Raw genomic sequence first — 72089 nt, 5'->3', positions numbered from 1 at the left:
TCATTTTTATATAAAGATTTCATCTCGTCATCCATTGTAACCTTCCACTTTTCAGAATGCGACTCATCAAGAGTATCTTGAGGAGTAGACGAGTCTTCCTCATCCGTAATGAGGGTACATGTGATATTAGAGTCATCCATGTTGTTTATACCATATTTGACCGGATCTTGTTTCGGTCAGATTCATGTAAATCACATGTGTATGAGGTTAACGATCGAAATATTACAGTATGGATGTGCAACTGAATTTCAGGAGAATGTTATCATGTGCTTTGCACATGATAAACAATCATTGAAGCATTACCGAGTTCAAGCAACTAAAATGATTAGTTAGCTAGTGGTCGAGTCATTACAAATGTTTCACAAAGGTCAAGATTTAAGAAAATGCGAGATCGTGTGAAGAATCTGGAAGCAGAACAAGGGTATAAATAGTTATGGTAACCGTCAGATCGTGAGAAGGATCCAGAATGGCTGAATCAGAGCTATAAATAGAATAAGATTTCAACAGGAAAAATGGTATCACACCAAACCAATCAACAAATCAATTATCTTGAATTATCTTTCAATTATCTTGTTGAATTTTCATTCCATAGAGTAATCGCAGCTTTTATCAAGTAATTCATTTCTCTTAGAGTAATCATTTACTTATCACATTTACAAACTTTCTTTAGCATAATTCGTGGCATAAATACAATAGTCGATAGCTATAATCTAAGTACTCTTTAGCGCTTAATTTTCAATTATCACTTTACATTCCACTTTTCATACATTAAGAAAGTCCTTTCATACAGAAGGCGAGGAGAAACCCATCATCAGAGGACGAACCACACCCTCTGACTATCACCTAATCCATTTACACTTTGAGCGAGTGCCTAAATAGGCGACCGATCTCCTCAGATCTCGTAATACCCAGTGTCTGCCTACTTTGGTGCTCGGGGTCATTGTTGTTTGGTTTGAATTGGAATCGTAATCCCAATTTTACATGCCCACACACTTATCACTCGTGCTAGAAAGAGGAACGTCGAAACAAGGGTGAACAATTTTCTAGCACGCCCAGTGGGACCCTATTATTGGTCACCGATTCAATCATTGCCAGAATGCAACGTAGGAGTAGGAGAATTGCTAGGAGCGAACCCATAACGTCAATCGCACCACCCCTAGTGGATGACGTGCAGGTTCAGGCACCTCTAAGTGAAATTAATTTGAATGTTAATCTGACTGGAAGGCTAGTAGAGTTGTCGATGGCTCACCCTATTCTTCTAGAAGAGGTATTAATGGTACACAGGGATGTGCATACAAGCATCCAGTTGATATAAGAAACTGCGAGAATTCAAGCGGAGCAGCTCCGTCAATAGGCTGAGAGTGCTAACCGTTATATGGCCAGTCAAATCGAGGTCATGCAGTGATTATTAGCCATTATGACGGAGTGAACACAACCTACACAGTAAAATAGTGGTAGTTCAGTCGGTAATGTTGTCCCTTTCCCTCCGACACCATCATTGCAGCGTAATATACTATCTACTCCTCAGGAGGTGAGAAATATACCACCTCCTACAGAGGTCAAATGACTAGAGCAGGAAGCTAGAAATTATAATAATAGAAATCAATGATCGTCAATGGGATTCTACCCTCTACAAGTTCCTAGGTTTCAAGAAAATTTTAATAGATTGGTCTGGATCATTCACCAACCATGAAACCTCCGTGGGTTGATCGTGACTAGATATTACAACTTGTGCAAGAAGTTGTAGGCCAAGTATAGGGCCTCAATGCCATTCCTACTTATCATAAACCATACCAAGAATGAGTAGATCGGCAACACCCCTTGCCGAGGAATTATCGATCGGATTTCGCTTTGTTTTTAGGGGAGCACGGTCAATCGACTATCGAACATGTTGGTTGATTCACCACGCAATGTGGTGAACTAGCCAATAATGATTATTATAAATTACATTTATTCAGACACTCCCTAATTGTTGCAACCTTCACATGGTATTCCAATTTGTTGCCGAATTCAATACAAAGCTGGCAAGAATTGGAAGAAATGTTTCACGCTTAATTCTTTTATAAGAATAAAGACATCATTATGGCTGATCTCGCACGATTCTGGCAATTGTTTGGAAAATCACATGAAAGCTATATCATGCAATTTAAGCAGGTGAAGAGCCGCTGTAAGGTAGTCATGACCGAAGTTGAATTTCTGTAGCACAAGACGGTTTGGAATATAAGCTCTGTAAAAAGTTTGTAAGCACGGAGTTTGCTGATTTATATAACCTCACTAAGAAGGTCTCTCGGTATGAAGAATTACTTCAAGAGGGGGCTGGGCAAGCAAACTCGTCAATTGGAACATATTATAACGATCTTAACTATGAAATGACAATCGCCGAAGTAGTGGCTAAGAAACCACTAATTTGCTTGGCATTGGTCAAGGTAGAGTCAGTTGTCCTAACAACCCAAAAGCCTTAGAAGGTATACACCTTTGATATTGTTTCAACAAGAAACGAATGTATTTGCTTTAGGGGATTTATCTTATTCAATAATAACAGAGAAAGAATGAGAGAACAATCATCACAATGTATTTTATTTATTATGAGTTCACTTACATCATCGTATCTCACTTGATTCCAACATAAAATGTAAAGCGTTAAATACAAATCATGTAAAATGAACAATAATTTTGACAGCACTCTGGCTCGCGATGCATCATCTTAGTGAGAGAAGCATTTGTGCGGATCTGAACATCTTTCATTCTCTCTCTAAATAATTTAGAATGACTACTCTTATAAAGGAATGACTGCATTCTAGGAGATATAATAAGAAATAAAAAAATTCGACAGCATGCATGTAGTATGTATTGTTAGCTCGGAACACTCTCCTGTTGCAAAGACCCATGCAATAAGACCCTGTTGTTCGATCCAGCGCAATAAGTCTCTGGCCTTGTTTTTCTTATTTCTTATCCCTTCTCCAAATACCTTACAGAGGTACTTGAATTCTTTATTCGGGAAATCTGATCTTTCATACCCCTTAAATGAAGGGGTGGAGGGGTATTTATAAGCTTCCACACATGTGGAGTCTCGATTATTGTATTGTAGTCCCACTATGCACAACATCCATGTTGCATAACATGCAATAGATTTCAAGCCTTCAACATGTTGTGTGGACCCATTCTTCTTTATTTTCTTTTCTGTTTTCTTTTCCTTTCTTCTTTCATAATTGATTTTCTAATTATTTTTATGCTCCAATAGATGCCCCTTTAATCCTTTGTTTGCTCAGTCATCAAAACAAAGACAAGATCAACCTCTTCTACAAACCATATTGACGTGTTGCGTGGGCCTGTGCAACAAATAATGGGTGCGCACAACAACCTATCAAGTCTATCTCTCTTATAAATATCAGCACTTTAGTTTTTTTCATCATTCAGAATTCTTTTGTGTGAGACTGTTTGCCATGCAACTCTTCATTTTACGCAACTTGTTTGACCACACAACTTCCCTTGTCGCGCAACTACTCATTCTATGCACTGCACCTTATCACGAAACTCCTGTTCTGCGCAACTTCTTGTACCACGCAACTGCCTATTCTGCCTAACTTCTTACCTTTGCGTTAATTTTTCTAAGTCCCGAAACATTGCCAAATTTTCTTCAAAGATCATAATGGCCGGAACTAAAAGAATTTATCATCTTATAGTTGAATCAACAACCTCTCCTTCTCACCCTGAACTTCCAGTCCCTCCTTCTTCATCACGTACACCTGAGTCTTCTCTTTCATCTCCTATACAGGAAGATCGTCCAAAAAGAGAATAAAAATAACTAGAAAACGCCCTGCTTATATCAAGGAACCAGTTCTTCCTACTTTTGATTTCTTGGACCGTATCAGCGCCCTGTCAACTCCGATTCGTTACGCTATCATAATTGGAGACAGATAGACCTCCAAGATAAGGCAAAGAAATGGATTGGGAGACGTGATTGAAATCGACAGCGAACATACTTATTGATCATACATGTCCACCTCCAAGAGAAGACACACCGCCTCCGTCTTTTTTGAAAAAAAAAAAACACATGAAGTCGATGAATCAAGAATTTCATGATAAGATCAAGGACAATAAGACAAGCAAACTTCATAACTCCTGGGATAGTGTGAAAGTTCAGGAAGATATAATCAAGTTCAACAATCCCTTCAAGGATGAGATGATTATTATCCCACTGAATATTTGTTGTCATCCGTCCACTCTCCAAAGCAAACCCACTGATCAGATCACTCAGAATCGGTTGATGTATACGCCTAATTGAACGATAGAAGAGCCGCAGATCTTAGAAGATCTCTTATCGAAAAAATGATCAAGGCAGAGAATTGGTAGTGTATACCCTATGCGATTTCTCATTCCTTGCTATGACCCTCATGCTCTATACCCTGTTCGCATTATAAGGTAAGAAGCTTCTTAGGAACGAGATGTTGAGATTAAAGATAAATACCATCACCTGTTTGCATTATAGGTATGTAAATTTTGAGGAAAAAATTTCTTTTAAGGAGGGTAGAATGTAATAACCCAAATTAATCTTGACCATCTAATTTTAACGATTGATCAACATACCCAATTAGTCCGATATGACCGTCGATCTACAAGATCAACTAGTCCAATATCAACCATTGATTTGGATATATCCAATCCAACTATTCATTAACTAATAAATCCAACCATGCATTTAACTATCCATCCAATGATACAACCATCAAACCATCCATCTCACCACCAATCCACAGGTACATCATGAAGTCCAACCCCCAATCACACATGAACTCATCTAACCATACATTTATCCATTCGTTTGTCCATATATCTACTCGTCAATGTATGTATACATCGATCCATCCATCCATCTACATCATATGTTTATGCACCATTGAATACATCACAACCACACACAAGCACCAAACACATCACATACAAATCTCTCATTCACACACAAGGGGCCCATGCATGCATCACAAACCATGCACACCCATCATAACCACACCACACATACATGTGCCACACACGTGGCATAGTGTAATGCATGGCACATGTGTGCACAACCTTACACAAGACTTGTGCATGTGGTGTAAATCAAAAGAAAGAAAAAAAAAAAGTGACATACAAAGATTAAAAAAAAAAAAAAAAAAAAAAAAAAAAACTGAAAATTTAAAAGAACATTTATTAATAGCACACGTGATGTTGTGCTCCTTATAAACAAGGAGCTAAGGGAGGTGGGGTGTGAAACGTGAGGAGAGAGAGAGAGTGAGAGAGAGAAGAGAGAAAAAAAAGGTAAGAAGCTAGCATTGGCTATTCACGTGAGGGGAGAGAAAGAGTGGGAGAGGGAGAGTATTTCTTGGCTGGACGTGAGATATAGGTAGAGAGAGGAGTGGAGAGAGAAAAAAGGAAGAAAGAAAAGGAGGAGAAAGAAAAAGGACGAGAGGAAGAAAAAAGAAAAGAAAAGAAAAGGGAAGATAGAAAAGGGAAATAAAATAAATTAAAAAGGTTTTTTTTCTTTGATAAGAGGTGAGTTTTCTCTCACTTGAATTTTAAATTTATTTATTTATTCATTTATTTGTTTGTTTGCTCATTTAAAATTCCTTTTATTTTTTTATATGAATGATTTAATATTTTATTTACTCATCTTTGTTATTTTGGATTTATCTGTTTGTTTTTTTTTTTTTCAACATGTGGATTTTAGTTAGTTGTCTTTATTTTAATGAGCATGCTTTAATTCAAATTTAAATTGGATTATCGTTAACTATGCAATAATAATTCTTTTCTTTATTTATTTTTTTCTAATATGAAAAAAATCAATATTTAGATTTTTTTAATTAAAATTAATGTAAAAAAAAAAAGTATTCATATAGAATTTTTCGAACTCTTAAATATGATGGATTATGTTGCATTTTATTTTTCTGCGTGGAATTTTGATTATGTAGGAATGGATTATAGCGATTAGAAATTTTCTTTTATAAATTACGTATTCCCTGTATTATAGATTCAATCAAGGAATAACAATCATGAAAGACCTTTTTTTTTTGTTCATGAAAATATTAAAATCATACACCATCATAATAGTTTTTGGAACACCAAAAAATAGGTGGGGCAATTAAGACCTCTGGTTGAAAATCCCTAAAGCGTAAATAGGTGGGGTAATCAAGACCCTTGGGTTGAAAGTCCGATAAACCCAACTGGTACCTCTTAGAACCTCTAACGTACCCTTTGAGTGGGTGAGCATGTCAGAATTGCAAAAGGTTCCCACTGTCAGGTTCAGTAGGGTAGTAGTTTGACTAGCTAATGTACAAATGGGTCCCTCACCAAGTGCCCTTTGGATGGGTGAGCATGTCATGTAAGAGATTCTCATTGCTAGGCTAGGTGTTATATTGGCACAGGTGTTGGCCAATCGGTGTAAACTGGCCCTAGTGTTATAAAAAATAAATTGCACTGGTTATTATGGATTATAGCATATGTTGATTTCATTCATTTATTTTTCTTTGAATTTACATTGAAAAATTTTGTTTATTAATCTCCTCATTTGTTGCTTTACCTAAATAGGTATTGTATCTTTTAGTACAATTTTATTTAGATTATATGAGATTATTTTTTAAACCTGTGTTGAGATTACTCACTAGACTTCACAGCTTACCCTGTTGGGATTTTAAATTTTCAGGATTAGGATCTCGTGGAGGCGCTTAAAGAGATTTGCTTTGATTTATGTTATTTCTTTAGGATTTTCTAAATAAGTGTAATAAACATTTAGTATGATAATATGGAGATGACATGAGTTTGGTGATAATCGTGAATATTCGGAATATTGGTATTTTATTATTCTTTAAATAAATATTTGATTATTTAATTTTTGAATGGTTATATTTTATAAATGAGAATCATTTTGTCAATATATGCATGGATTATGAAATGTAAATATAAAAAGCACAAGTCATGCCTTCAGGTACGGAATCGGGGTCGGATATACCCAGGTGTCGAATTTCGGGGCGTGACAACTCTACATAATGTTGGTCTTCAATTGTCAAAACTATTTTAGAGTTCAAGTTAGTATTTTAAGGCGTGCATCACATACAGTTTAAGCTCTTGAGTAGTTGGAGCGATCACAGTTTTTTAGACTCTTGAGTAGTTGGAGTCGAGGGTCTTATAAGAATGGTCTCTATAACTCTTACGAGTTCGCTGAACCACCACAGTCGAGGAGTTCACAAACCACGATCCATCAGAGGGGCCTGGTGAAGCTATTGGGACAATGAACTAGGTAGGTTTTACACATAGGGTTGGCCGCAATAACCCTCTTGAGTTCACGGGGCTCACAAGGCTACCCAAGTGTAGGGTCAAGATGTAGTAATAACTCGATGAGACCGAGGTCGAATCCATATGGACAAAACTTGTACGTATTCTGAAAATAACTGGAACTAGACCTAGAAGAAGATCTAAATCTAAATCTCGAATAAAATAGAGTAATTGTGAATGATGTTGATTAAAACTATCAATTGAAAGGTGGGAACTAGGGTGTCAAGGCTATCAGGATGCTACCTAACTTTGATTCAAGAGACAATTCGAATTGGAGTCTTATCCTATCCAATTGGAAGATAAAATAATTATACCAAATCTGAACTTTTCCTTGATCTAGTCCTCATTTAAGGAGTATTGTGATGATTGGAAGGGATTCTATCACCCTACCATGCCTAGGAGACGATGGTAAACAACAGGATTTACCAATCTCACAATCTCAAAACAGGAAAAGAAGATATCCAAAGCTATCACAGCATCTATTATAATTTAAGTCACAATAGATCATAGAAAACTGAAAATATTCCTGTAATATCAAACTAAAAATCAATGAGGTTCAACAAGAACAAAAATTAAAACAAGAAAATCATCCTAACACACTACAAGCTTCACCTCTTAGCCATATCTAAGAGGTTTAGTCAACCGTAGACATGATTGGATCTAAAACCCTAATACAAAGCATTAAAAATAGAAAAGGAAGGAAGAAAAACTCTTGGGAGGATGTTCCACCCTTTAACACTGCTTCTCAAAACCTAATTCATGTTTAGAACTCCTCAAAGAACCCATATTTATAGCCGTTGTCCAACCATCTTTGAAAACTGCCTCAAATTTACGCACTCTGCGTAATGCCTTTGATGTCATTGAACAACCTTTGATGTCATCAAGCGTAACTTGAATCCGGAAGTTACGCCTTCTCGCACTGCATAATGTTACGCCCCAAACTCAGAAATCGGGCTCACAAAGTTTTTGATTGCCGAATCCAGTGCCAACAGCGTTCGCAGTACCCCATTCTTGGCTCCCGGCACCCATATGCTAGATTCCTATCCTGGGATCCCACAAGGAGGATTTTTAGTTTGATTTTTTTTGTAATGGATCATAACCACAAGCATAACCAAGTCACAAAATCAACATCACCACATATCAACTATATCAAAAAATTTGAGTACAATGCGGAACAGGAAATACAAGATGATCAAAAATGTTTAAAATAATCTGTCACGCGCTCCTGCCTCAGCACTGCTATGATCCGACACCACCTACACGCAACGATTGTGCATAAGCTTACAAAAAGCTTAGAGGGTGTAATGACCCAAAAAATTTCGTGCAAAGACCTAAGTACTACCTCAAATTCTTTAGAAGTTAAATGTGGATTAACTAGTGCTAAACTCGATTGCCTGTATCAATCACTTTAAATTTGATCTGCAGGACCCAAAACCTGTAGAATTATTAGCGCTATGTTACTCTGAAATCTAGGATTCAACGCTAAATCCAGTTGCTCTCGGGAGTACTTGGAAACTTTGTATCGAGCCTGGACCGCGCGTCAAAAGTCCGATAGCGATGATCTTAGACAGATATGATCACCTTATTGGGCTTGACAATCACCTCAAAAATCAAGTCCAGATGACATCCTGAGACGATTTGCTTGAGTCCGGAGTAAAGAGTATGAGAAAGGTGGGAAATTAAATATGAATTTATGAAATCTGAGCCGTTTCGCTTGCGCGCCGATTTTAAGCATTCTGACTGTTGGATTCTGACCCAAATTTACCCTCGGATCAGGGAAGATGGCCCAGACATGTCAAAGTGCCGGTGGACCTGATCAAGATTCGGTGACCGTTGAATTGAAACTGGTCCGCCACGGCTGATCTGTAAATTCGATCAGTACAAAAACTCAGCCTGACCTAGATCCATGGTCAGTGAGCTTAAGTCCGACCGCACATGGAAAAGGGACCACAAGAAGTGCTCCGTTGGATCGAAATAGACCTGAATTGGTTATAACCTAAGTATACCTTGTCCCTGGGGCTATTTTCTTCAATTTTAGGCCTATATAAGGACCTTAAATCCTCAGTCTCAAATTTCATACGAATTTTCCAAACCCTAGCTAAGAGAGAGAGAGGAAAAGAAAGAAAGTGAGAGAGAAGTTGGTGAATCATCTTGAGATTCTTCCTTGTTACTCTGCGTACCTAAATCATCGCATCTGAATCGTTATTCCGACGATTCCAATCTCATTCTTTGGTAAGTTAATCAAACCCTAACCTGTTTTAGAGTTTAGAATAGTCTAAGTGTTGATGTAGCTCTTTTCAATCCTGCCTTAGGTTATCTAGTCGTCGTTAACGAAGGTTTATCGCCTAAATCTGATCCGTTACGCACTTTCTGGTGTAAGGTGCGGACTATATTCGTATAAGTTATGGTTTTCAAGACTTTCAAGGTCGGTTAATGGCTTATTATTGTTGTGGGTGCAATTTCACATGTTAAATGCGATGTTTATATTGCGTTTCTGATATATATGAACTATATTGCGATTTGTGTATTCCATGTATATGTATAAAGTATCGTATAGGTATGCAATATGAGTATGTGGTTGCCATGATTAATTGTCACATGTTTATGCTAGTTATATGTGTAACAACTCCTTGGCAAAAGGAATTGTCCTAAGGTGAGCTATCACCAACATACGTCATATATGTTGGAATATGTAGCCTAAGTGTTTGTAGAAATGTCTGAATGAATAAGTGTGTCCTATATTGTACTTTTATGGGCGTTGAGGAGAGATTCTCAACTATCTTAATGATATGTATGATTTCCACCATGCAAGCTATATTCTGTCTGTTTAACTTGGACGTTATTTATGTGTGAATTCATGTTAAGTTGATATTCAACAAATGCTCACATGCTTGTATGATTATAATTGTTGATCCACTGCAGTTCTAAATTGCTAGTGTGAATATCTGTTATACTTGGATGTGCTTGGGACTATGAAATAGTCCAGGGAATCGGTAACAAACCTTGAGTTCAAGGCCAAGGTTGTTTTCGCCACGTAGGACGTGTTTGATGAACCCGAGTCGTATTAGGGTTGTCGATAGTGGTTTAGCCACATGGAGTGTTTGCGCGCTTCATGTCGTTCAACTCAACGTGCTCGTGCTAGTCGAGCTCATCAAGTAACCCAATTGTCCCGGTGGATGTGCACCATGTATGGATGCTATTATTTGAATCTAGGGTACCAAACTTACCAGTACAATCTCGTTAACTATTGTACCTCGAACCATTAAGACTCATGAGCCGGGCATGGTGGTATGGGACTCCGTGGTCAAGCTGTCAGCCTACGCTGGGGTGACGAGCCTCCCCGTAGTGACCAGTGAGCAATTCAGACTCGTGAGCCAATTATGGTGGTATGGGACACTATATTCGTACTGTCAGCCTACATTGATTGGTGACGAGCCCTTTGTAGTGACCTCGAGCATACTTTGATACTGCGTTGAGGCGACGAGCCTTAGGGTAGTAACTAAAGTATGATAGGCATGCATTGATTGGTGACGAGCCCTTTGCAGCGACCTAGAACCACAATATCGTATGAGATTGTCTAGGACTGACGACCCTAGGATGGATCACCGTTTGGGAATTGATATGAGGAAGGTACCTTAGCTTCGCAATTCTGTTGTATGAAAAGGAGTAATAATAACTTGGTAATCATATGCATGCACCGAATTGCATGTGCCTTGGTGTCATGGAGCACTGCGGGAGGTTGTCATGCGTATCGTAAGATGAAGACGCTGAGGGAGTACAGGCGAGGGCATGTATCATTTTTGCATACATCCTTACATTAACAAGAGTTATTAGGACATGTTTGATTGTATTGCTTTATCATTACTGCTTGATTGATTTGACAATATGTTAACTTTTACTGTATAGTTCCACTGAGTTGATCACTCACTCCCACATTCTGGGAAGGTGTTTCAACACCAACCAGACTTTGTCTTAGATGCAGATGATGATGCAACCCCCGAGGCAAAGCAGGAGTATAATGATGACGAGGACGCGTTTTCTTTTATGCAGTTCTCAGGCGGGTTCATGTGAGTCGTGTCCTGAGCTACGGGGATTCTGGGTTTCTTTTGTAATGAATGATTCCATTTTGATACTTATATTTTGAAAAAAAACACTTGTAAGTATGACCTGGCAGAGCATACATATCACAGGGACCTATATAGATATACATATATATTTTTTTAGTCTTTCGCTTGCAGATTTCACCTATCCCTGGATTATGTTTGCAGTTTGGTTTAATCTACTCCATGTTTCATGCACTCATATAGACAACATACATCCATCATTGCATATGTTGTATAAGTGATGTTTTGAAACTCGGGAGATGAGTTATGCTCGACCCCCGAATTTCAGGGCGTTACAGAGGGTGGTGTAAGTGTGTGTGCAAGGCAAGTGTCAAGTATGTAATATTAGAGTAATGCAGAAATATGCTGGTAAGTCCACGAATATTATCAGCTGTACCAAGGCTATGCGATGCAAGGCATGAATGCTATCGGTCGTACCAAGGCCATGCGATGCGAGGCCCACGTAGCCAAATGTCATATGCGAGATGCAACACAAGCATGCCAATCCTCATCTGAATCCACATATTAATACAACTCATCTCTGGATTATCACTGGAGTCTAGTATAGTCCACACTGACTACCGCCTCCTTAGCAGCACAGCCCAGTGAGTGGAAGAGACCGCATTATCTACCTGACCAATAGTCTGTCAATACCTACTCGATTCATCGATAGTGGACCCATTTACGGCTGGTTAAACTCGACCTAGTTTACAATCCCCTCACTCGGGCGGATAAGGCTACACCCTCTTCCAATCTACCAAGACACGGTGGGAGACGCGGCCTACTGGTATTCGGCACTCATGCACTCATGTTTCCACTCGGTCTAGACATTGGAGCATCTCCTGATAACAAAAGGTTTTGAGACTTTCACCCAAGAACTTCCTATGTGCTCATAGTGCTAGTGCCAATATTTATGGTATCCAATTCGGCCATCCACGATGTGCCTGTGGAGGCCACGGCCCTAATGTCGTTAGGGCGTATAATGATCATGTCACACAAATGCGAGATGCATGAGTCATACCATCCAATCATGCATCAGTCCTGCGCGTACTGCACGATCATGTGGGGCACTCCATCTCATGAGTCCCAAAAATGTCTCAGCCCAACTGCGTATGCTATGATTAAACACTTCTCATAACAGACTAAAAATGATGTGTATGGAAGCATATTCTCAGTGTTTCCTACTAGAATAAGTAAACTAGCATGATTATCAGATCTAGCAGGCGATGATCGGCCTTAACCAGTATGTCACTTACAAAGATATGGGTTGAACGATACGCTCATATAGAAGTCCATATGAAATGGTCCATGTTAGACTTTCATAACTTACATCAAGGTACTAGCATATCATATATCCTAGGGCGGGGTCCCTTGCAAGGATGGTGGAAAATATCATCATCAATGGGGGCCCAACGGTTTGGGTTAGCCCAATGAGTATTACTGATATAAGTGGGGACCCAACAGTTTGGGTTAGCCCACTAGGTTGAGGGTGGACACGGGCTTAACAATGGGCCCTAGGAAGCTTACAATGGTGTACATTTAACCATCATTGTGTTAAGGTGCAGTCCATTTGGAAATCAGAATTGGAATCATAACGGGGCCCTCGGCCCTCTGACTATCTAGGAAATGGATGGGCAGTGCGTGCCCATCACTCATACATGGTGGGCCTGCATAAGGCGATGGCACCTATGGCCTAAAAATGGATAAACAGTGTGTATATAGCATGTACATTATGGTGGGCCTCACACATACAATGGGCCTCATAAACAATCTCAATGGGCCTCTCACACAGGCCTAATATATATCACAATGGGTCTCTCACACGGGCCTAATATACATCACATTGGGCCTCTCACACGGGCCTAATATACATCATAATGGGCTGCATCTCATGAGCTGCAACAATGGGCCTCATATAAATCAAGTGGGCCACATCACATGGGCCTCATATACATCAAGTGGGCCACATCACATGGGCCTCATATATATCAAGTGGGACCCACCATTCTAGCTGGACTATCTACACCATTCATTTATTTTTAGAGATCATTTTAGAGCGTTACCCAAAAAAATGAATCATATCGAAAGATCATCTGGACCATACCACAAATTGTAGTGGAGATAATGATTTTCACTGTTAACAATTCACAGGGCCCACCTTAACGTTTATTTTCCATCCAGTCTGTTCATGAGGTCACAAAGACCTGAATTAAGAGGAAAAACAAATTTCATATTGATCCAAAACTCCTGTGATCCCAAACAGTTTTAATGGTAGACATTCAATCCTCCACTGATTTTTGCAGTGTGGTCCACCTGATAGACAAATTTGTCTTATTTCTCGTCTCAAGCCTAAGACGAGTTCGCAAAGTGGATGGACGGTTTGGATCTAACACATATACCACGGTGAGTCCCACCGTCCCAGCTGGACGGTGTGGACACCACATGTGGTGTAGGCCACCGTCCAAATGGACGGTTGGGATATAACACGTACCTCGCGATTAGAAGCACAAAACTTACTGACATCATGCAATGGGACCCACCGTCCCAGCTCTACTGAACGATTTGGGATGAAATACATACATTATTTGGGACCCACAGAACTTGCTGACGTCGATCCAGTAGCTATATGCTACTGGGGTCCCCACCGTCCAGATGGACGATGGGCTAAAATACATGAATCACGGTGGATCACACCCACGTCCAAACTGCTAGACGGTTTGGATGAAATAGATGGACGGTGTTGATAAAGCACATGCACCACGGTGCAACCCACTATCCAGCAATCCAGACAATGTGGATATAATAAATAAATCATGGTGGGTCCACATCAGCATGGCCCACCGCTTGGATCAAACTGATATTTGTGTTTTCCCTCGTCCAGGTCTGTCCGGGGCGGACAGGGAGTGGCCTGCCAGCTGGACGCCAGCGAGGTGGGCCCCACGGACAGGATGATGTGGATCATTCATCAAGGTGGGCCATTATATGCTACAACGTGTCCTTAAGGGTCTTCTTTGGTGAGGGCACATATGTCATGCCCTAAACTCGAAAACCGGGCTCACAAAATTTTCGATCACCGAATCCGGTGCCGACAGCCTCCGTAATACTCCATTCTCAGCTCCTAGCATCCATATGCCAGATTTCGACCTGGGATCCTACAAGGAGGATTTTTTAATGTACATTTAACTCGTAATAAGTATAACCACAAGTTTATCCAAATTACAAAGGTAACATCATCATCACATATCCACTAATATAATTATTTGAATACAATGCTGAAAGGGAAATACATATATCAAAAATCAAAGCTCCAGAGGTCCGCTGCATGCTCCAAGCTCAACGCTGCTACAACCTAGCGCCACCTACACACATCTATCGTTCATAAGCTTATAAAAAGTTTAGTAGGTGGTGAAAGTATGTGCACAAGGTAAGTGCCAAGTAAGCAGAGTAATCAGAGTAAGCGAAAATACTGATAAGCCCATAAACCATACAATATCAGAGTACGCAATACAGATTAGCTATGCAAATGAGGAGTTATAGAGAGCCAAATATCAGATGCCGAGGATACAATGCAATATGTAAATCCTGTTGAGTTTGTTTAGGCCATATAAGTGTAGAAACATAACAACCTAAAATGTCATATGCCTGCGGATGTAATGCAATATGCGACGCGAATGAAATGACCAAGCTGGAGTGTGAAGTCGGGATGATAGTACGTATTATCGCAGGCTACGGGGTCCACTACAAGGGACTTCCTATCCAAACTAGTCTCATACCTAAAGTTGGATAGTCAGACTCAATGTGGTAAACTCCTGATCTCAAGTTAGTCACGCGCCCCAACCGAAATCCTGGTCATTGCGGAGGCACACGTAACAAATAGTTGTACACCACCAGCCTAAGTGGATAGTGAATAAATGAATGAATGAGTATGTAACTCCTACCCAATAAGTTCACATATCAGTACTGTTTATCTCTGGGACTATCACCGGGATCTAGTACACTCTACATGCAAATCGCCACCCACTGACGGGCGACCATACGAGTAGAAGAGACCTCACTATCTACTTAACCAGTAGTCAGTCAATATCTACCTGGCACATCAATAACGGACCCATTCACGAGCTGGTCAAACTCAGTCTAACTGTGCCCTCTACGCTCGGGCAGGTAAGGCCACACCCCCTCCTGACCGACTACGACACAGTGGGAGACGCAGCCTCCTAGTATTTGGCACTCGGATGCTCATGTATCTACTCGGTCTCGACGTTAGAGTGTCTCCTGGCCTCAGAGGTTTAAGAATTTTCACCTAAGGCCATCTATGGCAACCCGATGCTAATAACAGATTTTCGATGTCCCATCTGACCATCCACGATATGCATGTGGAGTCTACGGCCCTAATGTCGTTAGGGCATACAGTAATCACAACTCACAATGTAAGATGCATACAATCCATTCATCCATCAGTCCTGCGCATACCGTGTGCTCATGTGAGATAGTATCCGCCTATTAGAAAATCTCATAACAACTTATCCAATGACATATGCAATGGTCAACTACATCTCATAATAAACATACAGATGATGCATATGGGCATGTATCATGATGCTATGCAGTCACATACTCAAAATCGGTATCAATAACCGGCATCGACAATCGACTTCGACAATGTGGGCATTTAACCAACATTGTCCCCCAAGGGATGGCACACATAGAGCCTAACATATAGTGGACCCATGGCCTCACACAAGAGCTAAATATACAACATCATGGGCCTCACTCAAGAGTTTAATACACATCACGATAGGCCTTTCACATAGGCCTAACATATATTACAATGGGCTCCATCGCCTAACCCTCAATGCATCACAATAGGCCTCATCACATAGGCCTCATATACATCACATTGGACCTTAAACACGGGCTAAATACACATTACAACGGGCCTCAAATATGGGCCGCATATACATCACATTGGGCCTCAAACACGAGTCAAATGTACATCACAATGGGCCTCAAATACGGGCCGCATATACATCACATTGAGCCTCGACAATCGGCCTCGATATTTGGCCTTGACAATCGGAATCGACAATTGGAATCAGCCTCGATAATTGACCTCGACAATCAACCTCAACAATCAGAATTGGCTTCAATGATCGGAATCGGCAATCAGCCACAACAATCAGAATCGATCGCGGCCTCGATAATTGAAATCGGCAATTGGCCATGACAATCGGAATCAGTAATTGGTCATGATAATCAGCCTCGATCGCTAATCGACAATCGGTCACGATAATCGAAATCGATCGATAATCGGCCTCGATGATCGGAATCGATAATCGGCCATAATAATATGAATCGATCAATAATCGGCCTCGATAATCGGAATCGGCAATCGGCTGTAACAATCAAAATTAATCGATAATCAGAATCGGCAATTGGCCACAACAATCAGAATCGATCGATAATCAGAATCGGCAGTCGGCCACAACAATTGGAATCGATCGATAATTAGAATCGACAATCGGCCATGATAATCAAAATCAGCAATCGGTTACGATAATCAGCCTCGACAATCGGCATTGATGAGAATGGGCCTAACAAGGCCTAAGGGAAGGTCACAATGTGGACATTTAACCATCATTGCCCATTAACGTGGACATTCAACCAACATTTCTCCCAAGGAGTGGCCCACATAAGGGCCGAACATACAGTGGGCCCACGGCTTCACACAAGGGTCTAATATACATCATCATGGGGTCTCACTCAAGGGCCCCAAATACATCAAATGGGTCGTATCGAATGGGCCAAGTCAAATGGGCCCAAACCAACCAACCATTTATCCATAGCTAGAGATCATTTTAGAGCATTATCACAGAATGAATCATATCCCGAGGATCATCTGGACCATACCACAAATGGCAATGGAGATAATGATTTTCATTATTAAACAAATCACAGGGCCCACCATAATGTTTATTTTCCATCCATTCGGATAATAAGGTCATAAAGACTTGGATTAAGAGGAAAAACAAATTACATATTGGTCCAAAACTTTCATGACCCCAAAAGAGTTTCAATGATACACGTTCAATCCCCACTCTCTTTGGCAATGTGGTTCACTTGATAATTAGATTTGTTTTATTTTTAGTCTCAAGCCTTAAGACAAGCTAGTGAAGTGGATGGACGGTTTGGATCTAACACATGACTCATGATCAGGCCCACACTTTCTGACATTACTACAGCAGCTATGTAGCTGGTGTGACCCAACAAATCGATGGTTGGATGAAACACATCCATCAAGGTGGGCCCTTCCGTCCAGCCATCTGGACAGTGTGGATTCAAAACATATACATCATGATTGGAACCAAAGAACTTTCTGATGTCAATACGTCAGCTACCTGATGGTGGGACCCACAGAGATGTTGACATAAACACATCAACTATAAAGCTAGTGTGGGTCCCACATGATGGACGGCTGAGATGAAAAATAGCTGGATGGCATGGAATGAAGTTCATACACCATGGTGGTGTCCTCATCCAAAAAAATGGACGGACGACATGGATGTTCAAATACATCATGGTGGTGTCCCCATCTAAAAACAGACGGACGACATGGATGTTCAAATACATCATGGTGGCCTACTGCACAGACAGTGCAGATGCAACTCTGCATCGTGGTGGGCCAAATGCCTATAACGTCAACACCAGTTACCTAGCTGGTGTGAGGTACCCCGCCAATCCACTTCAACGTGGTTGTTTACCACGTGGGGCATAACAATATGTGTGTGTGTGTATATTAAGACTGTCTAGCGTCCAGTCCAGGCACACTGAATGGACAGACTGGATGAAACAATCACATCAGGTGGGTCCACAAGCAAGGCCGACTGTAATTTTTTTATTATATATATATATATTTATTTATTGTGTTTGGGAGATGCAAATCATCTAGCCTACCTAGACGTCCGTCTGACGGACGGTCTGGATGGAGCATAGGTAATGGTGGGGTCCACATCAGCGTGGTCCACCCTGTTTGGATCATACTAATATTTATATTCTCCCTGCATCCAGGCCCGTCCACTGGACGGTCAGTCCAGGCCACCAAGTGAATCGGTGAAACACTTAAATCATGGCGGTGTTCCACATGTGTGCGCCACACGTGCTATGCACGGACTGTGCAGATCTAATCCATTCAACAAGGTGGGTCACAATAGGAAAAATAGAGAGAGAGAGAGAGAACGTGAAGGGGAGGGACCCCGCCACTATTGGGCCCTCCCTTATACAATGCATACATCAAGTGGGTCCCACAACAAGTGGGACCTTAAATCATCAAAATCTCGCAAATCAAATCATAAAATATATCCACCATTCAATCTTCTTGGACTTCTTCTTCCATCAACGCATCCTAGAGCTCCAAGGGATGCATTTCAACGGTCGAGATTGGACTTGGATGGTGGGGATAGAAGGTATGAAGGTGGGCCACACTAGCTTCTCCATGGAAGCTTGGACGGTTGCTCTCATGGTGCTTGGGAGAAAATGAGAGAGAGAGATGAGAGAGAGAGAGATTGTAAGAGAGAAAGGGATGGGCGAGTAATGGGGTGTGATGAGTGAGTGAGTGATGGATGTACTTGGTTGTAAGAGAGAGTTGACTTTAGGTGATAGAGGGATGGGTGTTGGCACTTGACATGATGTGATATGATGATTGATTGATGTGATTGATGGGACATTTCATAGAGATTCTCTCGAAATTGTAATTCGCGGTATTTTCTTTGAACTGAACGCAGGCCCACATCTCTTGGCCCGGGTATCGCCTCGGCGCGTGAGACATGGCGTCAGAACTGTGGCGACAGCGCTGTTGCAAGGGTGCAAGTCTGGGTCGAGCCGACTTTGATATACAGGACACGACTAAGGATCGTGCGCAAACGCCGATAACAGATCGAGGGTCGTCGGAATTCGACCAGGAGGACCGCGGAGGCCTACGGAATGGTACGGGATAGAATATGGGTCTTACAGAGAGAAAGAGAGAGAGACGTACGGTGGAGAGGAGGGGCTCTGCCACTATGAGCCCTCCCTAGGTGGGCTATGTAAATACAATACATACATCAAAATGGGTCCCAAATCGTGTTGGCCCTAAATCGTAAAAATCAATGGTAGAGATCTCATTTCCACCAAAAATGCAAGGTTTAGATGACCTTTCTACAATAGAAAAATAAACATCATAATGGGGTCCATGGAGAATGACCTCATCATGGGACGAACATATGAATCATGGTGGGCCATCGGCCACACCTAAGTCCAAAGTGAGATTCATACCATCAATCGGTAGGCCCCACTTGGCCCATCATCAAAACACAAATCTAAGCCTATAAAACACCCACCGGTTCCACTTCACCTTGGTTCTATGGCTTCCTTAGCTCCTCGGCTTCGATTTTGATGGAAGTTGATCAAGATTGAAGGGTTGGATTGAGAGATAAGGGGGGAGGAGTGGGCCACACACAAGGCTCTTTCTCTCCATGGAAAGCTAGGATGTCCACACTCTTGGGGTTGCTTGGGGAATGGGTAGAGAATGAGAGAGAGAGAGAGAGGGTGGTTGTAAGAGAGAGGTGATGGGTGACGGCGGAGTGATGGGTGTAAGTGACATGAGGGTTGACTTTGGGGAGGGTTGTTTGTCTTGGGGAGAAAGAAAGCATGGCTTGTGATGAGATGTGTACTTGACTTATGATTGATTGATTGATGTGATGGGTTGTAGAGATTCTCTTGAGATTTACAATGCGTTGCATTTCTTCGAATTAAATGCGGGCCCACAACTCCTAGCCTGGGCATCACATCGGTGCGCAAGACGCGATGTTGGAACCGCAGCAAGGGTGCAGTCGCATTGGTACAAGTCTTGGCTTGAGTCGACTCAAATTTATGGGATATAACTTAGGGTCGCGCGTAAACGTCGATTACAGGTCGTAGGTTGCCGGAATTAGACAGGAAGGATCGTGAAAGTCTCCCCAGTAACGCCCTTTGCATTGTGTAACTCTTCATATCATCGAACATACCTTCAATGTCATCGAACTACCTTTAATGAATCGAGAATGTGTCCAGAGTGTTCCAACGAGTTGTTCCAAGTAACTAATCATTGACTGAGACCCTCAAGGTTTGATAAAAGATAACCTAGTCCGCACTTTGGTTGATTCGTCAAATTTAGACTGGCTTCTAGGGCTAGGACTCCACGGGACGGTTCACCGATGCCCTATACCATTGAAATTCGCTTGTAAGGATCCATGTATTTAACCTTCAAGACTCAAACCTTAAAAGGGGGTTTCATTAATTACCTCCAATGGTCGTCAGGATGACTCCGGCGATGCGATGCGGTCGTAGCTATATTGTAGGCTAGTAAGGACGGGGAGAATCCTCCAATCAACCCTCTCCCACACTTCTTTCCCCTCTTCTCCTCTCTCTCTCCTTCTTAAATTTCAAATGGGAAATTTGTATTAGAGTGAGAGGGTGGAAATGTGGAGCTATTTATATTGTCAGAATATGCATAAATAGCCTCGGTGCCATTTTCTTAATAAAACTACCATAGGAGAGATTGTTCTTAACTTACGGGGCCTTCCAGGAGCCCATTGACCTATCTATACTAGGGAACAAGTGCCCTGATATAGGATCTATGTTTGGTTACAACCGAGCGACAATCAAACACTTCGATCAGCTGTGGGGGCCTCACTTATGATTAACGGTCGTCGGTGATCAATCAGGGTCATGGCTATACGGATATGAGCGAGAAAATATCTTTAATTAATACCTCAAGTTTAGTTGTGATCTAATGGTTAGAAAGATACAACTTAGGCAAAGATCGAATACATACAAATCACTTAAGTTCCTGATTAATTTCAGAAATATTCACACATCTCATGCACTGACCTTACGAGTCCAAGTTGAGCGATCTGAGGCATGATCTTGGCTCAATGTCCCACTATGGACATCAAGCCCAGTGAGACAGACATTATTCTACAGTTTCGGGACTAGTGGCCCACTAACGAGCAGTCTAAAGCTTGCTTAGATAATCAAAGAATTTCTAAAATGAATTGGATAGAGAGATTTCTTGTGCACAATTATTAGGGTTTGGATTAGATAAGTTCGTTCTTATGCTAGAAGGATAATTGGGTCACTTTGGTTTGTTAATTAAGATGCGACCCCTAGTTGTCTTGCCTTTGGGTAGATCCATATTTAGTTACGGTTGTCTTGATTAGTCAGTAATAGGTTAGTTAGAATTAGGCCCCATGTGAACAAATCACGAGGCTAAACTTGATGTTTAAGTGATCGGACAGATTCGTTGGCTTCCTAATGGTTGATTATTCGGATTTGTGTGGTTTTTTAGTAGTACCACCCACGTATAGGCTCACCTCGAGTGTCAAGAGTCAATAAGTGACAACATAAGCTAGTTATATCAAAAAATTTCAAGGATTTTTGAAAATCTAAAATAGCAAATATCCAGGACATTACAGAGTTTGGTATATATTAATTTGTTCATCTATAAATTCCAATCTGATGAATCGACTGTGTCTTTGGCATAAAAGGAGATGGCTTGGTCTCGTAGCTCATATGTTATGCTAGATCAATACGATTGTGATAGTCAGAGCATCGACCGATTGAATTGATGAGCCTGAATGGCACCGTACTTTGAGGTACCAAGCTAGTTCACAATTGCCACTTATCTCGATCGAGTCTTTTACGACTCCTACTCGTTGTACTTCCAAGCGATCTTTCAGTTCGACTAGAGGGTTTTGGCCAAGCGAATATGAAGAGTCAACAACAAACTTCTTTACGTCTCATAGCTCATATGTTATGCTAGATTGATACGATTGTAAGAGTCGGAGCATCGACCGATTGAATTGATGAGCCTGAACGGCACCGTACTTTGAGGTACCAAGCTAGTTCATAATTGCCACTTATCTCGGTCGAGTCTTTTACGACTCCTACTCGTTGTTTGAGAAGGCACTTATTTACACTATGACAATAGAAAACTTTCTTGCAGCGTTCCGCCATGGTGGTTAGCCACTTCAGTTTCTAAAGCAGTACTTCCAACTGATCGTTCAGTTCGACTGAAGGGTTTTGGCCAAGCGAATATGAAGCGTCAACAACAAATTTCTTTACGTTAGATGGCAGGAAGGAAAAGGTAAAATCTTTCAACCCTTCCTTCAAGATTTCCTAAATAAAGGAATCAACGCCAGCAATAAGGGGAGGTGTCTCGTTAGCCATTACGTAAGCTCAAATCAAATAGGATAATGGCTAGTTTAAGAGATCAATATCATTTAAATAGTAGGTCAAGCGAGGCCATTATCTGTAAGTAGCGCGATACTAGGGGTTCACACGTCAAAATTCGTGCGGAACGTCGGCAGTTATAGCATGAAATTTAGAAATAAATGAAGCATGGGAGGACATATCTAAAACAGTTACTCAAAGCAGTCAAGTCGCAAAAGCTCAGTATTCATTCGTTTATGGAAGAAAATTACAAGTCATGGGATAAAAGATTTTGCAAGAATGCTTTGGCCATCTCTAGGCTTCTTTTAACAACCCATAGTGATGCTTCCTCTTTCATTGATGTCAAGATAACTGGCTGATGTTTTCTGCTCGAAGGCAAGCTGTAGAAATTAATCTAGAAATCTCCTCGAGCAACTTTTCATGTTCTGCTCACTTATCGACCACATGCTTCTGCAATGTGATCATCTTGGCCTCTAATGTCATGATCCTAGCTTCCAAGCTCTCAATCTCTACCTCGGTGGCTTTTGCAGCATCATTTTTTGCCACAAGTTCTTGTGTAATTTCTTGCACTCTAGCTTTCTCGAGATCGGTCGCTCATCTTTTCATCTCGATATTGGCAACAGTTGCCTTAACTCAACAATATATGTCAAATTTTCCTTGAAGCTCCAAGAGAGGCGACAGTCTGGTCATTTGAGATAGATCGGAGTGAGATATGACACATGCCAAATCAACTAACTGGTCGATCTTGGTTGTTAGTTCAGCATTGAAGGCTTCAATTAATCCTTTCCAAAGGAGGCTGTGCATTTCATTTTGAAGACTTTAAAGACTGTCATGTTGGAGAGGAGATGTTGCTGTGGATGTTTCTATGGCAACAGTCTTTTCAAGAAAAGAGATGACATCATTGACAGAAGAGGAGATGATGGGAACCGAAATATCTATGTAAGACCCATATCCTAGCCCGTACTGTTCTGTAGGCTTCCGCGATCCTCCCAGTCGAGTTCCGATGACCTGCGACGCATAAACTGCATTTGCGCACGATCCTGAGTCGTGTCCTATATATCAAAGTTGGATCAACTTAAAACTTGTATCATTGCTACCGTACAATCACCGCGGTTCCAACGCCGCGTCTTACATACCGATCAGATACCCAAGCTATGAGATGTGGGCCCGCGTTCAATTCGAGGAAACACTATATGTTTACAATCCCAAGAGAATCTCTACATCATGTCCCATCAATCAATCAATCACCTCATGTCAAGTACAAGAGCAACCCCAAAGTCAACTCTCTCTCACCCTCTCGCTTACACACCCATACATGTCAAGTACACCTATCACCTCACATCCATCACTCACATCTATCACCTCTCCCTTACAACCACCATTTCTTTCTCTCTTTCTCAACACATTTTCCAAGCAACAAAGTGGTAGACGTCCAAGCAATTCTAAGAGAGAAAAGTGTGTTATGTGGCCCACTCCCTATCACAAAATCTATCATCCTAGCCCTCCATCTCTCATCACCTTCCATCAAAGTGAGACACAAGGAGATCAACATTCCATCAGACTAAGAAGATCAAACGGTGGGTGCTTCTATAGGCCTAGATTTTATATTTTTATGATGGGCGAAGTGAGGCCTACCGATTGATGGTATGGATCTCACTTTGGACCCTAGATGTGGCCGATGGCCCACTATGATTTACATGATCATTCCATGATGGGGCCAATCTCCATGGACCCCATCATGATGTTTACTTTCTAAGTTTGAAAGAGGTCATCTAGACCTTCCATTTTGGTGGAGAAGGAATCTCCATCGTTGATTTTTGATTTGGTGGGCCCACATATATTGGGACCCACTTGATGTATAATTGAATGCATGGAAGGGAGGGCCCATAGTGTTGGGGTCCCTCCATCGGACGTGTCCCTTTCTCTCTCTCTCTCTCTCTCTCTCTCTCTCTCTCTCTCTCCTTTCCTTTTCATTTTTGTATGATGATGTGGACGTGTGGCCCACCTGGATGTACCCCACCTTGATGTATGTCTTATCTAACCGTCCAAGCCATGTGGGCCCTACCCTTTGGTGATGGGAAAACACAAGTATCAGGTTGATCCAATCAAGTGGGCCACGTCCACGTGGGACCCATCAGCCGTGGTCCCCACAAGTGGGACGCACCCTATATATGTGTTACCCAAATCGTCCAGCGTCCAGGGATGATGGGCATGGCTGCACAGTGAAGTTTGAACTGACGATGTGGTGTACTAACAACAAGCCATTTTGGGTGGGCTGCTCATGTAGGCCCCACCTTGATGTATGAATTCAATCCACGCCGTCCATCCCATTTCCCAAATCATTTTAGGCATTGAGCCGAAAAATGAAGCCAATCCAACTATCTGGCGGGCCATAGCATAGAAAATAACATTTTCTACCGTTGAAATCCACCTGATGTTTCTACACACCAAAATACCTCAAATATTGGGCTTGTTGGGTCTGTCTTGAGCCATGGAAACTAATGGCTGGGTCAGATTCCCTTGATGCGGGTCCCAATAATGAAAAACCTTAAGAAAACTTAAAAAATTAATAAAAAATATGAGAGAGAGGGAGCAGCAGCAGTGCCTGCTACTGCTGACCGTGAGAGGATGCAGTAGCATCCTGCACTGTGGCTGCGTGAACAGGCCAAGGACGTGGGTCCCAGCCATGGGCCCCACCGTGATGTGTGTGGAACATCAACACCTTGCATTGGGTGGGCCCCCTTAGGGCAGCGGGCCACCCCAAAAATCAGCCGTGTACATAACTCAGGTGGCCCACGTCACAGGAAACACTAGAATTGAACATTTGTCATTGAAACCCTTTGGGGTTGTCATGGAAGTTTTGGAGCATTTTGAAATTTGTTTTTCCTCTCCATCAGGGTCTGTGTGACCTTATTAACAGCTTGGATGGCAGGTAAACGTTATGGTGGGCCCCACATTGGACCCACTGATGTATGTATTGTGTCCCACACCATCCCACGCATGGGAGTGGGATGGCTGGTGTACCTCACTGCAGCTGTAGCGGCTGTAGTGGCGTCACTAAGTTCCATGGGTCCCACTTGTTTCATCCACGTCGTCCATTTATGGGACCCACCATGATGCATGTGTTGTATCCAAACCGTCCAACCATTTGGCAAGCTCATCTTAAGGCTTGAGGCTAAAAATAAGACAGATCTAGGATCAAGTGGACCATATTATAGAAAATAGTGGGTTTAAACGTCCACCATTAAAACCCTTGGGCTATAGGGTTTTGACCAATATGATATTTGTTTTTCCTCTAAATCCAGGTCTTTGTAACCTTATGAATAGACTAGATGGGAAATAAACCCTATGATGGGGCCCATTAGAATTTAACCATGGGAATCATTATTACCATGGTTAAATATGGTACGGTCCAGTTGATCTTTTGATATGGTTCATTTTTATATAATACTCTATATTGATCTCAAAAAATAGATGAATTGACTCGACCCATTCAACTTGGCTCATTTAATTCAGCCCATTTGATTAGGCCCGATATGATATATGACACCCATTGTCGAGGCCCACCATGATGTGATGTATGAGGCCTGTTGTTGAGGCCCACCTTGATGTGATGTATGAGGCCCATTGTTGAGGCCCACCTTAATACATATGAGGCTCATGTGATGTAGCCCATTTGATGTGTGTGAGGCCCATGGGTCGAGGCCCAATGGTATGTACATAGGGTCCATTGCAATGTATGATTCCACTATGGTTTACATAATGATGTTTATAGGGGGCGATGCCTTGGGAACAATGATAGTTCGACGTCCACATTGTAAGAATAATATTGGTTAAATATCCGTATTATGACTCTCCTTAGGGCCCATTGATAGGCCCATACTTGTTGTGTGTAGGCCGTCTAGGCCCATCTTCATTGTGAGGATAGTTCATTACCATATAACATGCTTAATATCATTCCATGACTCATGCCATATGCATCATATGTATGCTTGATATGAGTAGTGATTGATCATAGCATATGCCATTAGGTAGATTATTTATGGGACTCACTGATAGGAGTTACCCACATGAGTGCGCGGTGTACGCAGGATTGCTGCATGACTGGACGGTGTGACTTATGCATCTCGCATATGTGTGACATGATCGGTGTACGCCCTAGCGACATCAGAGTCGTGGCTTCCACAAGCATGTCGTGGATGGCCAAATGGGACATCAGAAATGTTTGGTTAGAGCAGCTGGGCATTTTGGATGTCTGTGGGTGAAAGTCCATAAACCTTCAAGGTCAGGAGACGCCCCAACATCTAGACCGAGTGGAACATGAGCGCCCAAGTACTGAATACCAGTAGGCCACGTCTCCCATTGTGTCGTGGTCGGTTGGGAGGGGGTGTGGCCTTATTCGCCTGAGTGAGGGGGCTGTAAGTTAGGCTGAGTTTGACCAGCTTGCAAATGAGTCCGCTATCGACGAGCCAAGTAGGTATTGGCAAACTACTGGTTAGGCAGATAGTGTGGTCTCTTCCACTCGCTAGGCTGTGCGGCTAGGGAGGCGGCAGTCAGTGTAGAGTGTAATAGACCCCGGTGATTCCCCAGAGAGGAATAGTACTGATATGTAGACTTGATATGAGGACTAACATGATATTATGACACCCCGTCACTGTTGCGCAAGTGGGCGGGCGGACGTATACGGATGTTGATGTGAGCGGGTGTGATGTGGGCAGGGCTGAGGCCTGGGCGAGCTACTAGTGGTTGACAAGCTACTGTGCTAGCAAGCTACTGAGCAGGAGTTACATAATCATTCATTCATCCATTCACTATCCACTTGGGCTGGTAGTGCGCAACTATTTGTTACGTGTACCTTTGCAATGGCCAGAATTTCGGTTGGGGTGCGTGACTAACCTAAGATCAGGAGTTTACTACATTGTATTTGACTGTCCAAATTTAGGTATAGGACTGGTTTGGATAGAATTCCCTTGTGATGGACCCCATAGCCAACAATACTACGTACTATCATCCCGACTTCACTCTAGCTTGGTCATTTCATTCGCATCACATATTGCATTTCATCCACGGCATATGGCATTTTGGATTACTATGTTTCTGCACTTATATGGCTTAGGAGGACTAGGCAAGATCTGCATATTGCATTGCATCCATAGTATATGATATTTAGCTCATTATGATCTGCATTGTGTACTCTGATATTATATGACTCATGGACTTTTCAGTATATTTCTGCTTACTCTGATATCGTATGATTCATGATCTTATCAGTATTTCCGCTTACTCTGATATCGTATGATTCATGATCTTACCTGTATTTCCGACATTGTATGATTGTGACGTTCTATTTGTGTGCTTGACACTTACCTTGTGCACACACTTGCACCACCCTCTAAGTTTTTTATAAGCTTATGCACGATAGACGCATGCAAGTGGCATTCGGTTGTAGCAGCGTTGAGCATGGAGCGTGCAGCGGTCTTCTGGAGCTTTGATTTTTAATATATGTATTTCCCCTTTAGCACTGTATTCAAATGTTTATATTAGTGTGTATGTGATGATGATGTTGCCTTTGTGATTTGGGTAAACTTGTAGTTATGCTTATTATGAGACAAATGTACATTGGAAAATCCTCCTTGTATGATCCTAGGATCGGAATCTGACGTATACGCGCTGGAAGCCGAGAATGGGGTACGACGAAGGCTGTCAGCACCAGATTTGGCGATTGGGATATTTGTGAGCCCGATTTCCGAGTGTAGGGCGTGACAATTTATCTCATGAACGGCCAACAAAGAAGGTAAGGGAGGGATTATATCAGTCACTTCTCTTTCGGCCAATCTATTAGATGTATTGGCTAGAACAAGCTCAGGCTGCTAGTCAACATCGAACAATTGTCATTCTAAAAAATCGGTGAAAACTTGGCCAACCACCTCTGTAGGAGAATCGGTCATTGCTTCTTGATATTCGGTTATAACCTTCTCATTTTCGCTCGACCAATAAAAAACTTCCATTATCTTGATCGCAGAAAGCTCAATAGGAGTCGGCTATCATTGCAAGCAGTGAAGGAAGTGCTAGCTTAAAAGGTCAAATAGGAGAGATAGAAACTTTCGGTCGAGTGACCAATGTGGACGGAGAAGGAATCTGTGATGAATCACCAAGAGTCATATACATTCCAGGCGAAGTACCTTCTGTACTAGTCGTCGTCTCTGAATCCAGGAGCATCACTGTTGCAGTCGCTGGAGTAGGATCGTTGAATACGTAATCATGACTGAAACCATTGGGGCCATTGTTTCTAAGATCGACGGCATAATTGCAGTCAATGGGACTACCAGTATTGGCCGCATGCTCCATTCTTGAGCTCACTGTCATCTCATTAGGTACTTCTCGAGTCATTGAAAATAATCAAACAAATGAGGTGAGCTTGTGAGTGAGAATATTAGTCCAAGGAAAGGTGTAAGCCAATGATTTCTACCTAAGTCAGATCGAACTGCATGTCTAACTAGTAGACCTTTGACAGCTTCAAGATTTCTTATTATATTTGCCAATGGCCAAACAACAGAAACTAAGGGTAGAGGTTGAGGATGATAAGACTTGAGGTATTTTTCAAACGGTGGACCCTCGGAGCCTATGTCCATTCCTATTGGGGACCGGACGGGGGGAGATTAGTACCCAATGCGCGGCACTAGGTTCCCTCCTTGGCTTCATTGAAAAGAAAAACGGTGGCTCCTCGTGAACCAATAATATGAGGCAGAAGTTTCAAGAATGAACCTGGGTTTGTTATTATTATTATTATTATTATTAATTTATTATTGAAGGGTCGGACGCGGATTTCCTGCAAAAGGCTTTTGCAAGAAGTTTCTGTGCTAGGATGCAAGTTGGGGTCCACCGTGATGTTTATGAGAAATCCAACCCATCCATCCATTTTTTGACCTCATTTTAGGACATGTGACAAAAAATTAGGAGGATCCAAAACTCAACTGGGCCATACAAGATGAAACAGTGGGGAAAGGAATTCTTACAATTGAAACCTTCCTAGGCTTTGCCTTGATGTTTATATGCCATCCAAACCGTTTATGAGGTCGTTTTTACTGGGATGAAGTGAAAACACAGAAAACTTAGACCGGTACAAAACTTTTGTGGCTATGTAAATATTTCAACGGTGGACGCTAAATCCCTACTTTTCCTCTCTTGTGGTCCATTTGAGTATTGGATCCACCTTATTTTTCTCTCACAGGGTTCGATTTCTTACAAACATCGTAGTAAGCCCCACCCGGAATCCTTGCACAGGAAGGAAATCGGCGTCCTTAAATTAAAGGTGAAATCGTAAGAACTACTCACTTATCGCGAGGCTACATTGGTGGCACACCATTTCAAAAATCATTGTCTGCATATAAACCAATCCTCATCCCATCACCGTTGAAATCATGGCCCCCCACCCGTCGACTAAGCATAGCATGAAATCTGCAATGTTCACATAAACTTGGCTGTCTGATTTTTCTCATTAAACTTGCACCTCTCACCATGTTATATCTTAACCATCCATAGCCAACTGTCTATATTCAACATATGCGTGTAGCAAACCTAATGAGTGGGCCAGCATGTAGCACCAAGAGCTGTTTCCTACAAGGCCCACCCCATGGATGGTCGGGATATTGCATACATGTTCTCTGTTGCCCTATCTGATTAAACAATGAGAATAGAATCATTGTCATTATTTCTTTGTTTGGGTGTGGTTTTCAGCATCTGAGTTGGGGATCAAAGAGCTGTTGCCTGCGTATCTGGATCCAACGGTGGAGATCCAAGTCCTCGTTACCGGCGTAAGCTTCGCTTCTGCTGGATCAGGCTATGATAACCTAACTGCTGAATTCCAGGTACAAAAGCTGGTCTTATTTGTCAGATGTGCAGATATAAAAAGAGACTGTAATCCTGGAAACGGATTGGCTACTCCCCCTGGCACCAGCCCAGTTGCTGGTGGTCAGTGCTCTGTTGGACTCACATGGTCAGTGCTCTGTTGTACTCACCATGATTTTTTATTTTTATTTTTATTTTTTCTGTTTCATCCATTCCCTTCATCCATTTTTAAAGATCATTTTGGGCTCGATCCCAAAATTTATAGGGATATAAATCTCAGGTCGACCACACCACAGGAAAACAATAGTGATTAGATATCCACCATTAAAATTCTCCTAAGTACCACTGTACTGTTTATTTGGCATCCAATCTGTTGATTAGGTCATAAAATCCCAGATGAAGGGAAGAAACAAAAATCAGCTTGATCCAAAACTTTCATGGCCCCTAAAAGGGTTTTAATGGTTGACGCTCATTCAACACTATTTCCTATAATGTGGTCCACTTGAGATTTTTATATATCTTATTTTTAGACTCCTAATATAAAATGATCTGGGAAAACATATTAACGGCATGGATGAAACATATACATTATGGTGGGACCCATGGAGCACCGACCATCAGCCGTTGGCTGGTGGCAGGGTGAGTAGCCAATCCGTTTCCTGTAATCTTCTGCAACGCCTGTTTTTAGCATTGAGTAAAACGGAAGCGGATTGCGTCCTGGCCCCTCCCGGACGTTAATCCGTCCGGTCAGGGTTCTGTGGGGCCCAAAGTGATGTAAGTATTTTATCCACGCCGTTCATAGCTTTTCTAATACGATTTTAAAATATAATCTAAAAATTGAGTATGCACAAGGCTTAATTCGACCACAAAATGGGGATTGAACTTCCACCATTAAAAACTTCATGGGAGCTGGAGAAGTTTCGGATCAAGCTGATATTTGTGTTTTCACTTCATCCACGTCTAAGTGACCTTATGAATAGGTTGGATGGTAAAAGAATATAACGGTGGCCCTTATAAAGGTTTCAATGGTGCATATCATTATCATTGCAGTGTCCTTTGGTGTGGCCCATTGGAGTTTTGGATGTCTTATTTTTGAGATAATAACTTAAAATGATATGAGAAAACGGATGAACGGACTGGATAAAACACTTACATCACAGTGGGCCCCACATAGCCCTACCTAGACAGATTACCGTATGGGCGGGGCAGTACACAATCCGCGTCCGAGTAAAACATCAGGATCTGTGAGACCCACGATGCTCTGTATGGGAAATAGACCGTGTCTATTGGATTTTCCCCTCCATGTTGGCCCTAATGCCAAAAATCATCTGCATCCACCTTTCACATGGGCCATATATATCATATTGAACAATGAGATGGGATGATAACTATAAGTTGGTATTGAGCCAATATGGTGTGTATCTTTCTTCAAACCCTTGATGACTAGTATCAAAATGAACTAAATAATACAGCCTCTTTTAATTTTACATTTTGTTCAAGTGGCGTGGGTCTTATGAGATTGTAATTTGAATCATCTTCCGTATGCATGGTCCCAATAATGCTTTTCACCTGATGGATAAACTGGATTGGAATTTACATTCATAGCATGCTGGACCTCACATTGTGGATGTTTTATCCGTTGGGTAAAAAGGTGTTACAGACTATATATTCCTCCCGACTGTAAGATCTTCATCCGTCTGTTTTGCATCACCATGCATCTACTTGAATAAAAAAAAAAAAAGACACCGCATTTTGATTATCTGAACTGAACATGGTGGGATCCACCGTGGATAGATGATACCATAAAAATTTTCAAATTAGATGATTGTATCCTTCACTCTTCTTCTATTTTTTTTTCCTTTTTTTTTTTTTTAAGCATGTAAATTTATATTAGAAAATTCCTAAATATTTTGAACTCTTCAAATATTCTAAAGAACTTATAAATATTAAAATGAATTAACTTTAAGAAATCTTACTTTTAACAATGAAAGTGAGATAATGAAATTTATGAAAAATTTCAAATAAACATTCCTCAGTGTAATAGAAATTAGGATTTTTTTCTTTATGACCGCTTGCCCTTTTTATTATTATTATTATAAATGTTGACTGAAAACTTCCGTACTTTTAACCTATTTTTAAAAAACCACCTTTAACCGTTAGACAATAAACTGACTGCTGTGGGTTAGGATCAGCTCCTTTATTTTCATATTGACAAAACGGCCCTCCGTTTACCGCACTTGCAATCTCCTTGTGGTGCCAACCGTCACCCCAACCATCTGTGGAGCGCACCTTCATGTTTGTGTGAAATCCACGCGGTTCATCTGTCTTTCCAGCTCATTTATGAATACGATGCGAAAAAACAAGTAGATGTAAACCTGAAACTAGGTACCACGATGGCCCCATGATATTTCAACAATTGGCATTCTTTCTTACTGTTTCATGTTGTGTGGCCCACTTGAGCTTCAAATATGCATCATTTTTCATCCATGCTCTAAAACGAGCTGGGTTAACAGATGGACAGGGTAGATTTGTCACACAATCTGTGGAACTAGGAATGGTTCAATGGTCAGTGTTCAATTTCCAATATTTCTAGTTCGTGTGGCCCGCTGGACCTTTGAATCTTCCTCATTTTATGGGTTTATGGGCTAAAATAGGATGAAAAATCTGACAGACGGAATGGATTTGTCACAAACTTCATGATGGGCTCCACCTACGGTCCAGCAACCCCATCCCTAGACTTAACCTCATAATTAGAGGTGGGCATGTTGGACCCGATCCGGTGGATCCGACCCGATCCGACCCGACTCGGTACCGTTCCGAACAGAACCGACGGTCTAAATCGATCCTGATCGAGTTTGCTAATCTAAATCCGATCTTTTTCGGGTTAGGTTCGGATAGATGTGTATCCGGACATAACCGATCCGAAAACTCGAACCGAAATGGTCTGACCCGATCCGCCTCGACCCGACCCGGATGTAAATATATTTCTAAATAAAAGTTTAACCGCTAAGGCTTTTCGTTCGGCGCCAAAAAAACCCGCCCAATGTACACCCAAGCCCCCCGACCTTATCTCTCTATATCTATCTCTCTCTCTTTATTTCTGCCTCTTTATTCTTATTAAAGAAGAAGGTAAAAAAAAGACTAGCTAGATGTCCTTTGATGGGTCAAAATTTTCTTTGGTTGCTGTTGGGTTACGAAGCTCCGTGGGTTTTATCTGTTGGAGAGAAACATATACCGAGACATGGTGTATGGTTGTAAACGAGAGAGAGAGTCGTAGAAGGTGCATACAGCTGTTTGTCTTGACTGTTATACCCGAAGTTGACGGAAGCGCCCATGTACAACACGGATTAGCTGGTGTAACGGGTCTGATCACGAGGTATGTGTTATATCCAAACCGTCCATCCATTTGGCGAGCTCATTTTAAGGCTTGAGACAAAAAATAAGACGGATCTAACCATCAACTGGACCACACCTAAAAAATTAGTGGGAGATTGAACGTCTGCCGTTGAAACCCTTTTTAGGGTCACAAATTTTTGATCAATATAAAATTTGTTTTTCCTCTCTTCATTCGGTTACTTATGACCATATGAAATTTATTTTTCCTGTTCATAGACAGATTGGATGTAAAATAAACGTTATAGTGGGCCCTACAAATTTTTTAACGGTGAAAATCATTATCTCTATTGCTATTTATGGCGTGGTCCACATGATCTTTGGTTATGATTCATTTTTTTGGATAATGCTCTAAAATCATCTCTATTGTTAGATGAACGGTGTAGATATAATAAATACATCACTGTGGGGCACGTAAGATGTAACTTTGATCTCCTTTGAACCGTTCTCACAACTCAGAGATCGAGGAGCGTCAGTGCCATCTTCGCACTACACGTACCAATAACAGCTGTAGACAGCTGTAGGCTAGCTGTTGCTAGCTGAAATCGAATTGTGTATTGGGTTACTCAGTACGATCCTATCGTACCGAGAAAACTTGGTTGGGCCAAACGTGAATGTATCTGGTCTATCCACGCCGTCCATCCATTTTTCCATCCTATTTTAGTGGTAGAGGCCAAAATTTAAGCATACCCAAAGATCAAGTGTACCATATCATAAGAAACAGTTGCAGTAATGATTTCCACCGTTGAAACCTTTATAGGGCCCACAGTGATGTTTATATCTCATCCAACCTGTTCATGAGATCACACAAACATCAATGAAGGGAAAACACAAATACAGGCTTGATCCAAAACTTATGTGGCCCCAAGAAATTTTCAATGGTAGGTATTCAATTCACACGGTTTCTGTGGTGTGGTCCAATTGAGGTTTGAATATACTTCAGTTTTAAGTTAAAGCCCTAAAATTATCCAGTAAAATGGTGGACGGAGTGGATAAAATATATCAATCACTGTGGATCCAACAGAGTTTACTTAGTAAGCTCAGTGTACTGAGTTACTCGGTACGCAATCCACTTCCGTACTACCTATAGACAACAATTATAAAGCTTCTTCAAGAAGCTATATCTCTGAGTAAAGCTTCTTCAAGAAGCTACATTGCTCTAGTTTTTATCCTACTGAGTACATTATGTGGGCCATCTTGAATTTTTTTGGTTTATCTACACCGTTCATCAGTTTTTTTAGATCATTTTAAGAGTTGATAATAAATTTTAAATATATTCAATGATCAAGTAAATTGCACCGTATAAAACATTGATAATAATGATTTTCATGCCGTTAAAAAAAACTGAACGATCCTGGCCTTGCCTAATCCGATCCGACTGGGTTTTCCTGACCGGGTCGTACTCGGATCGGTTAAGGCCAGCAGGATTTCAATTCTGTTCGGGTTAAATTATCAGGACTCGGTCCCTGATTAGATCGAGTTCGGGTATGGCTCTAAAAAATCTGATTAGAGTCGAGTTGGACCTAATCCAGTCCAACTCGGTCGGATGCCCACCTCTATTCCCATGCACTTCACGGTCATACCAAACTATTCCGTGCAACCCTCTCTCTGACGGCAAGTTGAGCCACTCTGGTGTTTATGAGAAATCCACTCGGTCCATCTGTTTTTCGATCTCATTTAAGTGCATGTCCCTAAAAAATGAGGAAGATCCACGGCTCAAAATGGGCCCCACATGGGCCCGAGATATTTTAATGGTGGCCATTGTTTCCCACTATTTCATGTCATGTGGTTTATTTGAGCTTCCAATTGCCTATTTTTGGAAAATTCTTGCCTCATTTTTTACCCAATGCCCTAAAATGAGCTTGAAAGATAATGGATCAGTGGATTTGCCACAAATAATCTGTGGCCCTATCAATGTTTCAACGATGGGTGTTCAATCCTCAATCTTTCATGGTCATGTGGCCCACTTGACATTTGCACCTGCTTCATCTTTGGGGCCATGTCCTAAAATGAGCTGAAAAATAGATGGACGGATAGTTTGTCTCAAACATTACGGTGGTTCCGTACGGTCAGGCAACTCTCTCCCCGCACTTAAATGTCGAACATGAACATTGTTTTCAATGCAACCCTCACCTCCGCTTACGTCAGCCCACCTTGATGTTCATGAGAAATCTTCTCCAAAGCGTCCGTCTAAAAATGAGGCAGATCCAAGGCTTAAAATGGGCATATGATGGCCCAAGATATTTCAGTGGTGCGCATACTTTCCCATTGTTTTCTGTTGTATGGTCCATTTGAATTGTTTTCTGTTGTATGGTCCATTTGAACTTCAGATCTGCCCAAAAATGAGCTGGAGAAATAGATGAATGAGATAAATTTGTCACAAACAAGCTGTGGCTTTACTAACTAATGTTTCAATGAATGGCATTCAATCTTCAATCCTTCTTGCTGGTGTTACATACTTAAGCATTGAAATATTTTCTTCTTTTTTTTATGGTCATGCTCTAGAAAACAAAGGAATGGGATAGATTTTTCACAAAACTCTTGTGGCCAATCTTCTAAAATATAAAAAACCAATGCACAGCAGTAGAGTTACATGATGCAGTGTGTGATCCTTAATAAGCAGAAAATGATATACCTGGCATACATTATCCCGAATGTATGTCTTATCCATACCATTCATCCATTTTCAATCATTATTCTAGGACATGAGCTCAAAAATGAGGCATATCCAAATTACAGGTGGATCACACCATATGAAAATAGTGGAAATTGAACACCCATCCCATCGTTAAAAACTTCCTAAGGCCCACTGTAATGTTTAATAGACATCTAACCTACTTGTTAGTATACCTGGATAAAGGAAAACACAAATATTAGCTTAATGTAAAACCTTTGTGGCTCAAAGAAGTTTTTAACCATAGGAATTCAATCACCACCATTGCTTGTGGTGTGGTCCACTAGAGATTTGGATTTGCCTCGTTTTGGGATAACACAGGTAGAAAATTGGATGGACAACGTCGATAAATTATATAAATCATGAGGGTCCCACATATCATTGTTCAGACTTGCAGCATCAATATGCAATATATGTCCCATGTGGACCCCTCACAAAATGAGGTTCAGGCATGAACTGGCCAAAACAGTGACAAAATGGGAGAGTGGTGCCATAATTTCTTTGGCAAAGGTAAAAGAGAGAGAAGAGGTCAAATAGTAATATGTGCAGTCAATTACAGATAAAATTGTCTTTTCCACACCTAATGGCTCCATTTGTTCGGTACCCGTGAGTGCAAGTCATTGCAAGATGTATATGAAATTGGCTAATGGGTTCTAGGAAATAGTTTAAAAGCATAAGATTTTTGATCCATAGCTTAAAAGATTGATAGTCATATGGAAAAATCCCTATAAATTAATAGATTTTAAACTAGGATGTAAATTTAAATCAACCTAAGTATTTGATAAAAGTCTCATAAATGTCAAAATAAATTACATTTAAGACATCCTTACTATTAATAATGAAAATGGAAAAACGAATTCTATAAAACTTTCTAAATAGATAATTATCAATAAAATATAAATTAATAGATTTTAAAATAAAAAGTAAATTTTAATTAACAAATGTCTTTACTCCTTACTCATGTGGCCCAACCGCTTGAGCTAGATTATAACAAACTTTGTCTCGACATTGATAACAATAATATCGCTAACCACAATATCTCTTATTAACCGATATATAAATCACATATCAACTCTTCCTTTGGAACTGTTATCGCCCATTTTACAATGTTTAATTAATTATTTTTCATCAAAAATTTAAATCCAATGACAAAAGACTTATCCATAAGTCTGCTACGTATTGCACATTAATTATACATGTGATAAAATCAAATATAGTGATTATAATCTCTAATCCCCACACTTTATATATGGTTTATCACCCATGTAAACTATGCTGTCATCACATAATTGATATGTGTAAAAATATCTCTTTATGAAGTTATCTAGAATGAACCATCTGAATATAAAATCCATTGATAGTTCAAATTATCTCATTAAATCACTGGCCACAACATTTTACTGTCATTAAATGAATTACCTTGCTCAAATACGTTTTCTTAAAAATCCTTTTAATCTCATACTAGATCATGTGAATCAAATTTTGAATCTTTTTCATTTTCTTTTTGGAGTTTTGTAATTTTTACCCAAGTGATTATTCTTTTTAAAATTCCAACGTTTTCAGTTTTGTGCCATTTTGACTTAGATCTCTTATGATCTCTCTCACTAGTACTTTTCTCAATAGACTTCCCCCAACCATCATGACATCATCAAAATATCCCTCATGTTTTTTTTTTTTTTATGGGAATCTTTAGTAAGCAATGTGTGCACAACAAACATCATATTGGGATTTGGATCATTACTGATATTCATAAACAGACCATCCATGAATTGAACAAAGCAAAAATGCAACATTTTTTTTTTAATTATTGTCAATCTTCATATCAACTACTGACAATCTATTAATCAAAGTATTTAACCCATTCAAGTATTCTTACAAATAAGATAATTTATTCATCTTCAAGTTATATAATTATTGTAGAAGAAATATTTTGTTTGACATAAATTTTCCGTTATATTGTTTTAGTAGTTTGTCTTACAAATCTTTAACAATATTTGATAAGACATATTGATCAAAATTGAATGATTTAGTACAAGAAGAAAATTCACTATGTTAGTGTACCTTGTTTTTCAATCACTTGAGTTATTATGTTAAGGAGTTGGTTGAGCCCTTGGAAGCTGAAGACCAAAGACACAAAAGGACATGAACATTAAAGAGTAAAGAACATGTAAATAAGGTGTCTTGGTGACCCTAACCTTTGTTATAAAACAATCCATTTACCCTCTAGATGATCCTAAACCTATAGGTAAACCTTGCTGATCATCCATTAGCCTTAGAAGTTTAATTGGAACATGATAAGTAAGGCTAGTAGAGGTGTTAAGTTGCTGTGAAATCGTATGCCCAAGACAATAGTTTTCGAATGGTCTTCGATTGCATTGATGGGTTGTTGATGGGACTCGATCCAATTGAAGGTCAACTCGATCAGATCGAAGAATGAGTCCACCAACCATTAGAGAAATTTATGAATTTTTCTTGATGGGATTGACACATCATTTGATTCCATTGAAGGGCCCTTCGATCCCATCGAAGGAACTATTAACTAGCCTTTTTATAGCCATTACAAATCAATTTTTAATAGAAAGGCATTTGATTCTTAGAAAAAATGATGAGTTTTTGGAACAATAAAAGCCTAGGTGATTCTATGTTCATATCTTTCATCCTGAGCCTCTAAACCAATGGGTTATAAGTTATCTTCCTTGAAATTAACATTCTAATGAGGATTCCAATCTCCACCTTAAAAATGAGTTTGAACTCCACTTTATAGAAATTAGACCCAACCTATTTTGGCATACCATTTTCCTAAACTCACTAGAACACCCATCTAGATAAATATTCTATGATTACAACCTTTCACTAGTTGTAGGATGTTCACCCAACCTCTTATCACCTTGGTCACCTCAAAGGAGCACTTCATGCAATGTGTTTAATCTTTGAGCTGAAGCCTTATCAAAGCATCAATATCAATGATCGGGGAGGTAATAAGGGAGACAATTGAAGCATAGGAAAACATCGATTAAGAAACCCAAGACGACACATCAACAGAGCTCAATCCGATAAGTAACGTTTTCATTTATAGAGTACATATACACTCCTTATGTAAGATTGAGTGTAAGAATTTGATTATCAAATTCGATTAAGTTCTAGTGTAGGACATTGGTTATTATATATGACCTAAATCAAGTCCTTGTATAGGCCATTAGACATTGGTTTGCACATGTTAGTCTTCAAGGAAGCCTCCGACGGGAGTAAACATAGGTCATTAAATTAGGATCAAGATTCATAAAGAGCCTATAGAAAATCATGTAAGTCTTCGAGGGAGCCAGTCCTTATGTAGGATTATAAAGATTCGTGAACTTAATTTAAAACTTTCAATAGTGAAATTCGATATACTCATGGGCTAAGTGCGTCTGTCGAGAGTAGAGTAGGGAAACTAAACCACTATATATGCTTGTATTTGCAATTGTCTTTAAGCACTTGTTTAATTATGCTTATATGATTAATTGATTAATTATATGTATACATGATTAGATGAATGTTAGGAGTTAATAGTTAGTGCATCCTATATACACATGTATACTATATTATTTATAGACTAGATATCTCATTAGCATATCTATTATATCTATGTGATTGGACCCTCTATTGGCTTAGAAGCCTTATAGTTAATTGTCTTAGTTAAATTTATATATTAGTTTAAGTTAGGCATTTTTCCTAGGACATAGCTTTTATTTTATAACTCCTTCAAGCTTCTATATATATCGAACGTGAGCCCACTGCCATACATAATTTCATACTATAACTAATTAATTTTTCTCCTTAAATACCCCATATTTCATCTTTAAGTTTATTTTCTTTTATTTCTATAGCAATTGCATAGGCTTCTCATCGACACTGCATTCATTTTTAGTTTCCATAATGTGTAATTGGTTTCATCGAATTTTCACACCTCAAACCTGGTAAAACTCAGTCTAGACATCTAAAACACAAACACGATTTTCATACAAAGGCGAACACTAATCTCATGCTAAAAGGTTTCTCAACTTTTGTCTCTAATATAAATTATTATTAAAAAAAACATTCAGCTTACTATCAATGTTAATAAAGCCAAACCATAAAAGAAAAAGCCAAACTAAAACCCAAAGGCAAAGGGAAAGAAAGCAAGAGACAAGAGGTATAAAGATTTATATAGTTTAACAATACCTACGTCCATGAGAGAATAACATAGAGCTTTATTCTTCACTAAAACTTTTACATCGTTGTTTATTCGCAATTTCTTGATTCACCGGCATCGAAAAATGGTTGAGATATTCTTGGATCTTCCTGAATGTGTCTCACGTCATTAGAAGCAGGTGTACAACTTCATTAGTGAAGGAAGATGTCTAAAAGAACAATCTTCTCCTAGCCAAGGATCTACACTACAAATCGTGTGGTCTGATGGAACCCATACTTCTCTCTGTTTACTTGTTTTCTTATGATCACTCTCGTATGTTTCTAAATCCATATTGTTAAAGTATCTCTGTGTCACGCCCCAAATCAAGAACCCATGCCCTACTACTTCCCAAGTCCCGAACTTGGCAATGGACGTCCTTGGACGTAAAACTGCCCTAGGACCTTATTCTGTTGTAATTAGGGCATAATTTAGTTAATTATTAATAGCTTGGATCACTCTCTATACAAACTACAAAGGCCCAAGTACCACCTCGGACAGAAATCAAATAGGACCAAATCCTTTAGAAACTAGATTCTCTATGCAATAGGCCCTAATCACTTTAAATACAAACTGCAAGACCCAAAACAAGTAGAATCGATACCACTACAATATCCAAAAACTTAGGATTAATCTCTAAACCCAGTTGCTCTCGGGAGCACTTTGAAATTTCGTATCGGACCTGAACCGCATGTCAAAAGTCCGATTAAACCATATGGTTAGGACCGCCTCACCTGGACTTGACATCCACCTCGGAAATCAAGTTCTAATGATACGCAGAAACGCACAACTTGAGTCCGGAGTGAAGTGTGTGAGAAATGCGAATATCTTTAGAAAACGAACTGAAACTTAAGTGAATTGAGTCGGTTCACTTGCAGGCCAAATCTGAGGATTCTGACCGTCAGAATCTGACCCAACTACACCGTCGGATCAGAAAATTTTCCAACACATGTCAGTACACCTATGGCCCTAATTGAGTACTAGTGACCGTTGAACTGAAACTAGTCCGCCACGGTCAATCTGTAAATCTGATCGGACCGAAAACTTAGCTTAACCTAAATCCAATGTCAGGGAGCTTAAGTCCGACCGCACGCAGAAAATGAGCCTCCAGAAGTACTCCGTTGGACTAAAACAGTCATTATTTGGCTATAACCTAAGTATACCATGGCCCTGGGCCCATTGACATCAATTTTGGGCTTATAAATAGCCCTTAAACCCCCTCACTCCCAATCCATACGAATTTCTTAGAAATCCTAGGAGAGAGAAGAGAGAAATGGAGAGAAAAGAGTGGAGAATGAAGGGAGATCCCTGGAGTTTGTTATCGTCCTTCTGTTCTGCTACTCCACGCCTCGATTCACCCTCCCACATCACTACACCGTCGATTTTAACTCCGTTTTTGGGTAAGAAATCCTAACTCTAAACTGATATAGATATCCAAATAGATTAATAGGCGAAACAGCTAACCTATTTCATGAATCAGGTAGTCGTTTTGCCGTAGACAAAGACTTAGCCTTTAAACTGAGTTCGATACGAGTTTACCGACGAAAGGTGCGGACTATAAACGTTTAGGTTATGGTTTTCAAGGCTTTCAATGTCAGTAATGATTTATGACTGACTTGATTGCTATCTCATATGCTTAGATACGATGTTTCCCGTATATTACACATATATGTAAACTATGTTGATTTTAATGCATTCCAAGTGTTTGTTGAAATGTTTGAATGAGTATGGAATTATGATTTGTGTTTGTCATGATTTATGTTTGAGGCTACATGATGGTTGTACGTGTGGCAATTCCTATGTGGAAAGATTTGCTGCGATATATGTTTTAACTAATTTATTTCAAGTATGTATTATGTGTAGTCTAAGTGTTTGTTAAAATGCTTGTTGAAATGTCTTTAATTAGGGTGTTGAGATATGATTCTCAATTCCCTTATCTATAGTTACAATTCCCTTCATATAACCTATCTTACTACTACGTGTTTTATGGATGAATATCTATGTATGTTAACATGTACTCCAGGTGTTCGTTTAAATGCTTATATGAGATTTATATTTGAATTTGTTGCTACATACTGTTTTGACTAGCACATATGAATGCCTATTGTATTTGAAGTGTGATTGGGGCTACGATGTAGTCCAGGTAATCGGTAATGGTTTACGATGGGTGGTTGAATTGACTTAGCCACAATAGATACGTTTGACGAATCTGAGTCGTACGTTATTTGACGGCAATGGTTAGGCCACGCGGAATGCTTACGCACTCCATGTCGATTAATTCAACGTATGCTCATACCAGTCAAGCTTATCAAGTAACCATATTGACCCAATCTATGTTCACCATGTATGGACGCTACTATTTGAATCTAAGGTACCAAACTTACCAGTGAAAATCTCGTTAACCTTGGTACCTCGATCTGCTAAGAGTCATGAGCCGGACATGGTGGTATGGGACACTGTGGTCGTGCTGTCGACGCTCGGGTAACGAGCCTCCCATAGTGACCAATGAGCAACCTAAACTCGTGAACCGAATACGGTGGTATGGGACACCGTATTCGAGTCGTCGGCCTACGCTCGCACACTGGCTGTGGTCCCCAGTTGGGTTGGTGACGAGCCTTAAAAAATAGACTGCCAAGTTGGTAGGGTGTGGGTGGTAGTGACCTCGAGTGTACTGCGTTGGAGCAGAGGCGACGAGTCTTTCCATAGCAACCAGAGTACAAATTAGGCTTACACTGATCGGTGACGAGCCCTTTGTAGTGACTAGAACCGTATCATCGATGAGACTAGCTAAGACCGACGACCTTAGAATGGATCATTGTTTGAGAATTGATATAAGGGAGGTACCTTAGCTTCCCAATCCGCTATGAAAAGGACTAATAAGAACTTGGTAATCACGATCATGCACTGCATTGCATGTACCGTTTGGCGTTGAGTAGAGAGCATTAAAAGAGAGTAAGAGTTCAGACATATTATGAATAAATTCAACTACGACCGGAAGTGTAAGGCCCGTATCCTAACCGTACCATTCTGTAAGCCTCTGCGGTCCTCCCGGTCGAATTTCGGCGACCTGCGGTCTGTTATCGGTATTTGCGCGCGATCGTGAGTCGTGTCCCGTATATCAGAATCGGATCGACTCAAAACTTATACCTCTATGATCGCTCCTTCACCGCGGTTCCGACGCTGCATATTACGTGCCAAGGCGATACCCGGTCCAGGAGATGTGGGCCTGCGTTCAGTTCAAGAAAAACGCCGCACGTTGCAATATCGAGAGAATCTCTACAATATGTCAAATCAATCAAGTACATGTCACATTACCCAAAAAGCAACCCAAAGTCAACTCTCCCTCTCTCCACCCATCCCTTTTCAAGTACACCCATCACTCACCCATCCCTCTCTCTCTCTCTCTCATCTCTCTCTCATTTTTCTCCCAAGCACCATGAGAGCACCTAAAGTCGATGACTTCCATGGAGATGCTTGTGTGGCCTACCTTCTTACCTCCCATTCTCACCCTCCAAAGATAATCTCGACTGTTAAATCGCATCCCTTGGAGCTCGGGGAGACCAAAGAGGCTAGAAGATTTGCAACGGTGGGTGATCATGTATTTATCTTTTTGTGATTTAGGGGCCTACATTGGTGGGACCCATCTTGATGTATACATTATAGCTCCTAGAGGGAGCTCATAGTGGCGGAGCTCCCTCCATCATCCGATCTCTCTCATTATCTCTCTCATCATCATCTCTCTCTCTCTCTCTCTCTCCTTTTGGTTGGTGATGATGCGGCCCATTTGATCAGTAAGTCTAGGACGTCCAGTCCCTGGACGTGGGCCCTACCTATGATGTATGTATTTTATCCACACCGCTGTCCATCTGGGGTCCGCCTTGCTGCCCACAACGACGCCCACATGATGTATGTTTTGGGTCCACACCGTCCAGCAAATCTGGATGGTGAGGCCCCTCGTGCATATGTTAAATCCAGGCTGCCTGTCTTGCCTGGAAGTTGGATGGAAAACACAAATATTAGCTTGGTTCGTGGGGCCCTAGGCCACCACGTGGACCCCACCTCATATATGTGTTTTATATCCACACCGTCCAGCCTTCTGGACGGTGAAAACCCACTGTAATATATGTGTTTAAACCACGTCGTTCGTCCATGAGATGGCCCACCACGTGACCCCACTTTACACGTGGTGTACCCTCACCGTCCGAGCAAGGATGGTAGATCCCACTCAGCACGCAGTTGCTGCTGCTGCTGCAGCATTTCGTCAGCAGGTATGTGGGCGTCCACCATGAGGTATGGTTTCATCTAGCCATACATTGGCCAGGTTGGTGGGTCCCACCACTGGATTACGTCGGCAGCCTGTGAGGGCCACCAAGATGCACGTGTCTTACACACACCGTTCATCTGAATGGAGCTTGCAAACTACCATGATGGATGTGTTTTTTCCAGCCATCCATCTGTTTGGATGAGGGGCTACCCCACACATATGGCACGTGTGAGGCTGGGACCCACCTTGATGTATTTATTCTGCCAAACAACGTCCATCTGAACTATGCAGGTGTGTGGCGCACTATGATGTATGGGTTATATCCCAACTGTCGGATGGTGTGACGCACCTTGATGTACGGTCTTATATGCACCGTTCATCTGTTTCATCCACACTGTCCACTCGTGTGGACCCCTCCATAATGTGTTGTTTGTACAGGCCATCCACCTGTTTTGTCGGTATGGATGATGTATTGTATATCCCCACCGTCAACGTGGACAGTAGGGCGGGCCATGAGGTATGTGTTACAGCCGTCCATCTGTGGTGAGTCGCAGCAGCAGCAGCTACTGCTGCCTGCTGTCATCATCATAGTTCCATGGGCCCACGTGTGGGGCATGTGTTGTATCCACAACGTCCATCTAATTTGGATATATTGTTTCAAGGTAACTCAAGGCAGGTCCAAATCTGGTGGGCCACGTGGACAGTGGTATCTCACCGTTGATGTATGTGTTGTATGTCCACGCCTGCCATCTGCTGGGCCCCACCTTGACGTGTGTGTTGTACACACATGTTGTCCAGCATGTGGAGCCCACGTGTGAGGTATTTGTTTTATCCAGCCGTAGGAGGTGGAACAGCACCCTGATGTATTTGTTTTATCCAGCTGGGGAGGCCAGCTGCAATGCATACGACCGTCCAAACTCACGTGAGCCCACCATGCCGTACGTGATTCATCCACACTGTCAGCATCCGGACGGTGGGACCCACCTTGACTCATCCAGACCGTCTGTGCATTGTGGATCCACCTTTGATGTGTCTTAGACCTAAGTCGTCCACCTGTTTTGCCACGTGGGTCACACCTTGATGTATTTATTTCATCCACACCGTCCAGATGTGCTGGACGGTGCTGGACAATGTTCAGACAGTGTTGATGTACATGGACAATGTTCGGACAGTGCCGATCACGTTAGTAAGCCATGTACCCCTATGATAGTGTACAATGACACACATGTCACACCTACAACTATGAAAATGATTTTTTTTTTTTGGCGTGGTCCAGGCCCATTTGAGGCCCATTAGTGTGGCCCATCCATGCGGCCCATCATGATGTATTTTGGCCCATGTGCGGGGCCCATTTGCCTTATATTTGAGGCCCACGTGATAGGGCCCACCTGCCCTATATTTAAGGTCTATATGATGGGGCCCACCTGTTTGAATCTGAGGCCCATGGGCAAGACCATTGTGATGTGTTTGAGGCCCATGGGCATGGCCCATTGTGATATGTATTGGGCCCATGACGCATGGCCCTTTTGATGTATATGAGACCCAGATATGTGGCCCATTTGATACATATGAGACCCACGTGTAGGGCCCACATGCTATGTATATTTTAGGCCCATGAGCAGGGCCCACCTGTTATGTATACGAGGCCTATTGGTGTGGCCCGTGGATGCGGTCCACTTGATGTATATGAGGCCCACTGGTGCGGCCCATGTGATATGGCCAACTCGATATATATGAGGACCATTGCGATGTGTGATTACTCCACGATGTATGTAATGATGATTATAGTGGGCCATGCCTTAGGAGCAATGATGGTTTAATGTCCACATTGATGGGCAATGATGGTTAAATGTCCACATCGTGACCTTCCCTTAGGCCCTTTGTGAGGCCAATTCTGTTTGTCGAGCCGATTGTCGAAGCTGATTTTGAATGTCGATCCCAATTGATGTGAGATTTGCCGATTCTGATTATCAATCAATTAATCCGATTGTCGTGACCGGTTTGCAGATTCTGATTATCGATTGATCCGGTTGTCGTGACCGATTTGTCGATTCTAATTATCAATTGATCCGATTGTCGTGACCGATTTGCCGATTCGATTATCGATCGATCCGATTGTCGTGATCGATTTGCCTTTCGATTATCGATCAATCCGATTTGGTGATCGATTTACCAATTTCGATTATCGATCGATCCGATTGCCGTACCGATTTGCCGATTCGATTATCGATCGATCCGATTGTCATGACCGATTTCGACTCCGATTATTGATCGATTGATTATCGTGACCGATTTGCCGACCTGGATTATTAATCGATCCCAATTATCGTGACCAATTTACCCGATTATTGATCGATCCCGATTTCGTGACCAATTTGTTGATTCGATTATCGATTGATCCGATTGTCGTGACCGATTTACCGATTCGATTAGCGATCGAGGTTGATTATCGTGACCGATTTACCGATTTTGATTATCGATCGATCCCATTGTCGTGACTGATTCCGATTTCGATTGTCAAGGTCGATTGTTTAACCGCTTTTGGGTCGATTCCGAGTGTCAATTTCGATTGTCGAGACCTATATGATGTATATGCGAACCGTAGTCGAGGCCTAATGTGATGTATTCATGGCCTATGGGCAAGGTCCATTGTGATGTATTCATGGCCTATGGGCAAGGCCATTGTGATATGTATTAGACCCATGATGTATGACGCATTTGATATATTCGTGACCCGTGTAGGGCTCACATTTCATGTATTTGAAGCGCATGAGCAGGGCCCACCTGTTGTGTATATGAGGCCCTTGAGTAAGGCCCATGGTGATATATATTAGGTCCTTGTGTGAGGTCATGATCTACTATATATTAGGCTTTAATGTGGGTCATTCCTTGAGGGTAATGCTGGTTAAATGTCCACATTGTTGAGATCGATTGTCGATGCCAGTTCTTGGTACCGATTATGAGTATATGACAGCATAGCATCATGATACATGCCTATACGCATCATCTGCATGTTTGTTATGAGATGTGATTGACCATTGCATATGCTATAGGGTAGGTTGTTCATGGGGCTTCCTAATAGGCGGAGTTGCCCCACATGAGAGCACGACATGTGCAGGATTGATGCATGATTGGGGGTCGAGCATAACTCATCTCCCAAGTTTCAAAACATCACTTATGCAACATATTTAATGATGGATGTATGTTGTCGTATGAGTGCATAAAACATGAAATAGATTAAGCCAAACTGCAAACATAATCCATGAATAAGTGAAAGACGCATGCGGAAGACTTAAAGAAATATATGTGTACATGTGCAAGTCCTTGTAATATGTATACTCTGCCAGTCATAATTACATTCATGTGTGTCTTAAAATGCAAGTATCAAAATGAAATTATCTATTACAAAAGGAAACCCAGAATCCCCGTAGATTAGGCACGACTCACATGAACCCGCCCGAGAATTGTATAAAAGAAAACGCGTCCTCATCATCCTCATACTCCCGCTCTGCCTCGGGGTCACGTCATCATCTGCATCTAAGACAGTCGGTTGGTGTTGAAACACCGTCCCGAATGTGGGAGTGAGTGATCAACTCGGTGGAACTATACAAAAAGTTAATATGATATCAAATCAATCAAGCAAGAATGATAAGGCAATACAATCAAATACATCCTAATTACTCTTGTTAATGCAAGGATATATATAGAAATGATGCTTGCCCTCGCCTGCACTCCCTCAGCGTTTTCATCTTACGGTACGCATGACAACCTCCTGCGGTGCCAACGACGCCAATGCACATGCAATGCGGTACATGAACATGATTACGAAGTTGTTGTTAGTCCTTTTCAAGCTAAGGTACCTTCCTCATATCAACTCCCATACAATGATCCATTCTAGGGTCGTCAGTCCTAGACAATCTCATACGATCATATGGTTTTAGGTCGCTGCAAAGGGCTCGTCACCAATCAATGCATGCCTATCATACCTTAGTCACCACCCTAAGGCTCGTCGCCTCAATGCAGTATCAAGGTATGCTCGAGGTCACTACAAAGGGCTCGTCACCAATCAATGTAGGCCGACAGCACGAATATAGTGTCCCATACTACCATAATCGGCTCACGAGTTTGGTGTGCTCACTGGTCACTACGGGGAGGCTCGTCACCCTAGCGTAGGCCAACAGCTCGACCACGGTGTCCCATACTACCATGCCCGACTCATGAGTCTTAGCGGATCAAGGTACAATGGTTAACGGAATTGCATCGGTGAGTTTGGTACCCTAGATTCAAACAATAACGTCCATACATGGTGAACATACATCGGGACAATCGGGTTACTCGACGAACTCGACTAGCACGAGCGTACGTTGAGTTGAACAACATAGAGTGCGCAAACACTCCGTGTGGCCAAACCACTGCCAACAACCCTAATACGACTCGGTTTCGTCAAACACGTCGTACGTGGTGAAACAACCTCAGCCACGAACTCAAGGTTTGTTACCGAATTCCTGGACTATTTCATAGTCCCAAACACATTCAATTTTAATAGATATTCATATAATGGAACAACAATTCTAATCATGCAATATGGAAGCATTTGATGAATATCAACTTAACATGGATTTACACATAAGTAGTACTTGAAGTTAAACAACAAAGAATGTAAATTGCATGTAGGAAATCATACACACCAATAGGAGAGTTGAGAATCTCTTCTCAATGCCTGTAAACAGAATAATATATTACACGCTAGATCATTCAGACATTTCTACAAACATACATATTCCAACATACATGACGTATGTTGGTGATAAAACACATTTGGATAATTCCTTTCGCCAAGGAGTTGATGCACATACAACTAGCATAAATACACGACAATTAATCATGGCAAACACATGCTCGTATTTCAGACGTATACGATACTTTCTACATACACAAGGAATACACAAATCTCAATATATCTCATATATATCAGAAATGCAATATAAACATTGCATTTGACATGTGAAATTATACCCTCAACAATAATAAACCATTAACCAACATTGAAAGCCTTGAAAACCATAACCTATACAAATATAGTCCTCACCTTAAACCAGAAAATGCGCACAGATCTGATTCAGACGATAAGTCTTCGTCAACGGCGACTAGATAACCTAAGGCATGAATAGAAATGAGCTACATCAACACTTAGACTATTCTAAGCTCTAAAACAGACTAGGGTTTGATTGACTTACCCAAGAATGAACTTAGAATCACCGGAATAACGATTCAGAAGTGATGGTTTAGGGATGCAGAGTAACAAGGAAGAATCTCAAGATGATTCACCAACTTCTCTCTCACTTTCTCTCTTTTCCTCTCTCTTTCTTAGCTAGGGTTAGAAAATTCGTATGGAATAGAGAGTGAGGGTTTTAAGGTCTTTATATAGGCCTAACATTGATGAAAATAGCCCCAGGGCCAAGGTATACTTAGGTTATAACCAAATCAGGTCTAATTCGATCTAATGGAGCACTTCTGGTGGTCCTTTTTCCACGTGCGGTTGGACTTAAGCTCACTGACCATGGATCTAGGTCAGTCTGAGTTTTTGTACCGATCGAATTTATAGATTAGTTGTGGCAGACAAATCTCCATTCAACGGTCATCGAAACTCGATCAGGTCCACAAGCACTACGACATGCCAGGGTCATCTTCCCTGATCCGAGGGTGAAATTGGTTCAGAATCCAATGGTCAGAAAGCTTAGAATCGACACGTAAGCGACACGACTCAGATTTCACAAAATTATATTTAATTTCTCAGCTTTCTCACACTCTTTACTCCGGACTTAAGCAAATCGACCCAAGACATCATCTGGACTTAATTTTTGAGGTGATGGTCAAGCCCAACCAGGAGATCATAAATGTCTAAGATCATCGCTATTAGACTTTTGACGCGCGGTCCAGGTCCGATACAAAGTTTCCAAGTACTCCCAAGAGCAACTGGATTTAGCGTTGAATCCTAGATTTCAAGGCAACATAGCATTAACGATTCTACAGGTTTTGGGTCCTGCAGATCAAATTTAAAGTGATTGATGCTAATTTCACAAGCAATCGAGTTTAGCGCTAATTAACTCACATTAAAATTCTAAGAAATTGCCCTAATAGGCGAAATTGCCCCACATGAGCACACGGTATGCGCAGGATTGATACATGATTGGACTGTGTGACTCATGCATCTCGCATTTGTGTGACATGACCACCGTACGCCCTAGCGACATCAGGGCCATAGCCTCCACAGGTATTTTGTGGATGGCCAGATGGGACATCAGAAATCTATTCTACATGGGGTGCTATAGATATCCCTGGGTGAAAGTCCCTAAACCCTCTTGGTTCCAGAGGTTGCTTTAACGTCTAGACCGAGTGGATGCATGAGCGCATGAGGGCCATATACCGTTAGGCCGCGTCTTCCACTGTGTCGTCGTCGGTTGGAAGGGGGTACGGCCTTACTTGCCCGAGAAGAGGAGGCAAAGCTAGGCTGAGTTTGACCAGTTCGAGGAATAGGTCCGCTATCGATGAGCCGGACCCGATATTGGTAGGCGGATAGTGACGTTTCTTCCACTCACCTGGTTGAGCGCGATGAGGCAGCAATCTTGTTTAGAGTGTACTAGACCCCGGTAATTTTTCAGAGAGGAACCGTACTGATTTGTGAACTTATTGAGTAGGAGTTGCATACTCATTCATTCATTTATTTACTATCTACTTGGGTTGGTGGTGCGCAACTAATTGTTGTGTACCTTCGCATGGTCGGGATTTCGGTTGGGCGCACCACTAACCCTGAGACTAAGAGTTTACCACATTGAGTCCGATTATCCAAATTTAGGTATGGGACTGGTTTGGATAGAAATCCCTTGTGATAGACCCGTAGCTTGTGATACTACGTACTACCATCCCAACTTCACGCTTCGCTTGGTCATTTCATTCACATCACATATTGCATTACATCCTCAACACATAGTATTTAGCTTACTACCTCCGCATTGCATAGCTAATCTACATTCCTTCATCAATATATGATATTGGTTTATTATATTTTGCATCACATAGCCTGGATAAGGTGATGGTATTTATGGGCCTATTAACATGTCTTCGCATTACTCTATATCGTATGATTTATAAACTTGCTAGTATTTTTGATATTGTAAGCTTTATGGGCTTGTTAGTATTTTCGCTTACTCGATTATCGTATATTGCTTACGGGCACTTACCTTGTGCACACACTTTCACTACCCACTAAGCTTTATATAAACATGCATGATAGATGGAAAAAGTGGCGCTGGTCGCGGCGGCGTTGAGCTTGGAGCGTGCGGTGGACTTCTAGAAGTTTTGATTTTTGACATATATATTTCCCTTTCATTGTATTCAAATGTTTATATTAGTGGATATGTGATGATGATGATGTTGTTCTTGTGATTTTGGTATACTTGTGGTTATGCTTCTTATGAGACAAATGCACGTTGGAAAATCCTCCTTGTAGGATCCCAGGATCGGAATTTGGCGCATGCGTGCTGGCAGCTGAGAATGGGGTACTACGGAGGCTGACACGCACGACCGTTAGATGAAGATCGCTTAGGGAGTGCAGGGGAGGGCATGCATCATTTATACATACCATTCTTGCATTAATCTGAGTACTTAGGGATGTCTGATTGTATTGTTTTATCATTACTACTTGACTGAATTGATAATATGTTAACCTTTGCTTTATTGTTCCACTAAGTTGATCACTCACTCCCACGTTACGGGACGGTGTTTTAAACACCAACCAGACCCTGTTTTAGTTTCAGATAATGACGATGCTTACGAAGCGGAGCCAGACTTTTATGATGATGAGGAGGGTTTCTCCAATATGCAGCTATCAGGCGGGTCTATGTAGACCATGTTCTGATCGACGGGGTTACAGGGATGCTGATTAGATGCCATTACACTTGTTATTTTGCACTTTTGGAACACCATGTATATTCATTTTATCCATTTTTGGAGTATACATGTATATATTTAACTTAGAATCATGTTCACACTCTGAAGACTTATAACAGTTTATATATTTTATATATTTATCACAGTCTTCCGCTTGCGAAGTTAACTGTCTCTGGATTATGATATGTTGTTTTGGTATAATCTCATTCATGTTTTATGCACTAACATGGACAACATCAAATCAGCATTATGTATATTGCATAAGTGATGCGTTGGAACTCAGGAGCTGAGCTTCTTCTCGACCCCCGATTTTTGGAACCCATGCCCTACTACTTCCCAAGTCCCGAACTCGAGTCACGACAGCTTTCTCGCCACTCGTCAGACTTGGTGAACAGTTAGTGGACTTCCCGAACGCTAAACCCAGCTCATGTTGGGGCGTTTTTATTTTTTTATTTTTGGAATGGTTAATCTAATTAGGCAGTTACGCATTTTATATATGGTATTAACGCATATCCTATAAACGAACTTGTTCAATATGTCACACATATGATAGTGCACCAGCTCAACAATGAGAAAAGAATTACATGATCCATGGGGAGTGTTTGGCTACTAACCCCAACACCATCCACCTAGCTTGTGTCAAAGCTCTATGGGCCCCACCATGACCTATATGTTTTATCCATTACGTCCATCCATTTTTTTCAGATCATTTTAGGGCATGAGCCCAAAAATGAGGCATATCTAAATCTCAGTAGGACCACACCACAAGAAACAATATCTATTGAATGTCCACCATTGAAAACGTTTTAGCCACAGAAGTTTTGGATCAAGCTAACATTTGTGTTTTCCCTTCATCCAGACCTCTATACCCTTATCAACAGGTTTGATGGAAAATAAATATTACAGTTGGCCCTATGAAGATTTTAATGGTGAAAATTCAATCAACACTATTTTCCTGTGGTGTGGTCTACATGAGATTTGGCTCTGCCTCAGTCACATCCTGTAAACCCAAGCCGACTCAAAAGGAGACCTATGTCATTGCGACCACGGCATCGCCGCGGTTTCGACGACGCGTCTCGTGCGTCAATGCGATGCTCAGATTATGAGATTCGGCCCGTGCATTATCTAAGTCGTTGATCGCTTGATCGTGGGACCCACCTACCCCTATTGTTGTACTTCCCTAAAAAAAATAATAATAATAATTACTATGATGTCACCCTAAGGGTGACATCACCCTACCCTACTACCTTACCTTCCCTTTTCCCCATAAGTCAAACTCATTAATTCCCATTACCTCACCATCCCTCTCTCCCATCACTCCCTTACATCATTTCTCTCTTTCACTTCTCTCCATTCCAAGCAATCCCTCCATGGAGCAACCCACGTCCATGGCTCCCATGAGAGAGCTAGTGTGGCCCACTTCCCTATCTCCCATCTCCACCATCCAATGATCATCTCCACCATTGAAATTGTTTCTTTGGGGCTCTATCATGCATTGGCGGAAGAAGGAAGAAGAGATCTTGAGGTGGGTGCTTCTCTCTCTCTGTCTCATTTTTTTTGTGTGATGTATGGCCCACTCGGATGGACCCCACCTTGATGTATGTCTTATCCAAACCACCCAAGTCATGTGGACTCTACCTTATGGTGGCAAAAAAAAAATAATATATATATATATAGAAGTATATGATGGATTCAAATCAAGTGGGTCACGTTGATGTGGGACCCACCTTGATGAAATGCTGGCCGACGTACACGTGGGACCCACTAGGATGCCCATGAACAGCTCTGCCGTCCAGCGTCCCTGGACGCTGGACGTGCGGCAGGAGTGGCTACCACGGAGTACGTGTACTGGCATGGGCGGTCTGGCAGCCAAAAGAAAATTTTTTCTTTTAGAGTTTGGGGTGGGCCACTCATGCAGGCCCCACCTTGATGTATGTAGATAATCCACGCCGTCTATTCCGTTGTTCAACTCATTTTAGGCGTTGAGCCGAAAAATGAGTCCAATCTGATAATTGACTGGGCCATACCATAGGAAATATTAGTATTACCGTTAAAATCCACATTAACTCTCCTATTCGTCAAAAATACATCCCATATTGGTCTCATTTGGTTGATCGGGGGCCGTAGGATCCAATGGACGGGTTGGATTTTTCAGATACGGGCTCTATACATGCAAAACCATGAAATTTAAATAAAAAAAAAAAAAACCAAAGCAATGGAGCAGCGTCAGCTGCTGCTGTCAGCGCTGCTGCTCGCTGACGGACGGGCGGACTGGGCTGGGACCACGGGTCCCAGCCGTGGACCCCACCATGATGTGTTTTGCATATCCACACCGTCCATTTTGTAGGTGCTTAGGGTAGTGAGCCTCCCTCCAAATTTCAGCCATATATGTGGCTCAGGTGGCCCACACGGCAAGAAATAGTGGGATTGAATGTCTGCCATTAGAACTCATTTGAGGTTTTCACCTGGGTTTTAGATTAATATGAAATTTATTTTTTTCTTTCATTCAGGCCGTCCAGAGACGCTGGACGCTGCCACTACATGGCTTCACACACACACACACGTACATGTATATATGTATATATAATACATATAATATATTATATTATATATTATATAATTACTGTGGTTGGTTGGCCACTGTTACTGTGGACCCACCTGTTTCCTCCATGCCATCCGCCTATATGGGACCCACCATGATGCATGTGTTGCACGCAAACCATCCAACCTTTTTGGACAAGCTCATTTTAAGCCTTGAAACGGAATAAGACAGATACATTTATCAAGTGGACCAATCTATGTATCAAGTGGACCACACGGCAATGTGAGCATTGAAATATCTACCACTGAAATCACCTTGATATTCATAAGGCCCATTTGAGGAGGCCCACCTTGATGAATTTGTGGCCTATTGCTGAGGCCCACCTTGATATTTATAAGGCCCATTTGAGGAGGCCCATCTTGATGTATTTATGGCATGTTGCTGGGGCTCACCTTGATATTTATGAGGCTCATTGTGATGTATTAGGGCCCATTTAGTAAAGCCCATTGTAATGTGTTAGGGCCCGTGGATTAAGGCCCATTGTGATATATTTGAGGCCCATGGGTTGACGCCCATTGTGATATATTTGGGCCCATGGGTTAGGCCCATGATGATGTATAAAGGCCTGTGGGTTGAGGCCCATTTGATGTATTTAAGGCCCATAGGTCGAGGCCCAATGGGATGTACATGAGGCCCATTGAGTGTGATTCCACCATGGTTTGTGTAATGATATTTATGGCGGCCATGCCTTGGAAGCAATGTTGGTTTGACGTTCACATTGTAAGAATAATGTTGGTTAAATGTCCGCATTATAACCCTCCCTAGGGCCCATTGATAAGCCCATGTTTGTTGTGTATGAGGCCCCTACGCAGGGCCCATCTGTAATGTATATTAGACCCAGGTGTAGGGCTCACCCATTATGCATTAAGGCCCATGGGTTGAGGCCCATTGTGTATATTTCCAACCCAGATGTATTCAAGGCCCTTGGGTTAAGGCCCATCGAAATGTATTTAGAGCCCATGAGCAGAGCCCACCTCATATATTCCATCCTAACCGTCCAAATCATAGAGGACTAGCCTCGATGTATGTTTTATCCACACCGTCTGTGGGACGTGTGACCCACTAGATGTATGCATGCTATATCCACACTAACCATCTATTAGGGCCCATCTGTTGCATGTACAGGGCCTACCTATTGTGCATTGTGCTGCCAATTGGTGCAACCCACTTGATGTGTACGAGGCCCATTAGGGCGGCCCATTGATGCAAGGCCTATTGTGACATGTATTGGGCCCATGACGCGTGACCCATTTGATGCGTATAAGACCCATGGGTAGGGCCCACATATTATGTATTTGAAGCCCATGAGCAGAGCCCACCTGAGGTTTATATATGGGCCCCATTAATGTGGCCCACTTGTATTTGAAGCCCACGGGTTGCGGCCCATGGGTCGTGGCCCATTGTGATATATACTCGGCCCATACGTCGTGGCCCATTGAGATGTGATTCCGACCCATTTAGTGAGGCCATTGTGAAATATTCCTACTCTTGTGATGAGGCCCATTGAGATGTATTTATGGCCCATTGATGCGGCCCACTTGTTGAATTGGGGCCCATTGGTGTGGCCCAATGATGCGACCCACCGTGATGTGTATATTAGGCCCAATGGTGCGGCCCAATGTATCGACCCACCGTGATGTGTAGGTCCACGTGCTGTATGTGTAAGGCCCACCTGTGATGACTGTTTGAGGCCCACTTGTTGGATATTTGGGCCCATCTTATGTTTGACTCTATGTGGACCACTCCTTGGGAGCAATGTTGGTTAAATATCCACATTTGCTGGGCAGTGATGGTTGGATGTCCACATTGTGACCCTTCCTTAGGCCTTATCAGGCCCATTCTCATCATTCTCTTAGTGGGTTAACCCAAATAAGTGGGCCCCATTTACCACGGACGGATGGCTCCATGCTACCAGATTTGATATAACCACGGCCGAGGGCTGATCTTTGTATTATGGTTGATCAAATGTTCATCTATGGACCCAGTCTTGTCTATATGACTGGTCGTCGGTGTTGATTATCGATGCTGATTGTCGGTACTAATTATCGATGTAGATTATCAGTGTCGATTTGTCGAGACCGATTGTCGAGACCTATATGATGTATATGTGACCTGTAGTTGAGGGCCATTGTGATATGTATTAAGCCTATGATGCATGGTCCATTTGATGTATTCAAGACCCATGTGTAGGGCCCACATGTCCTGTATTTGAGGCCCATGGGTAAGGCCCATTGTGATGTATTCATGACCCATGGGCAAGGCCCATCGTGATATGTATTAGGCCCATGAGCAGGGACCACCTGTTGTGTATATGTGACCCTTGAGTAAGACCCATTGTGTTGTATATTAGGCCCTTGTGTGAGGCTGTGGTCCCATTATATGTTTGACTCTATGTAGGCCATTCCTTGGGGGCAATGCTGGTTAAATGTCCACATTGTCGAGGTTGATTGTCGATGCCGGTTGTTGATACCGATTATGAGTATGTGACGGCATAGCATCATGATACATGCCCATACGCATCATCTGTATGTTTGTTATGAGATGCGGTTGATCATTGCATATGTCATTGAGCATGTTATTATGAAACTCCCTGATAGGCGGAGGTTATCTCATATAAGCGCGCGGTATGCGTAGGATTGATGCATGACTGGATTGAATGACTCATGCATCTCACATTATGATTACTGCACGCCCTAGCGACATCAGAGTCGTAGCCTCCACAGGCATATCGTGGATGGCCAAATGGGACACCATAAATGTTTAGTTCTAGCATATGGGCGCCATAGATGTCCCTGGGTGAAAATCTCTAAAATTTCGTAGCTAGGAGCTGCCCCAATGTCGAGACCGAGTGGATACGTGGGCGCCCGAGTGCCAAATACCAGGAGGTCGCGTCTCCCACTGTGTCGTGGTCGGTTGGAGGGGGTGTGGCCTTACCCGCCCGAGGGTAGGGGGCAATACTAGGCTGAGTTTGACCAGCTCATGAATGGGTCCGCTATCGACGTGTCGGATAGGTATTGGCAGACTATTGGTCAGGCGGATAGTGAGGTTTCTTATGCTCACTTGGATTGTGCGGCTAGGAGAGCGGCAGTGCCATTTGGAGTGTATTAAACCCCGGTGATGATCCCAGAGATGAACCGTACTGATATGTGGACTTAGTGAGTAGGAGTTGCATACTCATTCATTCATTCATCATTCACTATCCACTCGGGCTGGTGGTGCGCAACTATTTGTTACGTGTACCTTCGCAATGGCAAGGATTTCGGTTGGGGCGCGCGACTAACTTGAGATCAGGAGTTTACCACATTAGGTCTGACTATCCAAATTAGGTATGGGACTAGTTTGGATAGAAGTCCATTGTGATGGACCCCATAGCCTGTGATACTATGTACTACCATCCCGACTTCACACTCTAGCATGGTCATTCCATTTGCACTGCATGTTGAATTACATCCGCAGCATATGGTATGGTTGACGCTATTCAGTTTACTTATCAGGAATGTATATTGCATTGCATCCTCTGCATCTGATATTTGGCTCTCTACGACTCTTCATTTGCATACTGATTTGTATTGTGTATTTAAATATTGTATGATTTATACGCTTATCAATATTTCCGCTTACTCTGTTATCGTGTGATTTATGACTTTGTCAGTATTTCTGTTTACTCTGATAATTCCTGCTCTTGTCAGTATTTCTATTTACTCTGATAATTCCTGCTCTTGTCAGTATTTCTGCTTACCTGATAATTCATGATCTTGTCCGTATACCTGTATTCCGATATTGTACGATTTATGGGTTACCAGTATTTTCGGTACTGTATGATGATGGCATTGTATTGAATACTTGGCACTTATCTTGTGCACACACTTACACCACCCTCTAAGCTTTCTATAAGCTTATGCATGATAGATGCGTGCGGAGCTTTGGTTGCAGTATTGTTGAGCTTGGAGCGTGCGGCGGTCTTATGAGGCTGATTTTCGATTTATGTATTTTTCTTTCACATTGTACTTAAGTGATTATATTAGTAGATATGTGATGATAATGTTGCCTTTGTGATTTGGGTATGCTTGTGGTTATGCTTATTACAAATTGAACGTACATTGTATAAAAAAAAAAAAAAAAAAAAAAAAAAATCCTCCTTGTAGCATCCCAGATCGGAACCGTATGAACGCAACAAGCTAACATTTGTGTTTTCCCTTCATCCAGACCTCTATACCCTTATCAACAGGTTTGATGGAAAATAAATATTACAGTTGGCCCTATGAAGATTTTAATGGTGAAAATTCAATCAACACTATTTTCCTGTGGTGTGGTCTACATGAGATTTGGCTCTGCCTCATTTTTGGGTGCATGACCTAAAAAGACCTAGTAAAGTGGATGGACGGCATGGATAAAACACATACATCATGGTGAAATTGCGGTAATGAGTCGCAACGCGTCTAAGTGCGGAATATGGCGGAGCTATAGAGTGTAGATTAAGTCCTAAAGGGGGGGGGGGGAGTGATTAGGACCAATTTTAAAAATTATGCCAATCTAAAATTCTGATTGCTTAACTTAAATTAATTTGCAATTAAGCTAAACAATGTAATATAACTCTAAAGGCTTCCAAGCCAATAGATGGTTCAATCACATAGGCTACACTAGATATGCAAGTTAAGCAACTAGCTTATATAAGATAATGTATATGAGTGTGTGGGATATGATTCTAGTTAATCTTAAACATTCATCTAATCATGCATCATATTTTAACATTTAAGACCCATAAACATAATTAAGTAAATGCACAAATAGCAATCTCAAACACGATCATATATAGTGGTTCAGCTACGTGCCTACTCCACTCTTGGCATCCACATTCAATTCCAGAGTTCACCGGATTTCACTATTGAAGGTTTTAAATTAGGTTCACCTCAAACCTGTACGGCCCTACATAAGGACTCTACAATTTATGCCCTACACAAGAGCAAAGGTCCTAATCCCGAGCCTTATAGTTTAGGCCACACAAGCCAAAGTCCTAATCCTGAACTTAAGATTTATGCTCTACACAAGAGTAAGGGTCCTACTCCCGAACCCAGCAATTTAAGCCATATGGGCCAAGGTTCTAATCCCGAACCTTCGTTTAGGCCCACCGGCCAAGGTCTTAATCTCAAACCTTTTTTTAGACCCACCGGCCAAGGTTCTAATCTTGAACATTCATTTAGACCCACCAGCCAAGGTCCCACATAAGGCACTTACGTTTAGGCGCATAGGCCAAGGTCCTACACTAGGCATCTAATCGAGTTTGTGGATAACAAATTCTTAACCTCAATCTTTCACAAGGAAGGAGGCTAACCTTTGGACTCCTAACAAACACTTACTTGTCAGATTGAGTCCTTTTTTGTAGCTCCTCTTGGGTTGCTTGATCTTCGCTCTCCCATGCTTCAATCAGCTCCCAAATACTCCCCGATCATGTTATCACTGCTTCACCAAGGTTTTAACTCCACGATCAATATTCTTACATTTGATTCTTCTTCAAGATGACCAAGGTGATGGGAGTGGGTTGAATCTCCTACAACTAATGGAAATTTGTTTATCCTAGATAATTCAACCAATGGATACTCTAGAGTATCATAGAGACTATACATATACCTATTAGGTTGGTCTCAATACTCTAGAGAAGACATGAGATCATGCTCTTCCTTAATAGAAGCATGGAATGCTTATTGAGTGATGAATCATAAGGAAAAGGATATGAATCTTAATGGAAAAGAGGTTTAAGCTATAGATTAGGCTTGCGATGCACTAGAGTCTCTAAAATGCCCTAATTCATCCATTTTGCAAGTTTCTATAAGCCGCTTTTATAAAGAAAAAGTTTCAACATATAAAAAATGACTAGTTTACAGTGCTATCGAAGATACTTTCGGTATCACCGAACTTGCTTCGGTGGTACCGAATTATATTTCGGTGGTACCGAAATATATCTTGAAGTCGCTGGATAAAAACAGTCACTTTCGATGGTAGCTTCGATGGCACATTCTGCTACTTAAATTGGACAGATTTTCTTGTTAAAGTTCTTTATCCTTTAAATCTTCAACAACATCATTCTTCTTTAAGCCAACTCTAGAATGATGGAAAATATGAACCTAGAATGGATTGAATAGATGATCTAAGTGGGTTTTCCTATTTGGGTCCAAATCATCTAGAGGTTAATGAGTTGTTTTGGAGCAAGGGCTAGGATCACTAAGGCCACTTGTTTACATGTTCTTGCCACCTTGATGCTTTTGCTCCGTTGTGTCTTCGGTCTTCACATTTTAAGGGCTCAACCAACTTTACGATACAACGACTCACGTGATTGACAAACTAGGGTACAAAAATGAGTGCACTAACACATGGTGGGGCCCATAGAGCTTTGACATCATCTAGCTTGTTGGTGTTGGGTTCACTAGCCAAACCTCGTCCGATCCTGAGGCATCGACATTAGACAGAAGGGCAATGGTGATGCAGACAGTTGAATTTATGGGCAATAAGGCCAATATACGAATCTCGGAAAGCAATATTGATGGAAGAATTCTCAAGGCATGGTTGGCGGCCAATAAACATGCGGTCGAAAAGAAAACATGGTAATGGCCCACCTTTAATGCGAAGATGGAAAAAGATTTGATGGCCCATATATTCCAAGAGAGAAATTTTGGGACATACGCTATCCATAACTGGGCCCATCCATTAAACGGTGTGGATCATGTATAATGTTTGGGAAAACGTCTTCTTTTCCGCTCTACTTATATTTCATGCGTGGTACTTGCAGTCAGTGATTCCTGTGTGGAAGCAGTTGGAGTGGTTGGGAGAATGCCTGAAGAGAATGACGGAGGAGGTTGGAGAGGACAGAGTGGAGGAAATAGTGGCCCACTCTTTGTACGGTGTGATCTTGGGGAGCAACGATTTGCTAGTCACGTACTTCTCCACGCACTTTAGAAAAGTGCAGTATGAACCTCCGGCGTACGTTAGGTTACTGGTGGATGCTGCGTCTAACGTAGTTAAGGTAAAAATAAATGTGGATGGACCATCGGGAGGCTTCAGTTGGGAAGTGGATCGCGAATACTCAAGTCTACTTAGTAAATTCTGCGGGTCCCACTGTGATGTATGTATCTTATCCACGCCGTCCATCCATTTTACCAGCTCATTTTACTACGTGATTCTAAAAATGAATCATATCCAAAGCTCAAGTGGACCACACCACAGGAAAAAGTGGAGATACTGACGTACACCGTTGAGACTTTCCTAGGGTCCACAGTGTTGTTTATTTGTCATCCAACCTATTCACAAGGTAACATAAACATGGATGAAGGGAAAACACAAATATCAACTCCATCCAAAACTTGTGGTCCCCACGAAGTTTCAATGGTAGCCGTTCAATTCACACTATTTCATCTGTTAAAACGGATGGACAGTGTGGATAAGACACATACATCAAGGTGGACCCCACAGAGTTTTCTCAGTACGCAACTGAGTTATCCTGTACGCAGTCCGCTTGCCTCCGGTTGCAATTTCCCACGGCCCTCCTTACGGGAGGCCGAGCGAGACTCGCTACTGAAGTGACGTCACCAAGTTCGGTGGGTGCCACTATGATGTATTTTTTGTATCCACACCGTCCATCCATTTGGAGAGACCATTTTAAGGCATGATCCAAAGAATGAGTTAGATCCAAATCCCTAGTGGACCCAACCACACAAAAAAGTGGAGAGAGTGACGCCCACTATTAAAAACTTATAAGGGGAACAAAAGTTTTTAATCAAGATGATATCTGTGTTTTACCTTCTTTAATGTCTGTGTTAACTCATGAACAGGTTGGATCTGAGATAAACATCACAGTGGACCTTAAGAAGGTTTCAACGGTGGGCGTCACTCTCTCCACTGTTTTCTGTGGTGGGTTCCACTATAGCTTTGGATCTACCTCGTTCTTTTGATCATGCCCTAAAATGATCTCTCCAAATGGATGAATGGTGTCGATACAAAACATACATCATGTGGGACCCACAGAACTTGGTGACGTCACTTGGAACTGGTCTATCTGTGAGCTGGGCCAGTCTATTTGGTTAATGGGCTGACCCACTTCTGATGCAGGGTTGATCCGTGGGTTGAGGTCAGGTTAGAAAGCATGGCCCATTTAATTAAAATGAGTTCAGCACTGGTTGAACCATATAGCTTAAAATGGGCTGGGCCTATTGTGATCAACCGACTAGGCCCAAAAATTTGAAACAAGTTATATACGCACAAATGATGCATATATGTATTTTTATGTATCCATTAACTAATCAGGGTGAGTTTGACCTTGAACTACATATTCAATTCTTAAATTTCAGAGCTGGAAAACAAATATTCCGGGCTCAGGCTGACAACCTTCAGGCCTGAGTGAGTAGGGCTTATTCACAGACCTACAAACAGATGGTTCGAAATATAGAAGATTCATTGTGTTTTTACTATTGATGGTTATGTTTAGAGGCTGTTGATAAACTTTTAGGACCGTTGGATCCATACTACTTCACAGCGGCTCATCATCAATGGCTAGACCAATCTGATGGACGTCCAGATCAAGTTTCTGTTGCCCATATGTTAAACACGCGCCAGTTGCACCCTACTATGGTGCAAATGGGTTGCTTGAGATGTTTTCCCTTCAGTTTATCCTTGCTGAATGATAACATCTTAGTTTTGTCAGGAATTATATGGCATGGGAGCTCGGAAGATCGCGGTTGTTGGGTCCCCACCATTGGGTTGTCTCCCTTTTCAAAGAACAGTGGGAGGAGGAGCACTTAGAGAGTGTGATGAGTCCGTGAACAATGCTTCTATGATCTACAACAGTCAGCTCTCAAAGGCTATAAAGTCACTTGCTGCTCAGCTTGAAGGCTCCAAGGTAGTCTATGTGGACATCTACACCCTCATGTTCGACATCATCAACCACCCCCAAAATTACGGTAATTCAAATCCAAGTAACTTACCATCTTTGTTTCGAATCCAAATTAGGCAGGTTTGGTGTTTGGCTCAAATTCAATAGTTACTCCCTACGCGAATCAAACCAAACGTCTTGTGAACCAATTAAGATTGGCTATCTATGCAGCCACCGATTACACAAAATCAATTGATTAGTTTGGGGGATGTGGGTTATACTTAGTTCTTTTTACCTCTAGAGAAATGGTTTTTAATTAAGCTCATGATAGTTTATATTGCTCAATATTAAGGTTATCTAACTTTTTTTAAAATATATATATATATATATATATATATATATATATATATATAAGTAAATTAGGCCGTAGCTAATGAATTTAATAATATAAAAGTATTTACAATTGCCAAAAGAAAAATAAAACATAAGAAAATAAAAGGGATAACTAAAGATAAAATATTTGTTGTCTAGTAAAATAGTAGGCTTCATAGGAAAAGACCATCGTCAAGCACGGAAGCTAGATCACTTGCTTAGCTGCTTCATGGCAAGATGGTCATTGAGAAAGACATTTCCTTTGTCACATGACTAGGCTTTGTTATGGGAGACAATCATGGTTCGCGAGAAGTGGATGGACATCTATTCGTCTCTCGACTAGCTTCATTGTGGCAACTGCGTATTTATTGCACAAATCTGGGTTGTATGACAAGATGGCTAATGGGGGATAGATCTTTGACAGTTCATTCATTGCACGGCCAGCTTATGTGAGACTATCATTAGAAAATGACAATACGTTTTTTAACCCACATGGATGAGCTTTGTGTAGGAGTTGGTCAAGGTTCGATGATTGACTGTTCAGCACTTAAAAACCAAGTACTTCGAGACAGAAAGGAGTAGGGTTGGCCTTCATGGTGCAGCCAGGTTATGCATGGCCGACGGCATGGTCAACATGGGTCCTTGTGAACGTGTGCCTAACGGTGGTAGGCAACTATCGATTCATCTCCTATGTCAGTGGGTCGCGTCACTAGTCTGGCAATGCGGCTTTTATTGATTTTGCATTTGAGGCAAATATGACACGTGCCACAGTATTCTTAGAGCACGTGGATGGTTGGTGGCCTTTTTCCTTGTGAACTCAAGGGGAGCCCATATTGGGCTAGACGTACCCACGGTGGTCCCCTGTACATGGTGATCGCGCAATAACATGATATTTATCCAAATTTCAGACTTAGCTTAACCAAATGCATTTCTTGTGCGGCAAATAATGCACCAATAATATTATAATCCAAACAACCTGATTATTAATATTATGATGGAGAACATTTTAACCATTTATAATATGATCTATACCAAATATCATTGCCATTTTTATCCTTAAGATCTAGAGCATCGGACTTATGATCTAATACTTCATATCTTGAATAATATCAACGATGTTATGATTTATACAATAAAAACATTAAATATTATAGTTCACGTTGGGGGCTGTTACACAAAACCCTAGGATCTAGCCTCCTAAAAACACCAGAATTATGGGATAATAAAGCAATAAAATAAATCAAAGCACAAACCACATGACACAAGAGAATTTTATGTGAAAAACCCTTAAAGCGGTAAAAACCACGGGACCTCATCCAGATCAACAATCCACTATGAAGTAGAACAATACAACCGATCACAAGTACACACCGCTTGAATCAAACCTTTTTCACTCACGTAGGAGTGAATAAACAATAAGAGAATAAAGAAAAAAACGGAGAAATCTCACCGATCACAAGGACGTAGAAGAGTTGAGATGTTAATTGCACAGTAGATCATCTCCACGAGCATAACCCTCCCTTCCACAAGCTTCCTCTCTCACTTTTTTCTCTCTCTCTCTCTCACGCCTTTAATAGCCCTAAATCCTTTAGCAAACCCTTGCAAAGCTTAAGAAACTCTCTTGCATACCCTAGAACAGTCCAAGGGACCCATATTTGTAGTTTAGGAAACTCCTTTCCGCACCTCTGTGAAAATCGCCTCAAATTTATGCAGTCTGCACAAAATCCGGACATGAATCTACATAACCTCGACTGGTTGAGCAGGGTTCTCGACCGGTCGAGCGAACTCCTCAACTGGTTAAGTAGCATGAAAGAATTAACACAATTGGTCATTGGACTTTGAGTCGAGCTCCACTCGACTGGTTGAGCACCACTCTCGACCGGTCGAGCCATGAGGAGAAAATTCCCATAAAATCTCCCCCTTTTTGACTCAGGAGGAACTCACTTTCTTTAAGCTAGCCCAGTTTCTACAAACCTCAAACTTTTCCTTGAGCAAAGCCTTAGTCATCATGTTTGACCTATTATCGTCCGCGTGGACCTTCTCAAGCTGTAACACCTTCTGTTTTAAAATATCCTTTATCCAGTGATACTGAATCTTTATGTGCTTCGACTTAGAGTGCCGATTTGGATTCTCGCTCAAGTGTATAGTATTTTGACTATCACAATAGATTACGTGTTGCTCCTGCTTCAGGCTAAGTTCATGTAAGAACTTTTTCATCCAAATAATCTCTTTACATACCTCTATAACTGACTGCAATGTACTCGGTCTCTGTCGTCGATAATGCGACGACCTTCTGTAACATGCTCTACCACGAGACCGCTCTTCCTGCAAACGTGAACATGAACCTCGATGTAGACTTTCTGGAGTCTATGTCACCTGCCATATCTGTATCTATGTAGCCCTCTGACACAGGTTTTTCGTCACCATATCATAAGCTCAATCTAGATGAGCTTCTTAGATACCGTAGTATTCATTTCACAGCTGCCCAATGTTCTTTGCCAGGATTGGTAAGATACTGGCTGACAACACCAACCGCATATACTATGTCTGGGCGCGTACACACCATAGCATACATCAAACTTCCTACCACCAACGCGTAGGGTATCTTCTACATCTCATCCACCTCTGCTTTTGTCTTGGGACACAGCTTGTCACTCAATCTGAAGTGACCTTCCAATGGAGTACTGACCGGCTTCACTGTATTCGTATTGAATCGCTATAGGACTTTCTCAATATACCACTCTTGTGACAACCAAAGTTTTTTGCTGCTTCTGTCACGAGTTATGTCCATTCTTAAGATCTGCTTAGCTGGGCCCAAGTCTTTCATCGCATACGACTTGCCTAACTCTTATTTTAGCTTGTCAATCTTCTTGATGTTTTTTTCCATGATGAGCATGTCATCAACATATAACAGCAAAACTAAGAAATCACCATTTGAGAACTTGCGTGTGAACATACAGTGGTTCGACTCCGTTCTGTCATACTCATGATTTAACATGAACAAGTCAAACTTCTTGTACCATTTCCTTGGAGCTTGTTTCAGCCCATACAAGTTCTTCCTCAGTTTACACAGCATATGATCTTTGCCTTTGACTTCGAACCCCTCTGGTTGATGCATATAGACCTCTTCTTCCAGGTCACCAGGGAGAAAGACAGTTTTAACATTTAACTGCTCTATTTTCAGATCCATGCTAACCGCCAACCCAAGCAACACTCATATGGATGTCATCTTCACCACTGGTGAGAATATCTCCTCGAAGTCTATATCTTTCCTCTGATTAAACCCTTTTACCACAAGTCTAGCCTTGAACCTCGTTTGTGAATTCTTCTGCTCAACCTTCTTTCTAAACACTCACTTGTTGCTTTGAGTTTTCTCACCCTTAAGCAATTTCACCATATCATAGGTGTGGTTCTTATATAAGAATTTTATCTCCTCTTGCATCGCTTTCAACCACTCCCCTTATGCTCGTTGGCTAGAGCCTCAGAATAATCTTCTGGATCTCTTCAGTGAGCATAATGTACTCATGCAGGGAGTACCTCTTGGACGGTTATCTGTCCCTAAATGACCTCCTCACCTGTGGCTCAATAGGTGAATTAAGTGAAGGTTGCTCTCCCGGTCCATCTTCTGTAGGAACTCCCTTGTTCTCTACACCTTACTATACTCCCCCATCATCAAGCACCAAGGGAGAAATTACTGGATCCATATCCTCTAGCTCTCCTGAACTAGGTTACGTCTTTTCTGGCTTACAAATTTCTTCAATACATTAGTCTTCAAAGAAAACCACATCTTTGCTCCTGACAAGCTTCTTCTCAGTCAGATCCCACAATCTGTAGCCAAACTTTTCATCACCGTATCCCAAGAACACACATTGCCTGATCTTTATATTGAGCTTGGACCTTTCACCCTTTGGTACGTGAACGGATGCCCTGCATCTAAACACCCTAACATGACTGTACGATGGATTTTGTCTAGTCCACACCTTCTCTGGTACTTCTCCATTCAACGGGGCTAATGGAGACCTTTTTATCAAATACAATGTCATGTGCATTGCTTCTCCGCAGAACATCTTGGGCAACTCGCATGAGATAACATACATCTGATTCTCTCTACAATAGTGTGATTCATTCGCTCAGCCACACCATTATACTGGGGGGTCTTGGGAACCATTTGTTCATGCCATATACCCAGGGACTTACAATACTCATGAAAGTCACCGATGTATTCACCACCATTGTCAGTGCGGATGTACTTCAATGATCTACTTGTCTCTCTCTTGACCATGACATAAAATAATTTAAACATACCAAAGACCCCGTCCTTGGATTTTAAAGCATAAACCCAAACCCTCATAAATGCATTATCTATAAAAGTGACAAAATACAATGCCCCACCCAAGGTTTTTGTCCTCATAGGACCACAAACATCGGAATAAACCAAATCTAATGCATGCACTTTATTAATATGAGAAGTAGATTTAACAAATGAAACTCTATGTTGTTTTCCTGATAAATAATCAATACAGGTTTTCAGAGGTATACCTGTCACGTCTGGAAGGAGTCACTTCCTCGCTAGTAGCTAAAGCCCTTTTTCACCCATGTAGCCTAGATACCTGTGCCACATGTCAATAACTGAATCTTTCGCTATGTTTAACCCACCCTTTCACACATTGACACTTGCCTTGTATAGGGTGCAACACTTCTTCTCTCTGGCTGCGATCAACAAACCCTTGATGAGCTTCTAGCACCCACCAACAAATCAGCTTTCATAGCCATCATCATCCAACCTTCCCGTCGACATCAAGTTGAGGCGAAGGTCTAGGATATGCCTCACATCCCTGAGAACCAATGTGCAGCCCACATCGATCTTCACACAAATATCTCTGACCCCTACGATCTTCGATATGCCAGAATTTTCCATCTTCACGGTCCCAAAGTCACCTGACTTGTAGCTTGTGAAGAAGTCCCTACGTGGAGTCGCATGAAACGAGGCTCCCGAGTCTATCACCCAGTCGGTGTCCTAACTCGTAGCTGTGAGACAAACATCATGATCTGCTGAAAGAATAATTATAACATCGTCATCTGAAGCGACCGCAATGGAGTCTGATTCATCTTCTTTCTCCTTTCCTTTTCCTTTCTTATCGTTCTTTTTATTACGACATTCATGCTTGTAGTGGCCCCTCTTGCCACAATTCAAGTATTTAACATCCTTTCTTACGCTTGAATTGCCTCATGATTTATCTCGGGCCTTCCCGCCCTTTCTGTTCTTGCCTCTCCATCGTTCTTGTGTCACAAGGGCCTCTTGCTGAGTAGACCCTTGAGACTTCCTCCTTGTCTCCTCATTGAAGAGACAACTAGTTACCTCTTCCATGGACACTTTTCCATCTGGCGTGGAGTTACCTAGAGACACCATTAATGTCTCCCAACTATCAGGCATGAGCTAAGCAATAGTAAAGCCTGTAATTCATCATCCGGGACTATCTTCATAGTGGAGAGCTGGTTCAATATATTGTTGACCTCATTCATGTGCTCAGCCACAGAGCCACCATATTTAAACTTGAGATTCACAAGTTGTCTTATCAAAAAAATCTTATTGCAGGCTGTCTTCCTCTCATACAATCCTTATAATTTCAGTCATAAGCTAGCTGCTAAGGTATCTATAGATACTTGGTGGAATACGGAATCATCCAACCACTGTCTAATAAACCACACTGCCTTCCAGTACAATTTCTTCCAATCATCATTTGTCATATCCTTTATTTTTGTTGATATGCCTAAGATTGGAGCATACAAGTCCTTGCAATAAAGCAAGTCCTCCATCTTAGCTATTCATATGGTCCAGTTAGAACCATTGAGACTGATCATCCTTGATGAGCAACCTTCTATAATTCAGAACCGATCCCACCCTGTTCAAGAAACTTGGACACTTTGATACCACTTTGTTGGGGGCCGTTACACAAAAACCTTAGGATCTAGCCTCCCAAAAATACCAGAATTATGGGATAATAAAGTAATGAAATAAATCAAAGCACAAACCACACGACACAAGAAAATTTTACGTAGAAAACCCTTAAAGAGGTAAAAACCATGGGATCTCATCCAGATCAACAATCCACTATGAAGTAGAACGTTATAATCGATCATAAGCACATACCGCTTGGATCAAAGCTTCTTCACTTATACAGGAGTGAATGAACAATAAGAGAATAAAGAAAAAATGGAGAAATCTCACCGATCACAAGGACATAGAAGCGCTGAGATGTTGATTGGACAGTAGATCACCTCCATGAGCATAACCCTCCCTTCCACAAGCTTTCTCTCTCTCTCTCTCTCTCTCTCTCTCTCTCTCTCTCTCTCTCTCTTACACACACACACACCTTTGATAGCCCTAAACCCTTTAACAAACACTTGCAAAGCTTTAGGAAACTCTCTTGCATACCTTAGAACAGCTCTAGGGGCCCATATTTATAGTTTAGGAAACTCCTTTTCGCACCTCTGTGAAAACTGCCTCAAATTTATGCAGTCCACACAAAATCCGAACATGAATTTGCGTAACCTCGATTAGTCAAGCAGGGTCCTTAACCGGTCGAGTAGCTCGGAAGAATTAACACAATTGGTCGCTGGACTTTGAGTCGAGCGCTACTTGACTGGTCAAGCACCACCCTCGACCGGTCATGCAAGGCACTCGATCAGTCGAGCCATGAGGAGAAAATCCCCATTAGTTCATACTTAGACAATCAATAGTAAAATTCAAAACATCTTAATTATGGATATTATAAGTATATCATCTTAACATTAATATTATGATACAGACAGTTTAGACCATTGATATTAGGATCCAGGCTATTAATACTATGTATATTTTTATCCATAACACCTAGACCATTAACATTATGAGCCAAACCATGCAGACTATTAATGTTATGTTAAAGACCACTCATACCATTGATATTGTGATCTAAATAATCTAGATCGTCAATATTATTATCCCATTGTTCTACACATCAATATATTATTTTTCCAGAACCTCCTGAAAATTAATATTACATTCTCCAACCATATTATTATAGAGGCCATCCAAACTATGGATACTAAGATCATTATCATCCAAAATATCAATATTTAAACTACATAACATACGTCTATATTGTGATACAAATAATGTTGATTGTTAATATTATGATCCAGACAACCCACACCAATGATATTATTATAAAATATTCTTTTTCTTATATAAAACATCTTGATCATAAATATTAAAGAGTAG

At 41.4% G+C, this 72089-nt stretch overlaps 1 protein-coding gene across 1 annotated transcript; it reads left to right on the top strand.

Annotated features, from left to right (window-relative positions):
- Positions 1-29414: 29414 nt before the first annotated feature.
- On the top strand, positions 29415-64730 carry LOC131225600 (GDSL esterase/lipase EXL3-like). Its single transcript, XM_058221156.1, has 4 exons — positions 29415-29424; positions 30393-30637; positions 62378-62611; positions 64286-64730. Exons 1-4 carry the CDS (start codon positions 29415-29417, stop codon positions 64619-64621), a joined length of 825 nt encoding a protein of 274 aa, XP_058077139.1. The 3' UTR covers positions 64622-64730.
- The last annotated feature ends 7359 nt before the right edge of the window (positions 64731-72089 follow it).

The sequence above is a fragment of the Magnolia sinica genome, chromosome 2 (genome assembly GCF_029962835.1).
Source record: "Magnolia sinica isolate HGM2019 chromosome 2, MsV1, whole genome shotgun sequence".
NCBI classification, from domain to species: Eukaryota; Viridiplantae; Streptophyta; class Magnoliopsida; order Magnoliales; family Magnoliaceae; genus Magnolia; species Magnolia sinica.
This window is presented reverse-complemented; position numbering and strand designations above follow the sequence as displayed.

Coding starts and splice junctions, on each gene's coding strand:
- LOC131225600 (XM_058221156.1), top strand. Junction 30,638..62,377: donor TTGCTGGTGGTCAGTGCTCT/GTTGGACTCACA, acceptor TGGTACTTGCAG/TCAGTGATTCCTGTGTGGAA. Junction 62,612..64,285: donor CTGCGTCTAACGTAGTTAAG/GTAAAAATAAAT, acceptor TAGTTTTGTCAG/GAATTATATGGCATGGGAGC.